Below are 63,619 nucleotides of genomic sequence, written 5' to 3'. Positions count from 1 at the left end.
CACCTACTTCATGCCATATGTATTAGCCACAAGCTTGGCATAAATATCTAGGTCTTAGGATAGGAGAGCTAATAAAAGGTTTAATTGCCACATAGGATAGAGGGTTTTTTTTTTTTTTGGCTTTTACACATAAGAACTACTGAAATTCGGATTATATGTGAGTGATGGTCTACCCTTTTGTCTCATAAATCCAAAAATCTCATTTCTAAAGTTTAACTATGAAATCTTCAAATAAAAGTTTTAAATTTTAATTATACGAATTTCTCTCGTAAACGTAAGAAATATAAATCTTCATCTTGTTTTCTCATGATTTTTGATATTTTCGTGTACGAATTTGATCTAATAATCGATTCATTGATTCATTAATTTATTTGTTAATTTATATAAAATTTAATATTTGATTATGATTGCAATATTTTCTTATTCTTATAATTAACCTGACAGAAAAAATTGTCATGAAGCAACTATCAATCTAATCAATGTAGTATTCATGTTATCATCATTCTTTAACAGATTTAATACTATAAATATCAATTATTTAAACTTTGACTTTAATGGTTGTTATTTCTTTCAGGAAAAACCAAAATACAAAGTATGACCAACCAACTCTCAGATATATCTAAATTAATAAATTATATCAAAAGAAAAATAATATTATCTAAATACCAAAATTTTTTTTGTCAAAAATTATTTATATGTAATATCCATTATTCATGCCGTATTAAAGAAAATTTAAAAATTTTCAATGAAAATTTTCATCGATAAAAATCAAATTATTGTTTTAGTGATTTGCATCACTATCAAATGCCAAGTTGCAATGTTAATCATTTGCTGTCATAACTAAATGCTTTGCAGCTAAATGTCCAACACATATTAGTTTAGATTATAGCATTTTGAATGATGGTAGAAACCTAGCAACCTCTCCATATACCTATTACTATTTGAATATTTGATTCGATAATAAATAATATTATATATTTTTCCTTTATTCAAAAGGTAAGATTTAAATTTTTTTAGAGTTAAGTGATAATTGAGAAAAAAAAAAAAGAAAGATTGTTGATAATGTAGGATATGGTACAAGGTAGAAATTTAATAAAATTTCCAATATGAAAATTTGTAGGTTTTATAATGGAATGATTAACCTTAACATTGCCTACCTGGCTGAACAAATAATGTCTGGGATTTGAGGCCCAAGTAAGTGAATTTAATTAGAGTCTGGACCCTCTAATAAGCCTCAATCTGTCATTTTGCATTTGGATTAATTAATAATTATTGGCCTTGCTTTGGTTTGTCTTTGAATTTTTAGTCCTCTCCCCTTTTTGGGTTCCTTTTTAAGACTTCAGAAACCATAATCTTACGCACATAACTTCAGTTTAATAACCAAAAAATAGAAACTAGCTGGGCCTTTACTATTTGAGAATTGGATATCACATCCTAACTCTTGGTCTTTTCTTTATTCAATTTCAAATTAGAAGGTGTCCCAAGGCCCATTTTGGAACATTATTCAGGGTCTTTTTTTTTGCCTTATTCAATCATTTTTCTTTACCCTTTTATGTTATTTTCATTATAAAATTTCAGAGCTAATAATCTTCATCAACAAAAATAATTTTTTTTTCAATCAAACTAAAATTTTATTAATATCAAAAGCCGATACATGATTACAATCTTCATTCAAAAATCAATTACAAAGATACATATTACTGTTAAAAATACAATTCTTAATTTCACTTCATATTATCGTCATACGTTAACTTTATCAACATCAAATTGAGCAAAAGAGTCCGTAATAGAAACTATACTCATATTCAGTAGGTTGTTTTTAGTCATTTAAATGTGTCCAAACCCAAGCATTGAAAGAAATAGAAAAAATGAAGAAAATTAAACAATAGAATTGTACCATTATTAGAATAAATCCACTTGGGGATTCCAATTTTGGGTAAATGCCGGCTTCTGACTTATCCATTTCTAATTACCATTAAACAAGGAAGGTTTGACAAGCAACCCCAAAAGAAAATATATTTTCCCCATATGATTCTACATCATCACATGCTAACACAAGGACTAGTCTAAGTCTTTTGGTTCCAGCCGTCCCCTTCATGTGCTTCATTTTTGTAACATGTAAGAGTATTGATTTGTCATCCTCATTTAAATAAAAAAATAAAACCCATCTAGAGATCAGAAAGGCTGCCTAGCTGGTTGTTTAAGGAAGTTGAAACCAAACCCATCTGCTAATGATCTAAGCTTAATTTGTGTCTTTGACCAAACTTTCTCTTTTTTAATATAACTCCAACTGTTATCCTCAATATAGTTTACTATTATTGGAATTTTTCTAATACTTAGGAGATATATATTACATACATATTCCGATGCGGCATTGGTTTTCGTCGACTATTTCGATAAAAAATTTAATTTTAATATATTTTATATTTAATTTGAAATTTTTTTAATAATACAGATATTGGATGCTTTTTAATATAAAAAAGTAAGAAAAATCATTAAAAATAAATTCATCACCGTCATTGTTCCTAAATTTAAGGGATTAACAGGCCATTAATCCATTATTATTATCCTCTTTATGTCTTTCACTGTGGGTATTATTGCCTTCACCTTTGCATGTTGATTGTTGTGATACGGAGTCAAAGATCTGAAAAGATGTAAAGAATAATAACAATGTCAAATTTTGTTGCTTGCAGCCTAAATCAAGAAGTTTCTCTTTCTTCGGGTTTGGTCTTTAGACCTGTTTATGTCTGACTTGGAATGACAAAGATGTAAATGATGAGTTGAAGGGAAGCACATGTGGTTGGATCACTTTGGTTTCCTTTCTTCAACAAGCTCAAACAAATAAGATTTATGAAGAAGATTAGTTGATTCTTTGGCTAACTTATATCCCATGGTTATTTCATCATGCTTGTAATGAACTTGTACTACAAATGAAACCCATCAGTTTCAGCATCAGACAATGAATTTTGGGAACGTGATTCCTCAATGGGTAGGTATCCCTCAAAACCCTATTCTGAATTAAAGTAGCTCTTTTGTTTTCCATGTTCAAAGATGACATGATCTCAGTGGTGGCTTTAGTGTCATACCATTGACTTCTCAACCTTTTTAGGGTTTTTTTTAATTATTTTTAATTTTTTTTTGGGGAAGCAATCAATTTTGACAACTAGCAAAAACCCACTAAGTTTATAAGGACCTCAGAAGGCTATTCATTTTTGTCACCTTTGTTACATGCATGACAACCTGTCATCTCTATCTCTCTCTCTCTCTGCTCACCACCCCTTCTTCTTAGCATTAGTTGAGCATTCAAGTTTGCAACCTTTTTCTTTTGCCTCTTTTCCATTCATTCATTCATTCACTCACTCACTTTGTTAGGTCTTGGAGCATTGAAAGAGCCTCTTCGCAGGTTCCATCCACATCCAGTCAGATGCTTGTCTCTTATAATTCAAGAAACCTGCCTAAGCCCTTAACTAACTATCATCCTATATTTTGATTATGACACTTAATCAAGTAATTAGGGTTCAATTAACGGGTGTCTATATATAAACATTGATTAAAAATAATCAAAATATTATTAAAAAATTGTTTTAACTTTTTTTTTTTGTAAATATCACTTTAACTGGTGTCCCTAGACATCTATATACATTTCCTATTAATTAAATACTTAAGTATTTTCTTATTAGCTTGTGACAATATATAACCAATATTGATAGTTGACATTATAGTATTTATTTGGCCTCAAATCAATATATTTAAATTTCGAAGTCATCGAAGTCAAATTTTCAAACCGAAAACTCTCTTAAAATATAAAATATAAAGTAGAGATCGATATTATTATTACAAATGAGACAAGAAAATGATAGGAATAATTTAGAAAAAAAATCCAATTGTACTGTGATTGCCTAATAACCTCTATAATGCAACAGATCACATCAGAAAACAAGCAAGAAATGGGATAGATTGATACAAAAATGATCTTAATTCTCAGTTGGTTTATGTAATTGTTTCCACTTAGAAGGAGGGACCCTTCACAAAGGGAAGAGGGCTCTATCTTTTAGATGCAAAAGTCATATTCCTTCACTACAAGAGAACATGCTCAAGGGACCCAAGACAGTGGATCCTTTTTTAATTTAGCTCCTTTTGAGACCACATTTATGTTTCCAGCTTGTTTCCCATGTAGAAAGAGAAAGAGGGAGAGAGGGGTTTTAATTACAGTAAGTGGGAGAATCATTAAGTAAAGAATCCCCTACGGCTCCTTTTGTGGGGTTTTGGACTCTCTTTTGTAACCCTAAATTTGCCACACTTTCTGGGGCAAGTCAACACAAAAGTATAAAGCAGGCTTTTCCAAGGGAACATCCCCCCTCCTAATTGTGTCCCTAAATCTCTGATTAGGGGCTATGGATTAATTAAAAGTACATCATAACATAAGCTTAACTTGTATTTATAATAACTTAGCAAGTTTATTTCCATTTCTTTTTCTTAAATTGCTTATTTTCAAGACAGCACCCGGGATCGGGAGACAAATCTATTAAAACTCATTATTTTGCATAAAAAAATTATACGTAATATGTATGTATGTAAGTCCGTATGTATTATAAAAATAATTTAATAAGAAATTGGATGGAACAAATTTACCACAGTGAAATGACTGACTCAATGATTGATCAAAAACCCTTTTGATTTTATCTGGTTGCACTAAAGGTCAGCATATCTCTATGGCTAAGCCTGTGAGGTGTCGGTGGGGACTCTCACCACTTGGATTTTTTCAGTGCATGTGACCAGGATTTGACATGGACAAGAGGGCTCTGCAGACTTTTGAATTCACCTTGGATTTTTTTGTATAATTGTTGGCATGTACTAGTATTGTAAAACTGCCTTCATAATACCAAAAATTTCCTTGGCAAAGACCATGGGTATCTCCCAAAAATATTGTTGGCTTTTGGGTCCATCAAAACCCCACTTGATGTCTCTAACCTAGTGCAATTGCATGACCTTTGATTTTGCAATTGTGAGTAATGAGTGAATCCATGGTCCAAATGCCATGAGTGGCCATTATTTGGAAACCACCCATCTCTGTCCTCAATCATGATAGTGACCCTAGCCCTCTTTTTTTGTCCCAATTCAAAGAATAGTAAAATCAAGCTATGAGGGTTGGGTTTTTAATTAATTATATTTCAAGGTAATGCTAACCTAATTCAATCTTAAATCTCTTATTATTTGAATCCCTCAAATATAAATTAAACTAAAGCTATTATTTGATCATATGAAAAGAGATTGACAGAAAACATGACTTGATAGTGAGTCTGACAGAAATCAAATTTTCATTAAATTTAAGAATTTATTTAACTCAAAATAAAAATTTTAAAAATTCATTTAAATATAATAAAATTAAAAAATTAGTAAAATAAATATATATTAATATTTTTTGGGGTTTAAGTCTAAATTAAGAAAACCTGGTAGTTGTAAATTGCTTTAGACTCAAAGTTTCAAGTTATTACTGCTAAAAGGATTAGTACCATAATCAAAATACATGCGCCCAATTTTCCTAATTAATCTGTTCAATTAGGTAGCAGTAGGTTACCCGATATTAAAAATGGCTTTGTCTTAAAAGAAAAGCAGAAACCTAAGTCAAATACATATTGCAACCTTTGTTAACATTTCTTTTTCCTTAACCCAAATAGGATTTTTCTTGAGATTACGTAATTTCATCAAAGATAATCTTATGTGTTTGTGTATATATATATATATATATATTTCATGGTTTATATAATAATATACATAATTTTGAAATATCTAGGATATTTATTAATATAAATAAATGGGAAAGTAATAATGGTGATTGATCCCCAACCTAAAAGCTTTAAAAAAGTTGAAAAATGAGTTTACATGAAGGACAAAAAACAGTGAACAACTTCACTATGCATTCAGCAGTTTTAGTGCATGACATAATGACTTGCCACCTAAAGTTGTGATAAATCATATTCAATTGCCTCTTCAAAATGGGTATGCAAATTAAAGTCTTCTTTTTCCCAAAGGATAGTTGAGCATTTTTTGAGTTTGAGATTTTCAATTATTATGAAATTTAAAGTTAAAATCTAATTTAAAAGTAAAGATTAAAACCTTCTTAATTTAAAATATATTGATATCGAATTTAGGGTTTCATGGACATAGATTTCGAATATATTTTGATCTTTTTTGACATTTTAGAATAATTAATTATAACAAAAACTTCTTAGAAATTATGATCTCACACATAGTAAACATGATGAGGCAATCCCCACCATTGGATCTATCCATCATAATGGGGCCAAGCAAAAATTTATTTCCTGCCTAAGTCAAAAAAGTGCTTCCCCCTCATAGATTGTTGCTGACTGGTAATCTAATTATCCTGAAAGTGACTTCAACATAATCCACAAAGACAAAACCAAAGAATAGATTATTGAAAAGAATTGTTGAATTGATTCAATTAGGAATCAAAAGAAGAACCTTTTGTTTTGGGTAAAACCAAAAGAGAGTAGTCAGTCTCTATATGCTTTGCAGCTACAAGTTTTGGGATTTTCTCCCCTTTTCCCCTCAAAACTTTAGCCAAAACCCAACATTTTTCTCTTTGTCTTAATGTTTAGCCAACCCCCAAGACCCAAGTTGGATGAGCACATCCACCTTCTTTATATTTCCAACAAGTTGCATGTTGTGTGTTAAGAGCAAAAATTATTAGGTAAGACCCTTTGTTTTCATCTACCTTTTACTCTTTATCATTAAAGAAAAAGGACTTGCTTTGGTGACATATTTAAATTATTATTATTTTTTTTAAAAGTTCGTATCAGATCACGATTCTTTTTATTACCATTTTACAATTATTCAATCTAAGTTTTACCTAACCTACAATAAATAGTTAGGATTGCATAATGATTTCGTACTCTCACGATTAATTACACATTAAAACACCTATTTCGATCAAAAAATTTACTTAAAACATGTAATCGGTCAATTAAATTTATTATCATGGAATTATAAGAAAATCCCATAAATTTGAAATCAAAGAGTATTCAATGATTTTAATTGATTTTGAAAGTCAATTTGCAAGCCTTGATTTTTGGGTATCTTGGGGTGCTATTGTACCAACAAAAGAAATCCACTGGACATGGAAGAGAAGTGTTGGATTTGGCTTTCCAGAAGGGAATGAAAATTTGGTCAAAATAATTAATTGAGTAGAGCTTTTAATTGTTGAACATGTGGCTTTGATTTTGACGAATCATCTCTGTTGAAAGTAACCAAAAGACAAAGCAGCATTCACTAGGGTGAGTAAACTGAGAACAGCAATTCCAGGTAATGCTTGGGTTCATAAAATTCAGAAAATGACTGGTAGTTGGAATTTTAGAACCATTTTATATAAATATTTGATTGAATAATAAGTGTATATATATTTTTATTTAAAATATCAAATTTCGTTCGAAACTTTTATTTGTATTCAATAACTAATTCATATATATATGTCATGCAAAATGTAACATTTGCTCTTAATTATCATATTGAATATATTTAATTAAAATTTTTATCTTAAATATTGTGAAAATTAAAGAGAGACGAATGTTTAAGGACGAATTAAATACGGTTTTGGTTTTTATGAAAAATACATATTGCAAAAGAAAAAGACAAAAATATTGCATTAAATGGCTGGCACAAATCAGTGGCAATGATGAAAACAAAGTAAAAGTTAAGGGGCAATTCTCTAAAAGCAGAACTTCAGAAAATGGTTGTAAGGAAAAAAAAAATTCTTAGTAATATTTCTTAATACTTCGCCCCTTAGAATCAGCAGCTCCACATCTAATTTCCAAACGAGATTAAGAAGCCAAAAAAAAGGCTGCTAAATCTCTGACTCAATCTCCACAAAACGAAAGGTCAAAAGCTTCCCTTGCCAACCCTTTCCATTCACTTCTCTCTCTCTCTCTCTCTCTATTAAATCTCACTTGTAATTCACTCCTTCACCTTATTTATTTACTCCTCACAGCCCCAAAGAAATGTTTCCTTCCTTTTCCTTCTTACTACAACAGCAATCCCCATATTTGTTTTCAACCAAAATGCTGCCTTTGCCTAACTTCATCATCTCTGGTTGTTCAACATCCTGAAGAACAAAACCCAAATCTTAAAAACCTGGCTTTTAGTGCAAAGGAGGGACCTTGAAAACTGAAAAGAAAACAAAAACCGATTTTTTTTTTTTGTTATCATGGAAAGTAAATGGAGGAAAGCAAAGTTGGCTCTGGGGTTGAACATGTGTTTGTATGTGCCTCATCAGAAGCTTGATGATTCATCACCACCATCATCATCAACATCATCCATTAAACATTCTCATGATGCTGCTAATGTTCCTTCAAGGTTTTCTTCAGATGCTATTCCTCTGTCATCAGTTTCTCCTTCAGGCAACGAGTGCCGCCCCACAACTCCGACCCCTTCTTCTTCGGGGCTCCGGTTGTCCAAATCCAGCTCAAAATCTTCCAAGGTCTGCATTTTTTTTCCCATTTTGTTACCAAAATCACTTCTTCTTTTTTTTTTTTTACTCGTGAATGGGAATAAAGTTGGGACTTCTTTTTTTTTTTCAGATTTTTGCTTATGTTGCTAATTTTGGTTTTTTTCCCCCTTGCTGGATCTTAGAGGAAATTCTGGTTCTCAGTGATTAGCGTATTTGGTTAATTTTTTTAATTAACTTAATCCAACACTTTATTTTTTATCTTCAGAAATGGTGGGATTTATGTGAAAGGGTAATTTTTTACACTATTTTAATACAAACTACCGCTAGCGTCAGTTGTACCCTGCCTAACTTCTGCTTTTTGAGATAATCTTGATCTTGAATAATGGGATTCAATGTATGAACGAGGAAGGGTTTGTGTGGGGATAAGATTTTGTACGTGTCAGGCACTGTTTAATCTTGTCAGGTTTCAATTTATTTTGTTGGCTGTAGAAATTTGATTTGTTTTACCCTATACATCTACCTTGGTTTCAACTTTCAATGCTACTTATCATGTGGGGTAGGAGGGGTGGTGGGGATGTGTGATAGTGTGCTGATTCTGAAATTTCTGAGGATGGATATTTGTTGTTGTGTTGTTTTCAACTCTCCTATAAGGCCATATGGAGCCAATGTGGGGATAAAGTGGACTAGTCTCTTTAAGGACCATTGTCCTTTGGCTTATTAGAAAAGGAAAACAACACCCTACTGTCCGCTGTACTCTCTCTCTCTCTCTCACTTGATGGAAAAGTGCTTTGTCTGGTCAGCATAGCTGCACTATACCACAGACACATATTTCTAACTCTCTCTCTCTCCTTTTGATGATAATTTTGTAAAAGGCTGTGGACCGTTGGTTGTGAGCATTTGCTGTAGTAAGCTTCAGAGAGAAAAAAGGAGTAATGGGAAATGGAAAATAAAGAAAAAATATAAAATTTTGGGGGCAAACCCCATCATTTCCACTTCTTTTGATGAACTTTGCATTATTTTCTTTTTATTTCTTTTTTGGGTTATTTTGTTGAAAGGTTCATCATTAGTTTGAGAGGGTTTGTTTGATTATTCTTACTTTTTTAAAGGTCACCCCTTTTGTTTTTGTTGAATTCCTTATATGTCCTTTTACAATGCTTTGACTACTTACCATTGACCTCTTATGGTTTGTTAGCTTTAGTTTCCTAGCCATTTCAGTGTAGTTAACCCTGGTCTCAAACCAAGTAGGGCTTTATAATGTAGGTAGGTTGCATTTTGTTTCTTCTTTTCATGCGCCAGTCTCAATAATAGAGCTGTATGGTGACAGAAAGGGTCAGTGATGGGCACTACTACACTTGACCTTTGAAAATTTCACATTTTTCCAGAAACACTAGATATTTTATATAAAGGTAATTGTCAGATGGATGGTTTCGACATAAAGGTAATTGTCAGATGGATGGTTTCGAGTAAGATATGGATTTGGATCACAATGGAGAAATTAAATTTCTGTTAATACTTCAGAAACATATGAATCCGAATCCTTCTTAAAGATATCTGCCAACTTTGATCCTCTTGAATTGGAACTTGCTCCTTTTTTTTTTTTTTGTAAAATTCCATGGCACTTGGGGCGATATGAATTTTGTTAATGAGTGCTTATGAAAAAGTTTTTGTAATTTAATGCGCTGTTTGTACTAGTTCCAGCTTCCTCAAGCTGCTGGAGTTTTGGGATACTGCCGATTGTTTCCTCTAGGATCAGTTTTTGTTTTGGGGAGGGGGAGGTGTTAAAGTAACTCTTACATTTTAGTGTAGTAATTGCTTTAAAGCTTTGCTTTAGCTACGCATATTGTACTTCAGACATGTCAGTATTATTTTCTCACATGCCTGTCCTTCCAAACTGCAGAAAACCTGTGCAATATGCCTGACAGCAATGAAACCGGGTCAAGGCCATGCTATTTTCACGGCAGAATGCTCCCATTCTTTCCACTTCCACTGTATAACTTCTAATGTAAAACATGGAAATCAGATTTGTCCAGTTTGCAGAGCAAAATGGAAGGAGATCCCCTTTCAAAGTCCTGCTTCTGATCTTCCCAATGGAAGGTCTAGGATTAGCCCAGTGGATTGGCCCCGGGATGATGCCTGGTTGACTGTTGTACGACGGCTACCTTCCCCTCGATTAGATTCAACTAGGCAGATTTCTTCACTTTTTCATGCCTCTGAGCCAGGAACCTTTGATGATGATGAAGTCCTAGATCAGCAGGTTGAGACTACTGAAGAAAATGTCTTTGCCAAGGATATTACTAAAATTAATTCTATTGGAGCAATAGAAGTTAAAACATATCCTGAAGTTTCAGCTGTTCCGAGAGCAACCTGTCATAATAATTTTGCTATATTAATCCATCTCAAAGCTCCCCATGCAAGTGGAGGGCAAAATAGCAGAAATCAAACTGTAATTCCCCCAACGAATCAAAATTCTCGTGCCCCAGTTGACCTTGTCACTGTTCTTGATGTTAGTGGCAGCATGGCAGGTACCAAGCTTGCATTGCTAAAACGAGCTATGGGGTTTGTGATACAGCATCTTGGGCCCTCTGACCGGCTTTCTGTTATAGCATTCTCCTCAACAGCCCGTCGCCTCTTTCCTCTTCGCCGGATGACTGAGACTGGACGGCAGGAAGCACTGCAGGCTGTTAACTCTCTTACGTCAAATGGTGGGACAAATATTGCTGAAGGGCTTAGGAAAGGTGCCAAGGTGATTCTAGATCGCAAGTCGAAGAACCCTGTTGGAAGCATCATACTGTTATCCGATGGGCAGGATACTTATACTGTGACAAGTCCTAGTGGAGCCCATTCCAGGGCAGATTACAAATCACTTCTTCCTATCTCAATTCATCGGGATGGTGGGGCAGGTCTCCGTATCCCTGTGCATGCCTTTGGGTTTGGTGCAGATCATGATGCTGCTTCAATGCATTCAATTTCTGAGATATCTGGGGGTACATTTTCTTTCATAGAAGCTGAGGCTGTGATCCAGGATGCATTTGCCCAATGCATTGGAGGGCTTTTAAGTGTGGTAGTGCAGGAGGCATGTGTTAAAGTTGAGTGTTCACACCCAAATTTGCGAATTAATTCAATAAAGGCAGGGAGTTATCGAACCAGCATGACGGCTGATGCAAGAACAGGTTCTATTGATGTAGGAGACTTGTATGCTGAAGAAGAAAGGGATTTTTTGGTGACAGTCAATGTTCCAGTTGATGAATCCAGTGATGAGATGTCATTGCTGAAAGTTAGATGTATTTACAGAGACCCCATTTCAAAAGAAATGGTATCCTTGGAAGAAGCCAATGAAGTAAAGATCCAGAGGGCCACAATAATTGGACAACCAGTAGTGTCAATGGAAGTAGACAGGCAGCGAAATAGGCTCCGTGCTGCGGAGGCTATGGCTGAGGCTAGAGCTGCTGCTGAACATGGTGATCTAACTGGTGCTGTCTCTCTCCTTGAGAGCTGTCGCAGGGCTTTATCAGAAACCATTTGTGCACAGGCTGGTGACAGGTTATGTGTTGCACTATGTGCTGAGCTGAAGGAGATGCAAGAAAGAATGGCAAACCGTCATGTGTATGAGTCATCTGGAAGGGCTTATGTGTTGTCGGGTTTGAGCTCACATTCCTGGCAGAGAGCAACTGCACGAGGTGATTCCACCGACAGTACAAGCCTTGTTCAAGCTTACCAGACCCCTTCCATGACAGACATGGTGACTCGTTCTCAGACCATGTTTTTTGGGAACCCTCCACAACGAAAGCTTCGACAAGCTCAGTCATTTCCAGCACGTCCACAGCCAAGGTAATCAGTGGCGAAATCCTCAAAAAATTCTCCTCACCCTACATTCATTTTCTATATCCACAAACCTTTTGTTTTGTGAAATTTTTGTCTTTCATTTTTGTTGCTTGGGAAAGCGGGGGTAAATTGGCGAAATAGAAATGGGGTTCGGTGTTTTTTACGTGGTGGGTATATTTTCTTGTTCTAATATGTAAATTAATAAAAATTGGAGACAATTGAAATGAACGGTTTGAGTGGAGATAAATGGAGGTGAGAATAGGGAGAATCTGGGAATTAGGTGCTTTACATATTTTGATAATGGAGCATTGTACATAGGCAGCAATGGTTTTTTTTTTCCTCTTTCCTTCAAAAACGGTATAGCCATGTAATTGTGGGATACTTGGGGTGAATTCTTCACTTAAATATATGATATGGTATATCTGCTTTTGATTCTTTTCCACAAGTTTTTCGTCTACTACTCTTGAGAATTTGCTGAGTAGCATGGTAAACAAGAGTAAGCATATGCTTCATTCTTACATGAACTTGGCATTGATGTTGTTCTGTCTGATTCCAAATTCTGGTCCCAACCTTAAAAATCCAGTAAACGACATACTATCAGATTGGGTTTTCCCCATAATCCCTCTGAATGTTTGAATCATAATGGTTGAATGTGTGGGTGTTCCCCATAAATCCTACAAGGTTGTACCATTTTGAGTCTTTTATGACTTCACATCAATGTAGGAGAAGGATCCCACCTTTCTCCCTGATTCTTGGTCACTTTCAGCCTGTATCGGAAATCTTTCTGGTAAGGATGGAAATATCATCAAGATGCATGGTTAGTACTCTCAGGTTGCATGATTTGCACCCAGATTCTTAAAGCCGAACAAATCCATGGTGGACTTTGTTGAGGAAGAAAATATCATCAAATTTACATGATTGGTCTCAAGGAATAAAAAATTCCCCATAAAATATCTTCAAACCAAGAAAAGTGTGACAACGTGTTCTCGTGTTGCTTTTTCCTCCTTTAATTGGAGCTGCCATGGAATACCCCACAAGAGTTAATGATGGCTTCTGTCAAGTGACTTCCTACCATGTTGGCACAGCCAAATTCCAGACTGGTTTAAGAAGAAAATCAGCAATATCCACATGGATAACCAAGATTGCAATAAATTAACAAGAGAATTGATGCCAAGTTGCCCATTGAGATGAGTTTCATCTAGTTTTGAGGTAATTTTACTTTTATTTTAAATTTTCGTAAAAATTGAAGACAGACAAATATTTAGAGATCGAAATAATTGTATTATATATATATATATATATATATATATATATATATATGCATACGTACACTCGTACGAGAAATAAAGAAATATTCATTACAAAATAAGAACATTTGAAAGAAACAAAGCCAATAAAATGGAAGTTTAAACAATTATTTTGGGATGATGTAAGTTGATCACCCACCATATCTAATTCCAATCATGAAAATCATCAACATCATACCCGTTTTGATTAATTGACCAATCTATCACCAGCCCTCTGATCCACAGCCTACGGTCAGGAGTCAATTAGACTGGGAAAAATATAATCACATGGCCCCACCTTTGCATGTGATTACCACGTGAAAAACTATAATATTACTACAAAAAAAGGCGCCACCTCGTGTTCAGTGCAAAGATATTAGCTCCAATTAATTTCACCTTCCATTTGTCTTTACCTACATAAAACACGAAATTCCAACCAAATTAGTTTAATTGAAATCTTAATTAAAAATTACGAATTTATATTTAATTCACCGTCCATATAAATTTTGTAATTATGGACGAATCATACCTATAATCTCATTAATAAATAAATTTATACATCAAGAATTCTCATGTGAGAATCATTAGATATTTATCTTTATATATTTGTAAAATAATATTTTGTGATTAAATAATAATGTATATGTATGTAGACCATTGAAATCATGAATGAAGACTGCGAAAGGAAAAGGAAACAAAGAGTGACATAAAGCAATTGTTTATTCCCAAAGAAGATTGGTTTAGGTGAGCCAAATTTTCGTGATTTGTTCTGACTTCTCTTTTTATATAGCTTTTGCTTCTTTTTAGTAATTCTAATCAATTGGTATTATTAGTTTAATGATGTTTAGATTGCCTATAAATCCAACCACGTGATCAGAATGATTGGCATCCTTTGATCAACGGTCCATATCAACTTAGGCCCCTTCATCCCCCCCAAAATCCGGACAACGACACAAGACAAGAAATGGGACCTCCACGTAGAAACAACCACTTTATATCTGGCTTTGAACAGTCCCCAACGTATGCAGTAGCAGACAGTAGCAGTATATGTCTTTGAAGCTAAGCCATGTTCGTTCTCGTTCTTATCTTTTTTTAACCGTTGCCAAATTGGCAAAAGCTCTGAACTTTGTCTAACTTTATCAATTTTTACAAAGAACCCATTAATCCTGAAGGAAAATGGTTGAGAAGTCATTTTCGTGTTGGCAAATGGGTAGCTTTCAGAGAGGTGGTTGATGGGTTTGTTTTTCTGTTTCTATTCCAGTTTCTGAATGCTTCTGCATATTCAAAACCTTATCAGTCTCTGTCTATTTCTTTTTAAATGTGCTGTTACATGTTTCTTCTTCATTGCAAACTCCTTTTTCTTTTTTCAACTTAATAACTACTGAAATGTGGTTGGTATTCAAGCATTTAAGAGCAATGAATTATCCATTCTTCTGAGCTTCCTCAGGAGGTTATGCTGTCCAGTTTAACACTCAGGTTTGAACTTAAACAATATATCCAGCTTATTTATTCTGTGTTTTTTTTTCTTTCTCTTACGTATGGTGGTATCCTCTCTGTCTAAAAGCAAGTTTACTTCTAACAATGTTGATGAATTAGCATGTTGGTTTCATCTTGGAAGTTCTGGGAACAAGATTCATAATTAGGTTTTGCTAGCTAGGTAGGTGTCCATTCTACACCATTAAATGCAGTTGCAGCTGGAGTTGGGGAGTAAGGCCTCCGGTGCCATTATTTTGAAAACCAATTTGTGCCCTGTAGACCATGTGTATATATTTAATATTTGAAGTAACTATACTCTAATAACTGTTTCAATTTAGCTAGACCTTATATGTTTTTTGCTTTTTGGACACTTATGATTGGAGGCTGTCTCTGGGGACTGTAGACAGATACTAGTAATTAATATTTTGTGAAGTTTGTTATAGAAATTTTGGTATAGAATATTGGCATTGAGTGTGTAACATGGTATTACTTGTTCCTTGCTTGCTTGCTTGACTACCTTGGGAAAGGGTTGAAAGAATTAGAATTGGCAGCCTAAGATGTTTGTTGGCCAACCAGAATTGGGCAATACCTATCATGCTATATTAACTTTCCATTTTTTGATGGTCTGGCCATCTCATCTAGAGTCTGGGCATGAATTTAGAGGCATCCTCAGTTTTGCTTAGTCTGAGATTCCAAATGCTCTATCACACATGATCTTTCAATCTCTGAACCAATCTTGCCATATCCATAGTTGCAGAATCATTTGATTAAATTCTTACCCCTTTTTCTTTGTCACATCAATTTTCAAACTTTGGGTTGTCATTTGTTTTCTGCAGAGTCGAGGCATTTAAGATCAGGGAAATTTGAACAGTTGTGCGTGGCCACTAATGAAGGTTTGTATATGATTTAGAGGTTGTTTCTTTTCAAATTGAATATTATAGTTGTTTTATCCGGTTATTGATTTTATTATTTCATGTTATTATGCTTCTGAGATGTTTCAGGCATATCCATTTTGATCACTTGATATATAGGTAGAACTACATAATCAAAATGAATGAAGCTGGAGTCTAGCATTTGGTTCACCTCAGACTCGAATAACTAGAGCAATTTTTTCCTTTTACCATGGTTTTGTGAATTCAAGATTTCTGGAAAATCTGCCCATGTCTTTGCTGCAAAGCAATTTAGCTTGTTTTAGCTTTTGATATATAGGTAGATAGCTTTTAGCAATTTTGCCCATGTCTTTTGTACCCACCCATCCTCTGTTTTCAATTAGATTGCTTTCACTTCTGTTGTCAATCTTATACTTTGTTGAAGCAGTACAAGGCATTCATTTTGGAATTATAACACAGAGATAACAAGATTTTTTTCCACTTCAGTGCTCAAATTGGAAGAAATGAAGCTCGAGGTGGAAGTTTCTCTTGCTTTTGTCATTAGCTTGATTTGGTTTCAGCATGGTCTTTGCGGTTAGTATGAATATACTTCTCTCTTTAAATCTGGTCTCTTCTTCGTCTTTTCTTTATACATCCCATATTACCATTGGGAATCCTGGGTTCTGTGTGTACATTTGCCTGATATTTCTCTAGCTTAAGGTCTAGCTTTGGCAACCCCAAAAGTTTACTTTCTTCACCTGTCTTTTAAGCTTTCTCAGGCATGAAGACTTGTAAATGCTTCTCATTGTTTGTTTGCTACCTACATAATTGCCACTTATCTCAATTTCCTTGTAATCATTTGATGGCAGATGAACTTTCTAATACATCAGGCGTAAACAACTGGACATGCACATGCTCTTCCTTAAATCAGGGAAACCAGACCTCTGTTCTTAAATCTAACTGTTCAAGATCCTGTGATTGCAGTCCAGGTATGCTGATATTATTGTGGTATGATAATTTTGAATCTTCGAGCTTCTTTTTATATAATTCTGCTGGTGCCAGTGATTGACAGAAGTCGCTCTTACTATTATTTAACTACTATTATCTAGCATTTTTGTGGAACTATCACCAACTTTTTGTATCTAAAACACCAAATTCTGTGACATCATATGTGGCAGTTGAACCAAGTGGAGATAGGTGGACATGTTTATGTGCTACTGATGGATTGCCTAAAGTAGCAGTCAACAATCATGATACTACGTGTTTTACCGCCTGCAACTGCACTGCTGGTACTTTCTTCCAACTCCCAATGTAAATGCATATTTCTGAAGAATTCAATAGCTCAGCTGCCTGTATGCACCATGAACCAGAAGATTGCCTGGTTTGATGGAAGGAGCTTTTAAAACAAATTCTAGATAACCAGTGAACATGAATGTTTCCATTTTCTTTTTTAATTTTATCAAGTAATTAATATATATTTAATCTTTCATCTTTGATACTATGGTTTGTTATTCAAAGTAATTGGCCAGTATTCAGATAAAGATTAGGAGCTTATTCAGTGGCACTTAATTGAATTGACAGGATCTCTTCCTCAGGCACCAGCTTCAAGAAATCACTACTCTAACAGAGTTGTTGTGATTATTCTATTACTCTCTGTCATTCTCACAACACTGGCATTTCTTGCTTCAGTAACATGCTATTTCTGTCGAAAGGACAAGTGCGCGAAGTGCCCTATCCAACCACCAATATTCTCATCAGATAAAGAAACAAGTTGCAATAGTGCTACCAACTTGATAAGTCATAAGACTTCTTTGGTGTCAGAAACTATAGTTAACGTCAGCTTCCCTACTAAACCTGTTGCGGGTATATAAGCTGTAACATGTTATAACTTCCCTTTCTTTGATTTGCTTTTAATTGTAATACAAACTCTTAACCATTTCTTGCCCTGCTAGCTCTCTGGGTTTTTTTATGTTTCTGAACCTTGCATACTGCATTCTTCGTTCTGAACTTGGTTTGGGATATATAAAGCATGACGTCTTCTCTATTTTCAGGATGCTTTCAAAAGGCTTCATTCCTTTGTCGGGGAAAAAAAGGGACTATACTTGGAACAATTTGCCAGTTCGCCTACTCTGAACTGGAAAATGCAACCAATAAGTTCTCCAATTCCAACCTTATAGGACTTGGAGGAAGTAGCTTTGTGTACCGGGGCCAGCTTAAGGATGGAAGAATTGTTGCAGTCAAGCGACTTAAACTTCAAGGAGGCCCTGATGTAGATTCCATCTTTTCAACAGAGGTACAATCTCAACTTGGCTTTTAAACAAGAGATTTTATGTTGTTCTCCAAAACACTATAAGGTATTTTACAGTGTTGTTTTGCTTAGGTCGAGCTGTTGTCAAGGCTACATCACTGTCATGTGGTGCCCTTGCTTGGCTACTGTTCAGAATTCAGCGGGAAACATGCTGAGAGGCTACTGGTATTTGAATACATGCCTAATGGTAATTTGAGGGATTGTTTGGATGGGAATTTGGGGGAGAACATGACCTGGGAAACTCGTGTTGGTATTGCTATTGGTGCTGCAAGGGGCTTGGAATATCTTCATGAAGCGGCTGCTCCTAGAATATTGCATAGAGATGTAAAATCCACAAATATTCTTCTGGACAACAACTGGAGAGCTAAAGTAAGAGTGATTACTATTAGACTTCTATTACAAATATTAAGCTCCAGATGGAAAGAGGAAAAGAACCAAGTATAATGTTTACAAAAATATATTTTAGACAATGTCTTGAGAAAATTAGATGACAAATAAATATATATTGAGTTTGAACTTGAAATGTGATGCTAACATACATTAATTTCGCACACATTTGTGTACATATTGGTTTCTAACATAAATAGTGAACATGTGCAGATAACTGATCTTGGTTTGGCCAAACATGTAAGAGCTGATGGAGTTCCCAGCTGTTCCAGTTCTCCAGCAAGAATGCAAGGCACTTTTGGCTATTTTGCCCCTGAATATGCAATTGTTGGAAAAGCCTCACTTATGTCAGATGTATTCAGTTTCGGCGTAGTTCTTCTGGAACTGATCACTGGTCGGCAACCCATCCAGGAATCAAACAATAAAGAAGAAAGTCTTGTTATATGGGTAAAATAGATATTTTCATGGTAGTTTTTTAAGCAGCTCTCTTCCATTGCCTCTTCTTCTTTTATGCAACGCTAAATTTCTGGATGTTGGTTGTGATGCTTAAACTATTTGTCTGCACTTTGTCCCATTCAGGCTACCCCTCGTTTACAGGATAGTAAGCGAGTGACCTCAGAGTTACCTGACCCACGTTTAAAAGGGAATTTTCCAGAAGAAGAGATGCAGATAATGGCTTACCTAGCAAAGGAGTGCTTGCTGTTAGACCCTGACGCTCGACCAACAATGAGTGAGGTTGTGCAAATCCTCTCAACTATTGCACCAGATAAATCTAAAAGAATGAATATCCCTGTAAATTTTTTCCAGGTAATGCTTTAAACCTGTTCAGAAGTCGATGCTTGTCCATCTTTGCTCTATGATAGTTACATGGTTTATAGTACCATACTCCTAATGGAAACAACTGGCCTCATTAATTAAAATCAAGATGAATACATCTAATAATATGAGGGTTGCCATGTCTTCTAACCTATTAATGAGCCCAATAATCTTGCCTGTTTTCTTGTGCAGATGTCATCAGCCCATAACGTGAAGAATGAAGCTCTTGTAGAGAGACATCAAAGCGTAATTGAGGCTTTATATGATACAGAGGAGCATATGCCAGCTGCGTCTATTAGTTCAGCTGAGAGCTCACCGCCATTAAGTACAGATGGTATTGAAATTATCGGCAAAGAAATAGGTCCCCTTCCTGCTGAGTGTATGGAGAGGCTGATCCTTTTGAGTTCCAATGCTAGGAGTTGGCGTGTCAATGATGATGAAGCAGTAGACTTAACAGAGCCTCGGTTTGAATCATTCCGCATGGCAAATGTTAAGTCCCCCTGAGAAGAACCCATCCAACTGACAGGATTAACACATTTTGCACAAGTTTGCTTTGGTTGGTTTCTGCTGTGTACTCTAAGAAAGGAACATCATATAGGGAGTAGGTTTTTGAGAAAATATCCATTTGATTTTTTGTTTGTTGTGGGGGGTTGTCTTGAAGAATAGGCCACACACAGGTTGTGTTAGTACTAGGTCATAGTTTTTCCTTTATCGCGTTTCATGCATTTGTACAGAAAATTTATACAAAATTAATAAAAAAAATCAAATCAACTGAAGTCTGTAGATGATAGGCAATCTTTTTCAGTATGGATGTAATGGCCATTGCAGGAGAATCAGTTCTACTTTTAAGTAGCCGTCATCAAACATTCAATATCGAATTTTTAACTTGTCTCACACGATCCATTGCACCCAAAAAATCCTTGAACCAAATACAAGTTGACAGAACAATCATGAATGCCATCATGTTTGGGTTCATTTTTCAATTATTTTCTCATCTAGAAGGTCCAGTGCAGCAGCTTTATACAGCAATGCTCTTCCTTGTTAACTGCCTTAGATTTCGGATGTCTGGCAAGTCTCAGAGCAGTTAGAGTAACTTTGTTCATGTGTTAGTTGGGTGTCTCGTTTTTGCAGACTTGGAGTCTCCCTTTGAACGGTAGTTGGTATATGACTTTGAGAAAGGATGGTAGAATTCCATCAACATATATAATAAACTCACCATTTAAGCCTTCTTCCCAAGGTCTTATCACCATTCTCAACATTCCAGGGTCAGCAATGGATCCACCTCCGCCTCCAAGTACACCGCTGCTAGCTTCGGCTCCTCCTCAGGATGGAGGGTTTTGGGAATCTTGGTAAGCTGTTCTCTCCCCAGTACTGCATTTTACTTCTGCAGGAAGAAACAAAACAGCCTTTCTCATTTTCTTGGCTTCCCTATCTGTTTGCAGCTTGTGGTTGCTGTGCTGCTGTGGTGTATTTAGAAGCTGCTGCCCTCCACTCTTCGAGCCCGGGCCTCCTCCTCCCTAGAGCTGCATTGCTTTAAGGAATTGTAGAAGAGTTGATTGATTTTTCCCTTCTGTTTGCCTATTTTTAAGCAAGTTTACATGACTTGGAAGCACCCTTGGTTTCCTTTTGTCTTCTTCTAATTGTGTATTGATCAGGATTGAAACTTATTGGAACTGATTCTTCTTGTTGTCTTTTGTTCTCATTCTCATGTATCTGCTGAGATTACAGTTTGCCAAATCCTGTAAATCAATTCCCACTTTATGTTCATCCATGATATATAAATATTCAAAGGAAATAACCCTTTGACTTGGTTAAAGTATCTCTTCTTATTGGATCTCCTTATCTTAATTGTTCTTGATATATCGATTTGATGGTATCCAAATATTTTTGATTCAATAATTTTTTAGATTTAAATTACGTAATTTTAAAAAAATAAATTAATTTAAACTTTTAAATAAATTTTAATTGATAAGGTAAAAACATAACTTCTATCAAATGAGGTATAAGTGAGGACTCTTAACTTTCACTCTGAGATTAATAGTAGTAATTCTATAATGCATAATCCATTAAAAATCAACCTTTTTCTCTCATTTTCTCCGCAACCAAACACAGGGTAGTGCAAGGGTGATTGCGTCATTAAAGTCGGGTACTCAAATATCACTCCAACGATATCGTTTAGAGGGAGTATTTAATTTTTGCCCTTTCGAAGCGTACCGTCTTGACCTGGCAGCACGAACAATGAAACCTGGACCAACTTGAAAATAGAGCAGAGCTTGTGACTGAAACCAAAACGGAGAAGGAGGAGAAACCAGAAGCAGAAAAAGCATGGACGCAAAACCCGGTTCAGCTCCGACAACGTATTCCCCGTCTCTGACTCAGAAAACCCGACCACCCATTTTCAAAGGCAACGATCTCGATTGGGTTCGACCAGATGGCCGCGGCTTCCATCAGTGCCGACCCGCATGTAAGCTTCTTCTGTTCTTTGTCTTTGTTTAGCTTTTATTTATGGGTGTTCTTTTTCTTCCTTTTTTCCTTTTTGGGTTTAATCTGATCATGGATATAGGTAATTTGGCTTTTGATTTTACTTTTTGATCATGTTTTGCAAGTAAAGCTGAAAACTTTGGCGGTTTATTTAGATGTTGGCAAGCTGTCTCGACTCTTTGATAATCATCCTAGAAAAAAAGTTTCCCTTTTTCTTCTGTGTGTCTCTCTGTATGTTAGTGTGATTCATCACCTGGGGTATGCGTAAGTTTATTTGCTTTTAGTGACATCATTAAAGGCTTGTCTTTGTTCATAATCTCATACTGGATATGGTATAATATGAAACTTTATATTAAATGTCTTTGGTAGATTGGTGCTGTTTGATGTCTTGATGAGTTAAATAAGCCCAATACGTAATTTTGTTTGGTTGTTTTTCATACTTCGTTGGATGTTTGTAAGCATTTCTCTGTTTAAGTTTGTTTCAGCTGCGTGTTCTGTTTGGCCAATAGTCCAGGAGTTTAAGTGGTTTTGCTTCTTCAAGTTTTACTTGTGCCAGTATGCTCTATCTTTGGTTCCCGTGTCTCCTTTCTTATCCTTATTTAAAATTTGAGTGTTCATTCTTATGACAAAAGAGAGTATGAGGTTTCCATTCTTGTTCAGTTGTCATGCCATGGTATAATCAATTCCTGCTTCTACCACAAAGTATCAATTTTCTTATAGTTTTTAGGCTTCTGGAACGTAAGAAAGATGGATTCTTATAGAAAAGTTATGGCTCATTCTCCATATCCTTCTTTGTATTGGTGTTTCTTGGATTCTGATTTGCTGAATTGAAATGAATGCTCAAATGTTGGTGATTTGCAGTTTTCAGGACAGGTGCTGTAAATTCTGCTTCTGGATCTGCTTATGCTGAGTTTGGAAATACCAAGGTCATTGTGTCTGTGTGAGTCATCTGTGTTAAAATTCTCATATTCTTTTTGGTTGGAATTTTACAGCCATATGCTTTCTTTAGAAAAATTTTGTTTCAAATACTGATAGGTTTCTGGTGATTATTCTGCATATTCACATGTCATTGGTCTTTAACAATTTAGATTTGGACCAAGAGAAAGCAAGAAAGCAATGATGTACAGTGATATTGGGCGGTTAAATTGTAATGTCAGCTATACAACTTTTGCCACTCCAGTTCGAGGACAGGTATGTCAGATGATTTGAAGTGTAAATTTTTTGAGGTGCCATTAATTATTTTCCATAACTTATTTGATCTAATCTTTTAATCTCCTTTTTAGTTCTTTTCTCCCATTAAATTGATTCTATTTCTTGGATCTCCTTTTTCTTAGGGATCAGACCACAAAGAGTTTTCCTCAATGCTTCATAAAGCTTTGGAAGGTGCAATAATGTTGGAAACATTCCCCAAGACCACCGTGGATGTTTTTGCATTGGTGTTGGAATCTGGGGGCAGTAAGTGCTTGTATCAATATTTAGTAATTAGGCTTCAGTTGGCTTGTTATTTGTTCTTATACATATTCTTTTTTCAGTGGCTTTTTCTTTTCTGCTGTGATGCTAGGATGTGGCTAGCATTTCATTCTAAACAGATACTGAAATTAGCCTGAATAATTTGCTTATTTTTCGCTTTCCAAACTTGGTTGTAACTGAGGATCCACTACCATGAGAGAAGTAATGTTCAGTTTTTTATGCTATGTGAATTAGTTTATTAATAGATTTTATCCACACTCTGCTGTAAGTTTCTTAATCAAATTTTCCACATTTTCTCACATTTCCTAACCTGTCTATTCTTTTGATCCTTCTTGTACCCTCTCTCGCAATTTGGTTCCCAATTTACTACAATTAGTTATGTTTCAAATCATGGTCATTTTAGTGAATAATTTAGGTGATTGTATAGTGTCAAAAGTTCATTTTTATAATCATGATGAAAATTCTTGTAAGCTATGGATATGTCCTAAACTCTTGTATTGCCATTTGTTGATAAGTTCGTAACATTGGTTGCAGGTGATCTTCCTGTAGTGATATCATGTGCTAGTCTTGCCCTTGCAGATGCAGGGATCATGATGTATGACCTTGTTGCTGCAGTTTCTGTGGTAAGTGTCTTTGCTCATGTTTTGCACTTGAGCATTAGGCATTATGATCTTCATGCACATATAAATTTGAGCAACTCTTTCCTGCTCGTTTGTGCTCATTTTACTTTGCTTCAGTTCACTTTGGCTGCTTTGTTATGCACTTCCCTAGCTATCTGCAGTAGTAATTATTACAACCATGCTATTATTGATGCTGTCCTAGTGCCAGTATATCAGTTATATGTCAACAAATTTGATCTTGTGCTTGATGTAGTAGGTGGTTAAAAATTTTGTAACAAGGAAAGTGGGATTGATGATGAATTGCTACAAATTGGAAAATTAACAGCAGCATCAATATGCAGAAGCTTGTCCTTTGCTGCATGAACTTGATGCCATTCTCCTTACCCATGGTAGAATGGATTTGTCCTTTTTAACCTGGAAGACTGATGTAGACTGCCTTGTGATTTCCACTCTAAAGAGCTCGCTTTTTTCACATATGTTTCTCTATGTTACTTCCTGCGCTGATGCATAAATTTGGTTGCTAGTCCTGTCTAGGGAAAAATCTCGTGATTGATCCTATTCTCGAAGAGGAAAGCTACCAAGATGGAAGCTTAATGCTTACATGTATGCCTTCTCGTTATGAGGTCACTCAATTAATATTTACAGGAGAATGGTCAACCCCAGATATTAATGAGGTATGCCTTTTGATATAATACATATTTCTCCTTTTGGCTTGTACGTTAGCTCCATCAATATTTTGTGGAAAATTTGGGCAACCAATTCTGCAAAGCAAAAATGCTATAGCTGTGGTGCCAACAGCTCTAATATTGCTTCCATATACAGGCAATGCAGCTTTGCCTTGATGCTTGTGGTAAGCTTGGTAAAGTCATGAGGTCATGCTTGAAGGAAGCTACGTCTGCTTCACAAGAGTAAAAAGGGCCTCTTACTTTTTGTTTTTACAACACAAACTCTCTCTCTTTCTCCTTTCAACCTTTTCTTCAGTGTATTATGCAGACTTTCTGAGAATTTTGTAATCGAGTCGAGTTTATTTCCCCACATTTCAAATGTTATTTACATTGATTCCTAGTTCCACTAAAAATCAATCAATATGAGAAGTTTTAAGCAGCAGATTGTCTTTTATTAGATTTGAATCAGAAATTGTAAATGAATTTTGCTGTTGGTTTAGCTTCTATTCTCTCAAGGGAGTTGCTGGCAAACCATCAATCTTTAAGTGGAGTGCAGTAAAGCTGAATAGATTAATTAGCTTATATGTAAAGCTTGATTTCATTATTCAGAAATTAAAATGGTTGCATGTGTGATTCCTTTTGTTTTGTTTGGGCCAAATACAGGCCCTGGCAACTGGTCATATGACAGCAATCGCCAGAATACTGACAGTGAATGGTGTCCCAGCATCTGGTTCTTGAGTTTCTGATCCCAGTTTCAGGCCCAGTAGAACATAGATTGCAGCTGGTTGGGGTGTAAAGAAATTAATAGCCATGTACACATCCTTGAAAGCTTGGATGCATGAAATCACATTCAAATCATATTCCCCATAAAAGATCAAAATTCCCATCGGGTGAGCATTAATTATTTCTAATCGAATAAATTGATCGATATTGATTGAAATTGAATAAATCAGTACGGTTTTGCATTGAATTTGATCAAATCGATATGGTTTATTTGGATTTTTCAACTATTAATCGAATATTCATCCTTAATTACTATATGTATCAAGTTGGGTATGTATAGGGGACATGAAAATCAATAATGAGATGTCTGACAATCAGTTAGCATGTCACCATCCGAACTGTCCATATATTTAACACAAATAAGCAATCCATTTCATGCATGTAGAAAAAGAAAATGTGAGAGCAAACGTGTGAAACTTTCATCAAGTTAATGTCACAACTATCTCAGATGCGTATAGGAAATCATAGCATTGGTATGTCAGATGTAAAGAAGTGTGGGTCATGCATTGATCCATGTATAGCATTTAAAGATCTTTGTGGCTTCCATAATGTGGCCTCTCATGGTTTAAATCACTTGCCACCAGCTTCAAAAGATATAAACGACCATGAATTTAATTTCCAGGAGCAGGGCTCTCCCCTGCTGCTACACCATCATTGAAACATTGAGCTGGCCTCATCCTGCCAGTTAATTATGTCTTCTACAAATTTATATATATACACAATATCACGTCAAGCATTTCAAAAATAAATAAATAAAATGTTTCAATTTCATATCGAACAAGTAAAGAGACTTTGAATAACTTATAACCATATGTGCTGCATACTGTATCAGATTAATCTTTTGAAAAAAGAGTTTGAACTCAATTATTGTGTTCAGTTTTCAGATTCTTGACGCAAAACTTTACCAGTTAAGATAAGTTATACCCTATTGTACCTTTTTTTGTTTTTATATGTGCAGCAGTTTTTATAGTAAGGTTGATAAAAAAAAATCTGATGTTCAGAATTAGGATGCAAGATGTTTAAATGAAATCAAGCTGGTACAGGGGCGAGATCTCTCTTGCCTGTCGGATTAGATCTAATAAAGTAGAATTAATTAGCTTTTCCAAAGTAATCCTCATGATGGTTAAAAAAAGAAGAAAAATAAGATGGTTGGTGAGCTTCAGCTGGCAATGAGAAGAACTGATTGAAATGGCAGGATTTAGTTTTCTAGAGGAACAAAGGCAAGGAAACAACAGTTGTGTTTGAAATTTATGGGAAAATGTCTGCACCGTCACAAACAGGATTAGTGCAGGACAGGAAGATAAGGTCGAGCTGGAGACCAAACCCTTTCCACAACAAAAAACCCTGTTTCGACCTGTGAACTTGGATGGTGACTTGTTCCTTCCTTCAGCTTCATTAAATTCTCAAGATGATGTGGGGTAAAGCTGATCCAAATAAATAATGGATCTGATCGAGAATGAATAAATCATTATTTAAGATGAAAATCAAAGAAAGAAAGAAAAAATATTTTAAACAAGTTAAAAGTTACGTAATTTAAACTTGAAAAATTATTGAATAAATGATATTTGAATTTAAGTTATTACAATATATAATCTCATCCCACATAGTAGTTTGAGTCAATACACTTGAACTTGGGTCGTTATAATTATATGATCAAGTTCATAAAATTTTACTAAAAAAAAACATTATTTTTAAATAGTTTTTGTAAAAACCTTGAAGTAGACCTGTATCATAAACAACATGAATCTTTCATTTTACTTGAAAACTTGGTAGAATTTGAGCACAGAAACATTTTGAAAAGATGGTTTCAATGGATATTTTTCATCACCCAAGATTCTGAACCTTTCTTCGGATTACATCCTGGAAAGAAAAAAAATCTATGAATTTGTAGATGAAAAAAAGAGAAGGAAAATGTAGTCGTTGCTAGTTGGGATTGGGATTCCAGGCCTCAAAATTTTCAAGTCCTTTTGATGGTGACAAGGGAGGGAAGAAAGAAAAGGCTCATGCGCTGAAGTACAAATCTATTACAGTAATGATTGATAAGTTAATTTTCTTTTGGGGGCCATAACCAGAACCCCAGATAGGAAACAAAGGAAACTTGCTGTACTTATATCGTGCTGCCAGTTATAAAAAGGTTAAAAAGTAAACGAGGACCATGTCTGAGCCACACAGAGGGGCAAAAGTCAATCCTGTTAGGCCCATGAAACCCTTTCTTTTTCATCCTTCCCTTCTAAAGATTTCTTCCTACTGATTCTTTGATGTCATTAGCAAGCTTTCAATTCCTTTGACAAAGTTACATGTCCGAAGTGGCATTTCCAGCAATTGTTTTTTGAAAGTGATCGTATTTTTTGAGTTAAAATCGAATAAATTCGACTAAAATGACTTAATTTAATTTAATTTTTTGATTATTTTAAAAATGAATAAGATTGAATCGATTAATTTGATAGATTTTAATTTGATTTTCTTTTCAATTAATCGGATTAACCAATTGAGGATTATAAACATATACGTAATTAAGTATAACTGGCATTTAATTTTTCTAATGTTTTTAATCATGTTTGTTGAAATAGTTTAATATTATTAATTTTACAGTGTTGTATAATTTCTTAACTTTATTTTTATTTATTTTGTAATTATCGTAAAAAATGAAACTAAAAAATCTGGAGTTTATTAAGGTTCATGAATCCAAAAATTTTGACTAATCCGTTCAATACTCTTACGGCTCAATTTCAACCATTAATTAATACATTTCACGTGAGTAACGAGTGTATAGGTTTTTTTAACAATTTTATTGAAATTTAGTTCATAAAAAAATAAAATTATTGTCAGAATTAAAATAAAAAAATTAAAAAAAAAGAAGAAACTTCTATTACCCAAACATGTTGCACGTTGTAAACTTACCGTACATCACTGGGCAGACACGTGTCAAGATTCCATAGGCACGCGTGTCTAACAACGTAGTCAACTCCTCGGATCTTACAAACATAGAAACAAATGACCGTCTCCTTTCTCTATTTCTGTCTCTCTCCTTTTGTTTTAGAGCCCTTTGGACAAACTCATATGGTTCTGTGTCTCTGTCTTTCTCTGCCCATTAATAATTTGCTTATTAAATAAACTATTATGATTTTTTTTTTCCCAAGTTTTTGACAATAAATTTGCAGGTTTTAAATAAGCATAGTAGGAACTCTTCCTGTCACTTTCTCGGGAAATCTTTGGTTTTTAAGTCACTAAACTTGTTAATGTACGAACCCCATTAATTACAGGCGAGCATAACGAGAAGGGTATCTCTTCGTTCTTCTAACCATGGAAAGTGTTGTTTAAACTTTCCATTTCCAGCTTCTTTCCAGTTCATTTCTTAAATGATTTTTATGGGAAATAGGAAAAGGGTTTCTGGGGTTTCTTTTTCATTCCTAGAGATCACCATCAGATCAGTTGGGAACTGAAGTTTTCAGGATATTTTGACATGGTTTGGCCCCTATGATTGTAAGCTCTATATCAGTTTCTCTAGTCTTTGGTGGCAATGCTAGCTATTCCCTGTATGTTGGAATCAGAATATAAGGACCTAAAAAGCCGTGTCTGTTTAGAATCATATTCTCATTTACCTTTGTTTTATTGACTTTATTCTCTTTCCAAGATGCTGAAAACTTCCTTCAAAATATCAATAAATCAAGAAAAGATTAGCCACATGGTTTTGTTTTGTTGACATGGTCAGAGTTTTAATTATCTTCCATATTTCCTCTTAGAATCTTGCTGTCCAAATTTCTGAAATGGTGTGAATACTGAATCCAAGGCTTTCAAGCCATTCTTTTGCGGCTTCTTTTTCTTTTTCTTGCTTAAAAGGAAAGGGTATCAAAATGGTGTGATATGTTTTCTGATGCAACTGATGATACTGATATTGTGGAAGGAAAATTAAAAATTTTTCTTTAGTGGTTTGAAAGGAAGTCTGAAGACTTAAATAAAGAAATTGGTCACATGTTTTGAGCAGCCCTTTTGGCCTAAAAAGGGGGGAATGGTCTTTACAACTGCTTCATGTTCAAGTTGAGTTATCTCTTATGCCATATGGTCACATGATTCCTGGTTCGAGAAGCCATTGAAGGGCCTTTTCTACTCTCGTGGCTTTGAGCTCTTGCGACTTTCCTGGTCAACTTCAGTTGTTTCATGACCAGCTGATATCTATAAACAGTTTGTTCTTCAGCCGGCCTGTGTGTAAACTTCGTTTGCCTTTCCTTCTTGTCCTTCTGCAGATCAAATCCGATAACTGAAAACAACTGCAACAACATTGGAAGAAAACCATGGGGTTTGACAAATCAAGATCTGTAAGGTTTGTATCCATCTTTTTTCTTTAATGTCTCTGTTAAGATTTCTTCCATGATTTCAATTTGATCATTTACACTCCCATTAGCTCTGGTTTTACATAGAGTTCAAACTAGTAAATGAAACAATCATTGATTAGTGGTGGCTTCATTTTACGCTTTCCAGATTTCAAGATGATCTTGAATTAGCAAAGCTCCCAACAATCAATGGAGATGGTATGATAAAGCTGAAATACCATATCAACGGAACGCAAATATCGGAGTCTAGCACCAGGAGGCCTGAGAAGGAGTTGCCTAGTAGTAGGACAGGAAGATCCTTAAAAACCAAAGTACTGTCAAGATTTTTCTCTGAGGACTTCGAGAGAGTGAAGAAGAAGATTTTGGATCCTCGAGGACCTATCATTCGCCGATGGAACAAGATTTTTCTAGTAGCATGCTTAGTTTCTTTGTTTGTGGATCCTCTCTTCTTTTATTTGCCAGTAGTTTCGAAGGCAGTCTGCATAGATATAGGAATACCGCTGGAAGTTATCCTGACCATCGTTAGATCATTGGCTGATGCCTTCTACATAATTCAGATTTTCATTCGTTTTCGGACAGCTTATGTTGCACCTCCTTCTCGTGTATTTGGGAGAGGAGAGCTTGTTATAGACTCCAGAAAGATTGCTTCCAGGTACCTGCAGAAGAGTTTCTGGATAGATTTAATTGCTGCCCTTCCCCTTCCTCAGGTATACATGTCATGATGGAAAACTGGTATTTGGTCTTCTCAGGATGTGTTGAATTATGGGATTAATTTGTTTCATCTTGTTCCAGGTTTTGATTTGGATCGTCATTCCCAATCTTAAGGGTTCAACAACGACAAACACCAAAAACGTGCTTCGGTTCATAATCATTTTTCAGTACCTTCCAAGACTTTTTCTTATATTTCCACTCTCATCACAAATTGTCAACGCCACTGGTGTCGTGACAGAAACAGCATGGGCAGGCGCTGCCTACAACCTGATGCTCTACATGCTGGCAAGCCATGTAAGTTAATTTTGTTAACATTCTTCTGAAAATTCCTGGGATCAACTATGATTAGTTGCACTATATTCTTGCACTGAACTAACCATATCTAAACTAGAAAATGAGGGGAAAAAATGTCAGAACAGCAAGAATTTTGATCCCTGGTATCATTTTCTAATGTTTCTTTCATATTTATTGCTTTCTCCATTACCCCTTGACAAAGTTATTAATATGCCTGAATGGCAATAAAATGCCAATGTGTGGCATGTAGAAATTAGTCTGATAATAACATATTCACCGGTTCACATTTCTCTGTTACCTTGGGCAAAAATATCAGTGTGCTTATTTCTAGTTTTCTTGAAAAGGTTTTAGGAGCTTGCTGGTACCTTCTTTCGATAGAGCGGCAAGAAGCCTGCTGGAGGAGTGCCTGTGATCTTGAGGATTCATCCTGTCAGTATAACTATTTTGATTGCCACAGGGTTAAAGACCCTGGCAGGGATACCTGGTTCAGGTCCAGCAATATTACTTCCCTATGCAGTCCAACATCCTCCTCCTATCAGTTTGGTATATATAGTGATGCATTGACATTGGATGTCACAGCCTCACCATTCTTCAACAAGTACTTTTACTGCCTTTGGTGGGGTTTAAGGAACTTGAGGTAAGTTGTTTCCCCAGAACTTCTCGATGTTCATATTAAATTATCCTTGTTTGTTTTTTAGATGATTTCCATTTTTCTTTTTTTTTGATAAATAAAGAAGAAAATTTCTTTCAGCAGCAACAGCTTGACCTGATCTTATCGATTATTTTTTCTGATGTATCAAATATCAATAATTGCATCAAGATAATAGCTCTCTTCTAAAAGAATTGAAAGTGTATTTCTAGCTGCCGTATGGCTGTGGCATTTTTCGAGCTAACCTTATAGCTGATAAAATATTATAAATTTGCATTTGCAAGATCCAAGTAGCCATAAATTTCTGCAAATAAACAGGATTTTGTTCCTATTGGGAAGACAGATACATTCACTTGCTTAAACTCTAATTCTCTCTCTCTTATGTGCAGTTCTTTGGGACAAAATCTTGACACAAGTACTTATGCTGGAGAAATAATTTTTGCCATCATAATTGCAACTCTTGGGCTGGTTCTCTTCGCACTGCTCATTGGGAATATGCAAGTAAGTCCCCCGACTGATGTCTCTGAAACTATTCTTCCTTCTGCTGTTTTTGAAAATTTAAGCATCTAGCTTGTTTTAGAAAAGATGGAGAGCCCTGGGAAAAGCTTCAAGCCAAACCTCCTGAGGCGAAACCTTTAAGGCTCACATCACAAAGTCCTGAGGGGCAACATCTCAGACTAACCAAAGTGAAGTCTTTGCACATGATCTTGGAGTTCCCCAGGGAATCTGATGTCATGACTTGGCTTCTTAGATTGCTGGTAATTTATAATTCTGATCTAATATTTCTCTGGCAGACATACCTTCAATCCACCACGGTTCGGTTGGAAGAATGGAGAATCAAGAGAACTGATACAGAACAATGGATGCGTCACAGGCAGCTTCCTCCTGAGTTAAGGCAATCTGTAAGAAAATATGATCAGTATAAGTGGCTAGCTACAAGGGGAGTTGACGAAGAAACTCTACTCAAAGGGCTTCCCTTGGACCTCAGGAGAGACATCAAACGCCATCTCTGTCTTGACCTTGTCCGACGAGTAAGTCATCGAACCCCCAACATCTATGATTACAATAAATTGCCACAATAAGCTTGATGTATAACGTTTATTTATTAAACACAACAGGTACCGGTGTTTGACCAAATGGATGAAAGGATGCTTGATGCAATCTGTGAGAGGCTAAAGCCTGCCTTGTGCACCGAAGGCACATTCCTAGTCTGTGAAGGTGATCCTGTCAATGAGATGCTCTTCATAATCCGAGGCCACCTAGATTCTTACACTACCAATGGCGGCCGCACTGGATTCTTCAACTCTTGCAGAATTGGCCCTGGAGACTTCTGCGGCGAGGAACTGCTGACATGGGCCTTGGATCCTCGTCCCAGTGTCATTCTTCCATCTTCAACTCGCACTGTCAAAGCAATATCAGAAGTAGAGGCCTTCGCTCTTAGAGCAGAAGATCTCAAGTTCGTGGCATCACAGTTTAGAAGACTACACAGTAAACAACTTAGACACAAATTCAGGTTCTACTCACACCAGTGGAGAACATGGGCTGCCTGTTTCATACAAGCAGCATGGCGTCGGTTTAAGAAACGAAGAGAAGCAGCTGAACTTAGAGCTAAGGAGAACCTCATGGCTCCTGCTGAACCTGCACCAGCAACGTCCGCACCTGGTTCAGGCTTGGCTATGTATGCAGCCAGGCTAGCAGCAAGCAATAGGAGAGGTGTTAATTTGCATTGTGGATCTGATTCTGGTGTTGTCAGCTCCTTGCGGAAACCAGCAGAGCCAGATTTTTCTGTCGACGAGGAATGAATTGTAACACTCCCCAAATCGGGGGGGGATCTAGTCATGTGTAGGTATCACTGAAGCAAATGCCTGTAAATTTTGTTTGTTTTCTTTTCCTAGTCTGTAAACAGAAAAATGGACATTGAAATTCTTGTTTCAAAATATTTATCTATAGAGAATACAAGGTGGAAATTCTTTACACAAGTTTTGCAAACTTACTCCAATATGATGCAATTTAAGTGATGAACATCCTTCAATGTTAGCATGTTTTCATCTTTCAGCTCACATACCCAGCAACATTCTAAGTAGACAGTGTTTTTTTATCTGGTAGTCAATGATTAATTAGCATTGCCAGGAAAAGCTTTCGTATTAAAACGGTGATAAAAGAACTTCTCTATTGACGTCTCTTTTAAAATTTCAGCATGATATCAAAGTAAAAGTTGCTCTCTCGTCTCTTTTATGTAATCTTTCTGTAATTCATATAATGTGATGAATTCGTTTACAGTGAACAAGAGTGTTTCCATCAATGCATACGGGCTATTCAATCTCGATCGACTTCTAAGACCAAGGAAACAGGCCCAAATTCATTGGGTTCGAAAGTGGTTCATATGCACAGCTGAATGGGATGGGAGCCGGTCTCACTGGATTTGTGGCACCATACTTAGCTCATCCAGCTCTTTGCGTAGCAATGAGCTCATAAATTGATTATAAGTAAGCCCACATGTCGGCTTCATAATATTAATGTCAGAAAGAATTGAAAAGTTCAATATATATATAAAATTCAGATTGATATTTTTATTATATATTCTTTTATTTTTTAACTTTTTTAATAAAAAAATAAATATAAAATTATCATTTTATTTTAAAAGGAAAGCAGTAGATAAAGTTAACAGAAATGTTGGAAATTTGTGTAAAGCTAAACGCAGCCAGCCAAAGAAAATGTAAGGAAAAGGACAGAAAATTCGGACTACTTTTAACCCAAAAAGAAACAAAAAAAAAAAAAAAAGGTTACACTTCTCCCTCCAAGGTTCAACCAAGTTCCCCCAGTACATACATTTCAATTCCTCATTCCACACTTTAGTTGACATATGAATTTGTAAAAGCTGATCCAGTTAATCAAAAGGCAAACCAACAAACAGATGCAGATAAGAAAAGTGTGAGAGCTCAATGATTATGATCAAACTTTAGGTGCCCATATTCTTTGACTAGGGTAAACTTTTCTTACCCTTTGAAAGCAGCAATTTCTTTCCCTAGTAAATGGGATCACCATAACCATTTCTCATTGTTTTATTGGGCCATTCTTTCTCTCTTTAATTTTCCTCTTTTCTTTTTTACATTTTAATTACTAAAGTAAGATGGTTGTTTTTGCATTTCTCGTTTAAGGGTTAATTGCCCGGATAAAAAATTTCATATGAATTCAAAGCATGACATAAGACTAAGAACATGGTTATAATTACTTTTATTTGGTTCTACACATTATCTACTTTTGGGTTTTTGTTCCTCCCTTTCACATGGTGGAAAGCTTTTGGGTTATCATTGCTGCTGGACATTTTTCTTTTTGGGTACACTGGCGGATGAGAGAGGAAGACTGTAAAAAAAGATGTTCAAGTAGGGAATTTTTGCTTTGCATTTTACCTGTTTGAAACATGGAACCAAATTGGGACCCCAAAGGGAGTTGGTCAGAGTCCCATATTCCTCTCTGCCAACACCAACCCAAAGGGAAGAAAACCATGGACCCAAGGGCAATTCCTTTTGGTATGGGCTTAGTCATTAGCCATGGACCCACTTTGACTACTGGCCTTCGGCTTCTTCAGTTTGAAGTGGCAAAAGTAACATGCCAATTGAATGTTTCAAAAGTGATTAGAAACTTAAGCATTCCAATGAAGCAAAAGTTGGACAAAAGAAATAGAAATGATAGTAAAGAAAGTACTTATCTAGGGATTTTACCTTTTGGGTCACTTTGGTGTTCCTTAAATAAGACAACTATGGGTCTATGTGAGTTATTAAAAAGCCAAATTCATTGGAACAAATCTCTCCAGGCACCCTTAATTATGTCCTTGACCATTGACAATCAGCTGCCCGACAAAGAAGGAAGTTCTAAAAAAGATTAAAAAAGAAAAAATGGATTAAAAAGGGAGTTGATGACCTAATCCTCCTCTCATTAAAATTATGCCTATAAACCTCCTTGAATAATCCAAACTCAAAATCGAACCTCTTTTGAATTTATTATCAAGGGTACTCGATTTCAACTTGTTCATTTGTTGATATTAGTGTAGTAATCATTGCATTATTGAGTTAATTAGAAAATTTGGGTTGAACAAAACAAAATTCTTTCTATTCTTTCCCTTGGAAGTGGGAAACTTCTTTTTTTGATTTTTTTTTTCAATTTTTTCACATGGTTAAATGATATTGTTATCATTCAAATTTAAGAGTAATATCTGATATGACCGAATCGGTTTCAAATTCGAATATGCGATATTTGAATTGTATGTTATCGGGTTGAGTATTTGCAGGTACCTGTATAAGATCAACATGTAACCTGTTCCAATCTCTATTCAAATTGCTATTTACTTTCAATTTTCTTATGACAAGTTTGAATTGATTGGGCATGGGAATTTTACCTATTGATTTTTCTCTTTTCTAGAGTGTCAAGAGATATACAAGAAAAGAAGGAATAATTACAAGAGCAACTAAGGAGCTAGCAATCCACCCAACAAAAGGAATGATAGTGTTCGATTTCTTGTTCCAGTGACAGACAAACAAACTCAAGTGGCAATCCCATAAACGTTTTTCCTTTGGCAGCTGAGAAAATAATTTCGGCGTCATGGGATTCTGACTCAACTCGAATGCAGCCATTTCCAACTTTCATCACAGGGTGAAACATGGAATCCACACAAATTGGGTGAATGGTGACCCACAAATGGTTGCAGTTCCCCATAGAACTGCACTTAGATTGGCCAATTCCTCCCCACCATTTTCCCTTTTGCCATACAGCAAATACTGTCAAACACACTCTGAATCTTGTCTAGCTAAGCTAGCTTGTCATGCATTGCCATCAAAACTGCAATAGTTCTTTTGACAGGCTAGAGCTTGATCCGAAGGTTTTCAAAATTTTTGTGGAAAGCCTCACACTCTCATGAAACCATGTGAGGAATTCAACAAAGTCCAAAGCATCGAAATTAATAACACAAAGGGCATGATTACAGAAGGTTTAGCAGTCAAATGGCCTAAGCTTAACAGCAAAAGGTGACAACACAAGGGCATATTTATAAAAGGTATTGGGATCAACTGCCTCGAATTCACAGTTCCAAAGTCTTCTTTTTCATTAACAAGCGAATTCCCTTGATCCCAAAAGAGATTCTGGATTGTATGCTGCGACTTATATGTCTGTGGATTTGAATTTTGAATGACAGGAAAAGCAGTTCATATATAGGTTTTACTTTATAGTTTGTCAAAAGAGCTTAGCCTTTAATTTAATCCACCGAAATTCCAACTCCCAATCCCATCCTGAAACCTTACAAAAGGCGATGGAACAGAAAATATTTCTTTATCAGTTGGAAGTTTTGACCTTCATCATTCTAATTCAAGTATCAAAATCAAGTGAATAAGCCATAAAGGGACTGGTTCAGGTTAGGTTCAATGGTATAACATTCATGAAACTGGCATTGTTTCTTAAACTATGGTATATAGAGTGAATTCCCTGTCATTAGAAGCTACAATTTTTCATGATTGGAAACTAAACCAACCATTCCTAAAAACGGCCTAGCTCCTTTCATTGCTCTAGGATCTTTAACAAATACATATATATATATATATATATATATATATATATATTATGTTAACAGTAACTGTATACTCATGGGATTCACTGCTGCATATCACATTAGGTAAGATATGTTAAGCAGCATGTGAGAGTGAGCAAGCAGCTATAGAGCTCCTTTTGAATTGAGTTTTGTCAAATCTAATCAAGTACATAATGTCAAATAAGATACAAAATTTTAATATCATAATATCATAGTAGATATAATCAAATTAAATTTTATTTTTTTATTTACGGAGAGGTTGTTATAAAATTTTACTGTGTCGTTATAATTAATAAACAATAAATTCTAATCTTGATTGCATGACTCAATTAGTTTTGGGAGGGAGTCATATGAACATGGGGTGATTCTAGAGAATGAAAGGGTTAGTCAGGGCTATGAACAAGGAGGAGACAAAGCTTTCTTTCGAGTTCCAAGGGAGCAAGGAAGGATGATTCTAGAGAATGAAAGGGTTAGTCAGGGCTATGAACAAGGAGGAGACAAAGCTTTCTTTCGAGTTCCAAGGGAGCAAGGAAGGAACAACACATCATCTGATCATGTTCTGATGTCCCTTTTCCCACTCCAAAATGATCGGCTCATTCTCCTCTGATGTTGATTTTCAAAGAGGATAAAATCAAAGGAAAAAGAACATAAAAAAAACAAGTTCCCCATTCATGGACTTTTGAAAATTGGATGCCGAAAGACTACTGGTTTATTCATTCAGCTCCAGTCAACATTTTTTGGCCCACTGGTATTAAAGCGATACGAAAGAATAATAATAAACAAATTTCAACTACTTTCCTGTTTCAATAGTCGGCCACACATTCAGTTGAATTTGCCATAATTTTCTTTCATTAGTTTGATTCTTTGGGTCTAAAAAAAATGTTTGACAAAAAATATATGCCAAAACGCCATTGATGAACCAATCAAAGTCAATTTTCTTTCCTTTCCCTTTTGGGCAGGGAATTTAAGAGGGGCGGTGTTGTGCCTTTTGTGGAGGTCTTTTCCACCAATATACAAGTTGCCAAATATGCTCCCAACAAAACCACGAGCTAAAGTCACATGCAATTGCAATGGCGATAAATAAATCCGAAGAACAATGTATCTTAAACATTTGATTTACTGACAGTGTATCGAACATAAATTTATATACAAATTCCGTATATAAACTTGCATCTCCATTTCCCTGTATTCGATTTTCTTGCATTTTGACCTTTGGTAGTTGAAGAAGCCTTTGTTTTATTTTTTCTTTCTACGATATTGAGATGGGAAGAAAAGGACCTGCAGGCACTAGGGAGGAGAACAACGTGACATTCGTTCTCTCTCATTCGACGAATCAAAAGTCGGTGGGTCGCTTTTGTTTTCCAGATTAAAAGAACTTGTTTGTCAAAAGTTGAAAACCACTAGACCTCTCTCCACCCCCCCCATCTCCCCTCCCTTCTCTGTTGGAATAGGTCCTTTGAGCCAATTGTTGACTCTTCTCTACAAACTATCTACACTCTAATCAACATTTAAACCATGTCTAAATTGCAGCTTAATCCCCATTATTTTATGTACTATTTCTTTATGTTCTTTAATCTTATGACAAACTTTGTTTGCTTTTTCAACTCTCATGCAACCCACAGTGCATCTTTTTTTCTTTTAATTAAATGATTGCTCTAGGATGATGTAATTGATGTTTGTTCATAAATCTCTTTGTAATTAAAATGGTTGATTAATTTGTTTTTAAAGCAAGAAAAGAGTGGTGGAGTCACATCTTTGGCCTTTCAAATGTGGGTTTGCCAATAACTAATCAACCAAAATAATTTCTTGGGCTCTTACTATTAATTCATTGTAATGGAGTGTCTGCTGACTAATCTCCTACATGGCACTCAGAACACTTGGGGAGAGGCTTGACAACCCTTTTTAGCCACTTCCCCATAATTGCTGTGTTAAATTAGATTCATTAATGAAACCATATGTTTAAGCCTGATTAAGAATTGAAAAGTGATTAATGATGAGTTAAATTTATAAACTGCAGTCAATGTTAAAAGGTAAAAAGAATACAATTAAAAGGGTTTTTGACAGTATTATTGAAAAAAATGTAGTTAAATGTTAAATTTGTTACGGTACATGCACGTAATTAAGGACTGAAAAAAAAGATAAATCAAAGATGAATCAATGTTGCATAGAGGGGAGGTAGTGTTGGTGGATGGTAACAAGCAAGAAATCCCATCATTAAGACTTGGGAACATAGAATTAGTATCTATCACACATATGTTGGATTAGTAAGATGTCTAAAGTCAAGAAAGCAACAAGATTCCAATAGTACTTTTGAATGAATGTGTGAGAAAAAAGCAATTGCTTTTGTGAGAAAAAAGGACATTAAAAATTAATATGAAACCTTTGACTAACCACATGATCAATAGATATCAATGAAAGCAAGTGCATGCCATTGCTATCAGTCTGGTACAGGAATATACCCAAAAAATGATCTTAATTTTTTTAAAAAAATATGAAAATAATCATAACCGACGATAAAGAGAATAGAATAATCATTTCCGAAAGAGATTTTTTGAGTATTAATTTTTAATCAGGTCCAAATATGTCAATTTTTAAACCTCACTTTAAGGTTTTTAAAAATTCTTTGTGGGCAAAACATTAATTAAAATTCTCTTTATGGTTAGGTGATCCATCTTCTCCAAGCAAGAGTAGTGGTCTGAAAACAAAATGCTCAGAAATCAGTGGATGTGATGGGTACATGGTGGCATATAGAAAACTTAAACCTTATAATAATATTGTGAAAGAGATGTATGCCTTATCCTAAAAGGTGAAGGCTAACCAATTTGTGTTCCTTGAGGATGATGCAACAAGAAAAAAAAAAAAAAAAGGCAAAGCTTCGTCCATGACCCTACTTGGTTGCTTAATCATCAGAAATTCCCTTACAAGGAGGGAAGAAGCTGGAAAAATTTCAGCTCTTGGGCGGCTTTGGATTGTTCTCATTTGCCTCCAAGACTTGTTGATAGGTAGGTTTTGGATGGTAATCACCAAGAATTCTCATGTTTCTTCCATGCCCTTTGGCAGCCTTCAAAAGTCAAAATCCATTGCAAAATCAACTTCATGATTGATGTATATTTTGGTTTTCTCTAGAAAAATCTCAACTTCATCTTTACTAGGAATTTTTTTTTCTATTTTCATTGGTATAATGTCGTTGAACTTTGATGTGTAGTACAGAATTTAGGTAAATGTTAAGTCAAATGTTTAATCGATGAAATTAACCACAAAACATAATAAAATTTAACTTTGAAAATCGAATTTGTGACTCATAGTTGCAAAGATTAAAAGAAAGAAGCATGCAAAAGAAAAATAAAAACTTGAACATTTAGCTCATTGATTAATGCATGATCTCTTTATTTAAAGGATAGAATTCGAATTTTTCTCTCCAAATCCAAAAAAAAAAAGCATGCAAAAGGTTAATCTTTGGACAGAGAAGTAAGAAGGTAGGAAAAAGGGTAAAAACCCAAAGCAAGAACAAGAGAGAGAGAGAGAGAGAGAGAGAGAGAGGAAGAGGAAGATACTCAAGCATAGGCATGTTCCTAAGAGTAGGGACAAGAAGTGATCTCAAGGGTTAGCATATGTTATGTTAGTGGAAAAGCCGATGGCCATAACCCCAAAGGGACAGTCCCTTCCAAAAGGGCTTTAATTTTATCACAAAACATGAGTCGACTATGGAAAGTGGGAGAGGGGGAAAAAGCAGTGGGATCAGTTATCTCCGACTAGGATTTCCACCCAATTTTTCCAAAGTGGAACTTCAATTATATTATGAGTTTAAATTATTAATTATGACATATGCATTAAGTTTTTTTTTGCCCCATGGGATCTCCAACAAATAGGGGCAAAAGAATAAAGCGAAAGCTACCCTTCCTTCCACTAAGTATATAATTATGAAATTTAAGAAACAACAATGATAGGAGTATTAAGCAAACCATTTTTGACTATTTTTTTCTTTTCTTTTTTTTTCTGTCCCTCTCTAAGGTAGGCTTGACCATTTCTTTCTATTATCCTCGTGCCTCTTATTTATATATTTATATATATGTATATATATATATATATATATATATACCAAAACCTGTAAATTATCTTATAGTTACACATACACGTATATAAAAATTAATTATTATGTAATTTGAAGTGATATAAAATTTACGTATGTATCTTTTAAATGAAAAGTATTTAGGGTAAACGAAAAATTTATATTAAAATATTTAGATAAAAGTATTGATTTTCTTTTCTCGAATGAGATCAAATCAAATGTAACTGTGCATCTAAAAAGAAAAAAAAAAGATGATTGCTGCTTTCCACCTGCCACAATCTAAACCTCAACATCTCATTCATCTAATCAAAATTAGACACCCAATCCTTAATTTTCTGACTATGTACACCATAGTCAGCTCAAACGGCCTAAAATGTTGTTGGGGTTTTTTTTGGGGCAGGCAAAAAAGGGGTCTTTCCTTACACTTAGACAAGGGGAGGGGGCCTTTCAAGCTTTTTGTCACACCATCTCTTCAACTTTGAGCTCAAAAACTTTGCATGTGAGAAGGAGAGGAGGATGTGATACAACAAAAAATTTCTAAATTAGGGAAGATCAAAATTGCCCAAAATTTTGAAGAGGTGTCACATTTGCAGTGGTTAGTTTGACAATAAACATGGCTACCTGTCACAAAACATGTTTTTCTTACAGCATCATTGACATGGAAATGGCACCATCCCGGTGTCCATCCCCCTGGTATTGGAAGGGGTAGGGGCAGGTGCACGTGTCGAGCAAGAGGATGAATGTCTGGGAATCACAAGGTGATGATTTTCTTGGGGGTTTTTCTTTTCCTTTTCACAAAGAAATAATTTCATTTTCTTAGAATATTCTGATCCCATCTTTGGTGCTTTTATCCTTCATTCAGTTGATATGTTCACAGGGAGTGCATGGCACGATCTAGAGCTCTGCTGTTGGGGACAGTCAGAAATTCAATTTACTTAAATAATCATAAAAATAATATATACCTAATGCAACTCGTTAAATAACACATAACAAAAAAAAATATGAATTGCAACATTCTTCAGAAAAATTGTCGCACTCGAAGATAATTTTCGTCATTAAACACAAAAACGTATCCGATCAAAACAATCTTCATTTTTTCATCATTATTACTAGTAGTTCTTTTTATTTATTTCTCTATCATGTTTTTTTTTTTGTATATTTAACCTTGTTGTATTGTTAAATCTTCTTTCCCCACCATGATCAATTATTGGGTTTAACATTCCATATTTAGATAAACCACACCAACTTTGTCAGTCTTTGGGTTTATTCGGACTTTCTTGCTGATAGGTCAAGTCTAAATCGGTCTAAAAAGGATTATTTTTTCGAAAAATGTTACCTCCCCAACATTATTTTGATGTGTGAGTTCACCAAGATCACTATAGCAATGTCCATTGATATCAGCAAAAGTATAAAATAGAGCATCCATGCATGATATATGAATGTATCCCTTGACAAGATGCTTAATGGTTAGCATGAAATCATAATCGTAAGAGTGACGTTAATATAAAGAGCTTCCTAGTCACGTAACGTAAAATTGTGAAATGAATATTAAACAAGAGACATTAAATAAGACAGAAGATTTTTGTCGGGGATGAGAGAGCCTAAGGTGCATTGGAAAGAAGAGGTAATAAAGGAGGGTCGGGTTTTGGTGGAGCTAAACTTCTCTTCCTCTCTTGATCCGTACTTCTCACAGACAGAACTGGAACAACATCCATCCATATCTCCAACACAGAAAAAGTTACCAAGTGATGAGAGATTGAGTTTTTCTATACGTAAATACCCATTTTAGTACTAAAATTTTTACTGCAGAGAATTTGTTAAGTGCCCAATGATTGTTGAGTTGGAAAACAAAGTCTTCAAAGTCAGTGTTAGCTAGCAAAGACATGTGAAAAATGCCATGATCTGCTTCTTTCACAGATTTGGATGGACTGCAAATTCACCCAACTTGTATTGCCGACTGCCTACTGCTATGTTTTGTCACAATTAGAAAGCCAGCAGCGAGGTCTCATGTTACTATCAATATAAACGGCAATGGCAGCCACCGCCACTTTTGCTTTGTGAAAAAATTATTAATCATAGGCCTCTTTACTGATTAAGGTAATGAGATGTTGACAAAACAATAGCTAATCCAACATATAACATGAACTCCCCCTCTTGGTTACAATGATAGCCTCAATAATATCTGAATTCACTTAGTCAAGAATTTGATCAATACCAAGATGAATTGTATGCTATGGGAGTGAATAAACAAATTAGTAAACACCCCCCCGCCCTCTCTTACCCCCATACAAGTTAAATGAAAAGAATAGTAAAAAAATGGGGGGGATGGGCGGAGGGGAAGTTGTTTACGTATGGAGAAGAGGCTCAAGGAATTAAGTAGGGGCAAGCAGTGGGGTTGGGGACAGCATGGTTTGGTCCAGCAGAGACTGAGAGAATGTGAGAAGTGGAGTAGTTTTGTTTGTTTTTGTAATAAAAATATAAATGTTTCCTATGCATACAACATAGATCAAAGGAGGGGGTGGTTGAGGGTACAATTGAGATGGGTCATTTGGGGTCATCTGGCACAAACTTCTCCTTGGTCTGGACTTCTTTGTCTACAGTTTCAGACTATACATTGAATTTTTTGGACAAATATATAATTTAAAATTAATTGACAATAAGTGAAGAGATTTTTAATATACTTATATATCTAGGATATCTTAATTTAGCAAATGCGAAACTTTTATTAAAATTCTAATACTCCACCTCACGTGTAGAAATAATAAACTTATTACGTAATAACTTATCATGAAAGGTACAATAATGTGAAAGAACAACACGTGCTACGATATACATCACTGAAAAAAAGAAGACAAAGGAAAAATAATAATGGTTGTATATATAGTACATTGAATTGTGTACGGAGAGTGGCAAATCACTAGGTAGGTTAACCTTGCAAATTTTTTTTTTGTTGAGATTTTGTTAAAATGAAAGATGGGAAAGAAAGGGAAATGGCAACCGACCAACCATAGAGATCAAGAATATTGAGATCCATGATGTGCCTGAATTTTATTCATAGTTGGATATTGAAAACAAAGAATCTTGGGGAGATGATGGGAAACTGAGATCAAACATGAAGATACATATAAATTTGGAAGAAAAATTATCAGATTATCAACAAGTTGATGCATCCATGATATCATGAAGTGGTAAGCAAATATGTTTTGACTACTGCTGTTGGAGAAAGGGTCATATTAGCAACAAGACCAAAATGTGAAACTCTGTTTCCAACAAATTGCCAAAGCCAAAGATCCTGGATGTGACAAAATGTCAGAACAAGCATCAAAGCATTACGAAAGCATCCTAAAGGGAATGATTTTGTTCATACCTATTAAAATTACACCCCCAAACAAAAAGAACAAAACCCATTCCAACTAGAATAAAGTGGAAAAATGAAGAAAACCCAAGATCAGAAGTTGGAAAAGAAAGCCTCCAACATGTTTTTGAGCAGGTTCTTGGGCTGGTATGTGCAGTAAATCCTTGTTTCCCAAGTTAAAAAGTTAGTTAACAGTTCATGAAAAGGGATATTCAAACTTGAAATGTTCTTATTAATGAGAGAAATTTTAACCTGATAGGGGGAAAGGGATGGAAAAAGAAAGAAAAGGAAAAGAAGAGTAAGTTGATTGGAGGGTGAGTCAGCCGGATAAAACAAAGGGGTAAGCCAATCAACTCTCTTTTGCTCGTAAAGAAGGATTGGACTATTAGAGCATGGATTTTACACATGCTGGTCTACACCTTGTGGCCTCTGCTACCCTTATATATGCACACAAACGCACACCAAACCACTCCCAAATTGTCAAGCTTCTTCGTTCATTTGAAAGCAGAGGATATTTGCTTAGTTTCTTTTCAAAAGAAAATACAAAAAAAAAGAAGAAGAGAAGAAAAGAGTGAGAGATGGAGATGGAGATGGAGATGGATATGGAAATGAAACAATCAAAATTCAAGAGTATTTGTGTGTTTTGTGGGAGTAGTTCCGGAAAGAAGAGCAGTTACAGAGAAGCTACTATTGAGCTTGGCAGGGAATTGGTACATGCCTCTGCCCTCTTTAACTTGTGCTTCTCTCTGTTTCTGCTCTGTTTTTATGTAATTTCTTAAACTCGTTTTTCAGCTTGTTCTGGAAGTGCTTTTTCAGGCCCTTCCCTACCTTGTTCACCCTTTTTACTTCAGTTTCTTCCATATCAAGCAACTCCCTAATCTTTTTTTCCTCTTCTTAATGTTCACTTTCTCTGTTTTGGCTCTGTTCTAATCTGTTTACTTGAATTGTTTCTAAACGTATTTTGCAAGTCTTTTGCTTTTCGACTTTTTTGTAGTTTTTCAACAACTTTGTTTGCAAGTGATTGCCTTCTAGTACGATGTTCAGTTTCCTATTCAGATATTCCCTGGAGACTTTCAACTTCATTTCCAGATTAAACTTTTTGTTCCACTGCTAAACTTCTCTAAGAAAATCGAATGAAGTAACTGTTCATTGAGTTTTAATCAAATTTGTTGTTATTAAGCTTCAGATAAAAAAAAAAAAGGGTTTCAGGAATCAAGTACGGTTTGATTAGCAGTTCCAATAATCACAAAAATTTCTGATTTTTCCATCACCTCTAGCCGGTACATTTTGTACTTTCCTCTGTTCAGAACTCCCCTGTTCTGTCTGCCTCCTACATTACACATACAAGTCCAATCTTTTTTCTTTATACTAAAACGTTTGCATCATTTCAGTGTTGTATTGTATTAACATCTTAAAATTAAAATGTACTTTGATGAATACTTTATGAAGCAGATTTTTTTTTTGTTAGTTCATTCCCAAACATATTAAAAATGATAATTCTTTTTTCCCTTTGCTTCTTCACAAATGAAGGTTTCAAGAAATATTGATCTGGTTTATGGAGGAGGTAGTATTGGATTAATGGGCTTGATTTCTCAAGCTGTTTTTGATGGTGGCCGCCATGTCATTGGGTAGGCAATAATCTTCCCATTTTCTGCTCGACAACAAAACTTTTTCTAGTTCTAACATTGTCTTTGTTTGGTTCCTCATGTTAACTAATTTTGTCATGTTTATTTGTCTACGCAGAGTGATTCCCAAGACACTCATGCCTAGAGAGGTATGTCTTCAAGCTTACATAATGTGTTTTTTTGCATCATAATTACCTTAATTAAAAATAAAACAATGAACTAAAAAGAAAGAGAAAGAGAAAGAAAGAAAGAAAGAACATTATCTGCTTCTTTTTCATATTTTCTTTTTTTTTTGTTTTATTTTAAATAAGGTATTATTTATTTCTTTTTCTTTTTTCTAGTGGTAGCTCCCATGGCATGAATTTCTACCTCACTTTTGTTATCTTTTAAATATGGGATTCACACTTGTCTCTTTTGGGACTCATGCAGGTTCCAGTTTAGACTTTTTGATTGGTCCTAAAATTTTGCTTTCCCCCTCCCTTGTTTTTCACATTGTGGTTTCTTCTTTTTTGCCCAATGAATTCCACCTGAGGGCATATGGGTCTTCACCATTTTTGTGACCACTCCAATGGTTTTTATTTGCCCACCACCAAGATTCTCATTCTTAGTATAATATCAGCTTTTTATGGTGTATGTATTTTCTTCTGATTTCTTCCTGTTTTCGCCCTTTCTTTTTTGTTGGTGTTGAGTGTTGACTTGCCAAGAAAATTCCCAAGTAAATAGTATGGTATTTTTGGACTGAGCCCACCACCTCTGCGGCCCTCATCATTGCTTTTCAGTGAAAAGCTTTCCCCCCTCTTTCTCTCTCTGTTTCCTTCTTTTTCTCTCACTAAATGTTGGTGTTAGTGTTATGTGGGCATTGCTTTGTATTGATTTTGGTGGCGATAACATTTGCAGATAACTGGAGAGACCGTGGGGGAAGTTAAGGCAGTAGCAGACATGCACCAAAGAAAGGCAGAGATGGCTAGACAATCTGATGCCTTCATTGCCTTACCTGGTTGGTATAAGACCCCGAAAGTACTCTTATTGTTTAATATCATACAAGAATTACAATAAATTTCATGTTAAATTCTTAAAAAATATATCCCTCAGTACTTATTTAGCTTCATTGACTGTGTAATTTTGTAACAAAGAAAACCAGTGGTGACATTAAAAACAATCATTATCGGCTCATAAACAACTTTCAAACTTTCTATATATAGAAAGCTATGTTGAAGCGTTTCATGGGACATTGCTCTAGTCTAACTGTTGGCTTCGTGAACATAAATTTCAGAACTGGAACAGTTCCAGAATGAGGGGAAAAACTTGTAGGTTTAGCCTCATAATTTAGCAAACAGTTGTTTTACGTTGACTGTTTTAAGGGGTAGCTGTGGCTATGTATGGCATAGGTATAGAATAGAACAGTGATAGCAACTCTCTTTCCAGCTTGAACTACCAGAGTTTGGACTGTCACCAGATCCAAGAAAAATGCCCATGATTTAGAGAGCTACCCTTCAAGGCCCAATCTCTGACTCCACCATCATCAGCTCCTGACACTGAAAATTAGGCTTCCTGGTGACTGGTGAGAAGAAGAGCCTTGAAACATAATACTTTCTGTGGTGAGAATGCATTATCCATCTGCACACCAGTAGCGCCCAGCCTGTGGTTTCTACCTTGCCAAATTATATAAGTAGGCTTCCGCACCATACCCTTTAAACATTCTTTGTTTGATAGGTTCTGCTGTTGATCAATTTGTCAATGGGGACCCTGAGGCTGGGGGCCTTTTCCTGGACCACATCAGTGGGTAAAAGGGCTCACTTTGTCATTCACCCAAACCTGCAAACGTTTTGGGTCTGAGGTTGCCAAATTTTAACTGGGCTAATTGACCCATAACATAGAGTGTGGGCTGGGCAGGGATCAAATCAATGGGCTCAAGATTGGGCTTTTGCATGATGTGAAAAATAAATTTTTTATTTCATTTTTTTAGGTTTAAAATTAATAAATAATCTATTGGGTTATAAACAAACTTAGAATAATTAACTGATAATTAAATTGAACTAAAAACCAATTGACTCTATTGGGGTTATACTTACAAGTCTATTACTATGAAATAATTTTATAACACAAAAAAACGAATTATTTTACATCGATTATTATCATTTTCGTAAAATTTATTTAAAAAAAGTTCTTGAGTAGTATATTTAATTAAAGGAAATTCTATATGATATTCATGAAGGTGGCTATGGAACTCTTGAAGAACTCCTTGAAGTCATAACCTGGGCCCAACTTGGAATCCATGATAAACCAGTAAGATTCCTTGTCTATTCCCCAATTTCCTAAACAAACAATGAATTGGGATTTTGTTGAAATCTTTATATATTTATTGCAGGTGGGATTGTTGAATGTGGACGGCTACTACAATTCCTTGTTGTCATTCATTGACAAAGCAGTGGAGGAAGGTTTCATTTGTCCCAACGCCCGCCATATCATAGTCTCTGCTCCCACTGCTAAAGAGTTGGTCAAAAAGATGGAGGTATACAAGTTTTTCTCTTCAAATCTTTGAAACCCTCACTTTGTTTTTGGTGCATACTCTGCCATAACCAAACCCTTTACCTGCATGAAGTCTGATATCTGATATCTTTGTATCAGGAGTATGAACCTCAGCATGAAAGAGTCGCTTCAAAGCTAAGTTGGGAGATGGAACAGTTAGGGTACCCTGCAAAATGTGAAATCTCTAGGTGAGAGAGACTGAGACATTGCCAAGGCAACAAAATGCAGATTCCAGGGAACTAATTTTAGGAAATCAAGATGTTCCTGAAATGGGAATTTTTCCTTTTTTTCTCTTTTTTACTCATTTTCTGATGTAAACTACTACCCCCTCCAAAAAACAAAAAAACCCCATTAACTCATCATTTGAAGCTTGACATTTTGTTTCCATTTGAAGTTGAAATTTGATTCAGTAATGCTTCAACTTTGTGGCAAAGTTGCTGATGAAATGAAAAAAGAAAATTTGTTTCCATGGTTGGACTTGTGTTGCTCAATTGCTTGTTATATTTGGTTAAATTTTCCATGGTTCAGGGTTTTCCATTCCATTCTCACTGTTTTCTTTGCACAATCCTCAAGTAAAGATAGCACAAAAGATCTAGACCTATTGATCCTATAACTTCTTAACTATGAAATTATTGATTAAATTAAGCAACAACTGACAAATAATTACCCATGTATGTAGGTTTGAATGCTTCCTTGGAAGCCATGTGCCTCTTCATAACAGCTGTAATACCCCTTGATTTATGAAGATTAGCTGATTAGTATGTGACACAAGATGTCTAGGCACTTAAAATTTCTCTTCCCTAAAATTTGGATTCAACAACGACTCTTTATCTCTCTTGTCGTAAAGTAAACACGTACGTTGAGTATGTTTTAATCAAAACACTTCAATTTTTAAAATGAATATAAACCCCGAACCTTTTATGATAAAAAATGAAGATACGATTTATACAATCAACTTCTAAAAATGAAAGATGAAATTTACAATAACAAAATTAACTTGTGAAATTATATTAAATTTTCTTCTAAAAATAAAATAAATGAAAATCACTTGAAAGTCTCAAATCTTCTTCTTGATCATTACGCATTAAAATCATTTTAGGTCATATGCTTTTCCTTGAGCAATTTCACATGCATTATGGTCAATTTTTTTACCAATAATTTAATTGCAATTAGGCACTAAACTAGAATAAATAAAGAAGAAGAAAGTTTCACTCTTTCAGTCAGATTCCATGCTGAAATAAGAAGTAAATAAACAACAGTAACAATGATGAGGGGTGACTGAACTTTATCTATCAAGAATTTAATTATAAGCAATAAAGAACACTAAAAAAATTTTACATATAACAGTAAACTCCTTAACCAATGGATTATTTTATTTATAATATTCCAGGTGGTTTCTTGCTCTTAGAACTTATTTATTTATGATGATATATATATATATCTCTTAGATGTCCACAATTACTAATTACAAATGGTCTTCTAATAGTAAATCAATGCCATTTTTTAATTTTTTTTACAAGGTTACTTAAAATTTATAATTACAATTCAATAATTATATAAAAATATAAATAACATATTATATTTATAAAAAAATCAAATAAAGGAATCAATTAACCACACAAATCAATATAAAATTAAACTAATTAAACCCATATGCGATGAGATTTGACTTGTCAGTGAAAATGTGTTCTTCCAATCCTTATTCTTGTTATAGAGGGTTAAATTGATATTGAATTTTCTCCTTAAATGGTTTGAATTAAACACATAATACCCGAAAACTCACATTAAAGCCGAATTCGTACCAAAATCAAAATCAAAATCAAATCACCATTCATTTCTTTTATAATTTTTTCCTAATTTGAAGATCATCATATAAATCTCATTAATTTCCTAGGATGACTCACATGAAACCCATAACTCTACATGAATCAAAACAAACAAAGAAAACCCAAAGTCAATATTAAAAAAAAGAAAAACTTTGAAATTTTCTCCCTATAAGGAGGCTAGAAACCATGTGAGCTGTCTCGAAGCAATATATTTAGGCACCATCCCACTTATAAATGTTCTAATTAAGACCAAGAATCTTCAAACCTTGTAATAGAATAATGGAAGAGGAGCTGCACATGGAGACTAAAGAAGAGTGAATTTTTTTATATATTTTCCTATTTTTGTTAGGTAATATAAAACAATTTAGCACCCAAAAATTTTGCTTAGATCTTTGCTTATGTGGCTTTCCACTTAGATATGTGTAAATGCAAATTTTTTCTGCCTGTCAAAGTTGGCCATCTGGTGCTTGATCAGTCAAAATTTGTCTTAGTGCAATTGATCTTGCAAAAAGGGGTTGCTCAAGGTTGACTTTACTTGTGGGGCTTTGTAGGGTTTTGACCATGGGAGAGGGAGAAAAATTTGCTCAATCAATGGTTTAATGATTTTTCTCGACAAATTATGATCCATGTTCTTTGCCATTTCCACGTGTGTGAGATCTAAGCTTTTGCATGTGTGCGTTTGTTGCATGGATTAAGAAGGTAATTACCCTAATCATGGCTTGGGAGATAGAAGAAGAGGTGAGTTGACATTCATTCAACGTATGACGAAAATTCAATGATTAGGTAATTAAGACTTTTCGAAAGTAAAATTTAATAGTGATTAGCGTCATGGTTAAAAAAAAATTGAATTTCAAATTATCAAAATTTACTCGAAATTTAAAAGAAAATTCTCTTCTAATACCTAAACAATTATGTGATTATCAAAGGAGCTATGGAAGGCTGCATTGCCAAACTTGAAATTGACATAAAGCTTTAAAAATACATATCCCGAATGATCATGCAATATGTAGGTTGAAAGGGTTCATGTCATCATCATGTGACTATAATTGCAACATGAGACTTTGAGCACATTGATAAAGATTTTTATCATGAAATTAGTACTTAAAGTATAATCCTCATAGAGCTCTTGAGATTTCCATTGTATAGATTCAATGTGTTAAAGAAGGAAAAAGTACCCTTAGCAAGTACATTTCATATCTCGAAATTCGTACATTGAAAGCAGGGAATCAAAACATGAATTCTTCGAACGAAATATTTATTAATAAAAAGATTTCATAATTACACGAGTAGAATATGTTATGTTCAAAGAAAAAACAGTATAAAAGAAGTGAAATCAGCAGAACTAATTTGTCGTTAATTGGAAGCTCTTCAATGGATGCATGGCGGTTAAGATTCTTTGTCGTATATCTAACATAAATAAACTCTTGAAATCCCTGTTGATGTTCTTAATCAGCACACAGACAAACCCTGATTGAATCAAAAGGCAGTTTCTCCTTCAGATTATAATGGCATCTCACCTGATAAAATTAAGAGAAGAAAAGAAGCGTTGAGATGTCTTAGGTTGAATGTTTCTCCCTTGTGGAAGCAAGTCCAGTGATGGGTTTTCTTGCATTAACTCAACTTGCACAAAGTTAGGCAAAAAGCCATTAACAGAGAGAGAGAGAGAGAGAGAGCTTGCTGCAATGTTCATTTACGTATCTACATGCAAAGTCAAACCCTGCCAATGCTATATATGTATATTCAAGTCATTTTCGTTTTTCCTCGTTGTTAATTTCTCTTATATACTCGATCTTTCCTCCTTTTGCCTAATATACCTCCCTTGTCGACAGCTCTACTCGACGCGGCGTCGTTCTAGCCATTGACAACATTTGTTTCGTTTGAATCAAAGGTTTCTTTTCTTTGCTTCATTTGCTGAACAAGAGAAAGGCGGGCTCTTCCTTGTAGTTAATCTCGCTCTGGGTTCGTTTCCTTTATGACCAAGGTACTGTCATGACTTCTGTGTTTTGTCTTGTTTATTCATATATATTTTGGCTTTTAATAAATTTACTTGTATTAAACTTCATTGGACAGGTAATCCTGATCTAGGGAACTGAGTTTGACAAATAAAACTCTTAAATATATTCCTTTTTTGTACTTTTATTCAATCCCTAGGGGGGTGGGAATTGTTCTGGAAGATCTAAATTTCAGTGTTAAAAGCTTTGAGGGAGAGAGAGAAAAGAAAATAAAGCATATGGGATTATGTGGGCAGTGCCAAAAACGCAGGGATAGCCCTTTTCTACGCCATGAAAACCGGCTTTTTCTAGGTGAGTGTCTTGAGGGTGGTACAAGGCAGTTCAATGGAAATGTATGAGGGAAGAGAAGTGGTGAACGTAACGCGTATATACAACAAAATATAATTTGTTAATTTAGCTTTATTAATGTAAACGTTTAGCCCATGTGACCCCTTTGCTGCATTTCTCATGGGGTGCTTCACCTTCACTTTTCAGTACCTTTCCATTTATATATATATACAATGGCACAGGATCCATTGGCCGTCGTCACCAGCTTCTTCTACACCCCCCCACTTTTGTCTCTTCCATTGCTCACTTCAAACTTGGATTCTTTCAAAGCATTTTGGGTTGAATATATTTTCCTTCTGTGATTGTTTTTGTAGGGATAAACTGAAATCCATGAAATGGGATTTGTCCGGGGTTCAAATGTGAGAAGTGGGGATTACTTGGAAGGAATGCTCAGTGATTATGTTGGAGGAAAGGCTAAGGTCAAGGTTCCTAAGAATGCCTCTACTCGGCTTGTGACAGCTCTCACCTGCCTGCAATTTGCGTTTGCAGTGTATGCAACATTCCTTTTGTATTACATGAGTCCAGCAGTGGATTTAAGAACAAAACCAGACTTTACTTGGGCTACAAGGATTGCGAGGAACATGAAACAGTTCATCATCCCACCGCATGTTCTTGGTCGCTACCAAGAAGCTGCTTCTCTCATCAGAGCTGAAGTCCCTCCGATTACCCCATCTGAAGTTTGTGAGCATGAGAAGATTGATTTCATGCAGAAGAAGTCCAATGATGTTCAGATGATCAAGTTGAAGAGAGAGTTGTATGATAAGGTACTGGATTTTCAAAGCAAGACCATTGGTACAGAAACTCTGGCTGAGCTAATGGCAATGAAATCCAAGTGGGATATGCGTGGTCCAAATAGACCAAAAGTGACAGTGCTCTTGAACCATTTCAAGAGAAAAACACTTTGTGCCCAGCTTGATTCATTGCTCCAACAGACGCTCCCAGTCCATCATGTTTGGGTGCTTTCATTTGGGAGTCCAAACGAGCTCTCTCTGAAGAGAATTGTTGAGAGCTACAATGATTCAAGGATCAGCTTCATTAGTTCAAGCTATGATTTCAAGTACTATGGCAGGTTCCAAATGGCTTTACAAACAGAAGCTGATCTGGTTTATATCCTTGATGATGACATGATTCCTGGGAAGAAAATGCTACAGATTTTATCTCATGCAGCAGGAACTGAAAAGTACAAAAACTCTGTTTTGGGCAGCATAGGAAGGATCTTGCCTTTCAGACAGAAGGACTTCACATTCCCAAGCTATAGGAAATTTCGATCCAAGGAGGCAGGGCTTTACTTGCCTGACCCTGCCTATGATATTACAGTTGACAAAATTGTGCAGGTGGATTTTCTTTCCAGCTCATGGTTCTTATCTGCAGAGCTTGTCAAGGCACTTTTCATTGAGAGACCTTTCACATTCATGACTGGTGAAGATCTGCACCTTAGGTACGTTTACAGTGACTGAAACCCTGCCAGATTCTCATTGTTTTCTGCACATTATCATCTTGTTTATGTGCATATAGACATCGGTCCTACTCATTTTCGTGCTTCCACCTGTCTCACCATGGTAAAGCATCTTTTCTTGGTTTGGTCACCTGTTTAATATTATGCAAACAAGCTATTCATTATTCTAAATCAGTTGTGATGAAGACCAATAGGTATCATTGCTAAGTATATTGATTTAATTATCTTGAGGAAAATGATTGCAGCAGAGAGATCTTCACATATTTGATAAATTATGTTCAGAGTATAGGTTCAACGCAACAGGAAGTTGACCATGCAACTAACCTGATCTAAATATTGATGGTATTGAAAGTTGACTCAGAAAGAATTTGAAGTACTAATTCTCTACTTAATTCTGTTTTTCTATGAAAAAATCTTCTTAACTCTTGCTACAATTTATTAGTACTAATTTTGTCAGCTTTTCTGAATATTGTAATCCCTAAGAGGGAAATGATGGATTTTTTTATATACTAGTTCCACTTAAGGATGGATACTCTGTATCCTGTTTCCACTACTAATAGTTCTGCATCACTGGTTTTGTCTGTTCTAAATTATTTACTTCACATTATACATGTTGAATTTGCTGGAGGAAGTGAAACTTGGTAGGAAATGGCACTCACTTCTAAGATTCTGTGCAGCACTATCTCAACATTATTGAGTGTTAAGTTGGTCCCTAGGTAGCCCTTTTCAGAATTAATATGTGATCTTAGAATTCCAAAATTACAATCCTTTGGCACTTCTAAGTTGATAAAGAATAATAGTAACAGCAGTAGAAGAACTAGAATGGCGGTCGTGATGATAAGAATAATGAAAATCATATTTTAAATCAGAGCTAATTATAGTTGCTAAGTGCTACTGCTGATTTGATCAAGGTGTAGCTCAAGTTTCTTATGGCATTCCAAAGACTGTTATACAGATTGGATAATCTTTCCTGTTCTAAACTTCTAGTAGTTTTCAGGGTTCTGATGGTTATAATTTTTTTTGCGAACTTGTGCAGCTATCAGCTTCAGAAGTATAGAAATGCTGGCTCATTTGTTCTTCCAGTTGACCCAACTGACAAAGAAACTTGGGGAGACAGTGAACATAGGCTTGCTTATGTGTCCGAAACCACTGTAATCTTCAAGGACATAGTTCAAGTCAGAGATGATCAGTGGTGGAGGGCACTGACTACTGGTTATATAACTCAGTGGGCTGCAATGTATCCTCAAAAGATTGATGCTCTCTTTTATGCTCACTCTGTTGATGAGGTCAAGGCACTTGCACCACTGCTTGAAAAGTTCAGGTCTACTGTTGGCAAGAAGGCTTATATTGTAGTCTCTGGAGGTGGTTTCTGCCCATGTGAAGATGCTGCAGCAGCTTTGAACTGGCCAAAGTTGGTTTGTAAAGAGCGAAGATTTAAGATTTTCGATTTGCAAATTGGGGCAATTTCGGGAGCATCAAAGTCTGAGGTCCCAGTTCTGCAAGCGGTGTACTCTAGCATGAAAGGGTTGATCAAAATTCACAACCCCAGTGTAGTGATCACCGTGACAGACATTGACCCCAATGTGAAGAAAGCTTTGAAGTTGGCATCCGAGACGAATGCAAATGGTACTGCACTGGTACTTCTACCAAGGTCATCTGTCTCAAAGGTTCTATGGATGGCTGATCTAAGGTCAACAGCATTGCCAAGTAAGACTGCTAACCTTTTCTCCTTCAGAGCCATATCCATATATAATAACTGAATACCTAGAAACGAACAATCGACATTATTAAAAAGAAGCCGTGATCTTGCTTGGTTCTGATAAATTTCGATGGTTCGAGCCTTTAAGGCTGTCAAGTATGTTTAGTGAGTCAAGAAGTGCATACCCTTCCACAAAAGGATTCCTAATACCTCAAACAATAAACTATACTTGTACAGAAAATTTACCTAATAGGCATAGGCTTTGACTGGAGTTGTTAGGATTCAGCAGATCCCAAAAAGTAGGTGGCAAGGAGAACATGGTATCTTTGCAAATGGTCTTTAAAGATTTTTGATGAACAAATTGGTGCATTTAGCTAAAAATCTAGTTCACTGATCTCTGCTTCATTCATATTTTTCCACCTTCCCACCCCTCATTTATCTGATGAGCAATCATCTAAGTGGTCAATTGTCAATTGCAGATTGGAACCGGATGAGGATCTCTGTCAACATAATCACCCAAAACCGTGCTCCATCCTTAACAAGGCTGCTTAAATCTCTCAGTGACGCATACTATGTTGGAGATGAGATTCCTATAAGCTTCAATATGGACAGTAAAGTGGATGAGGCAACCATCAAACTCGTAGATTCATTTGAGTGGCCTCATGGTCCTAAAACACTCAGAAGGAGAATCATTCAAGGGGGGCTGATTCGAGCAGTAAGTGAGAGTTGGTACCCAACATCAGATGACGACTATGGCCTACTCCTCGAGGATGATATCGAAGTCTCTCCTTACTACTATCTATGGATTAAATATGCTCTCTTAGCCTACCATTATGACCCTCAGATCTCCCTTCCTGAGCTCTCATCGATCTCTCTTTACACTCCACGACTGGTTGAAGTTGTGAAGGAAAGGCCAAAATGGAACCCAACTGAGTTCTTCAAGCGCATTCACCCCAACACACCTTACCTTCACCAGCTACCTTGCAGTTGGGGTTCAGTGTTCTTCCCCAAGCATTGGAGAGAGTTCTACGTGTACATGAATATGAGGTTCACTGAAGATGCCAAAGCAAACCCAGTTCAAATCCCAAAGTCTAGAACAAATGGTTGGCAAGCTTCATGGAAGAAGTTTCTCATCGACATGATGTACCTCAGAGGCTATGTTAGCCTCTATCCCAACTTCCCAAACCAAGCTAGCTTCTCAACTAACCATATGGAACCAGGAGCTCACATCAGTGCCAAGGACAACGTCGTTAGGCATGACAAGGCAGACTTTGAAGTCCCATTGCTTAAGGAAGATTTTAGACCCCTGTTGCCTAAAGGGAAGATGCCTCCAGCCTCAAAGCTGCCATCACTCAACCTGTTCAACCAACCTGTTTCACTCAAGGGGCTCAAGGCAGCAGGAGCCAAGCTGGGTCAAGACGTACTACGATGCGATAATGCCACAGAGATCGTGACGGTTAATCGCGTGACAGGCCTGCCGCAGCAATGCTCAAAATTCCTTTGATTGAATCCCTTTTGCTATTGGTTATTCTTTATTTCTTTCATAATTCACCAATGTAATATTTTTGTTTCCTTTTTTTTACTTATACCTGAATCAATGGAACCATAAAAAAAAGAGGGAGGGGAAGAAACAGTGGGAAACAAAGGTTTAACATTGTTTCTTCCTTGATTGATATTCCAATTATTGGAATTGGGAAGCAGGATTAATGGGGAAAAGAATTGATGTTACTCAATGAAAGCCAAGAGTGGCTCTGCTGTAAACTGTAATTGTCTCCACAAACAGAAACATGAAATTAATCCAGCATTACTCTCTCTCTCCTCTTTATCTTTGTTCAATACTGCTCGTAAAATTTAAAGTTGTTTACTTATTTTTATACGTAAAAATTAAAATAATAATAAAAAAATTCTTTTTTTCTAAAATTAAAAATATATTTAAATTGAATACGCGTCTTAAAATTTAAAAACTACATATATATTTATTTGTTTATTTGAATCTCTTAATGACATTTGATTGATCACCTAAAAATCCCCAAGAAGTGCAACTTTCCTGATATGGCCAGTGGCACGTAAACATATTAAAGTGGTTGGTGGTGAGCTATTGCATAGAGTTCAAGCAAACATCGCATTGGATGGACACCAAAGTTCCCATATAGAATATGGAATTTTCATCTTTCATTGTAAATGTAAACAGTGTAAAATTCTATTAAGATAATATCGTCAAAATTGACGTGGTCGGAAAATCGAAAATGTTAGGTAATGGTTTCAAAGTATGTGTCTATGTCACTTTTTTTATAGTTTTATTCGTCTTCGTTTATATTTTATGTCACAATCATAATTATTCTAAAAAAATTTCTTTTTATTCTATTATTATCGTTGAAAATATCTAGTAAATTCTTCTTTTGCCATCAAAATTTCTTAAAAGGATAAGTTTATATTTGGTTAATACTGTACTACTTGAAGATTTTTGCTCAGCAAAATCTATTTTTTCTGAATTGGATTACTAATTTGTTATGATTTTAGATAGTGTAATTTAGATTTAATTTATTTCCAAAATTGAAACTTTTTTCCAAATAAATATTAGCAATAAAAGATAAAAGATAAAATGTTCTCATATTGACAAGCCAACTACTACTTTTGATAATTCATTTATAAAATTTATTGGATTACAAAAATATGTTTGACCAATCATGATGTTTTAAATAATCTGAAATTTTTAATTCGAGACACATTTATTCGTAATTTTAAAACTGATACTTGATAAATTAAGATGATCGTTGTAAAAATATTTAAATTAAATGAGGTAGTATAATCGATTTATATGTATGCATATATGTGTGTATATATAATCTTTGATCTCTTTTAAACTTTCTCAAATATTTAATTATTAAAAAAGTGATTGTTTTTATTTATAAGTATTTGTTAATTCTTCTTAAAGTACAAACTCTAATTATATATACATGGTATTTATAATAATGATAATTTTAATTTTAATTAAATAATTAGTAATTTAAAATTTTTTAATTTTAGTCCCCTGAAAGCCCAAACACAATATAAACCAGATGTGACTTTCTGCTCTCATTGTCTCTCTCTCTCTCTCTGTATCCCCCTTTAAAATTTAGAAAAGGCTCTCCTTTTTTCTCTCTGTTTCTCTCTCTCTCTGTGACACAAGATCAACTAATCAACCACGTAAGTTTCTCCAACCCTAGCATTTCCTTGTTGAAATATGTATATTTTTTGTTGTTGGGTTTTAGTTATTTTTCTATAAAAATGATTTCTTGATGGCCAATTTTTATGAAGTAAGTCTTTTTTTTTTCTTGGGTTTTCTTTCTTCTTCTTCTTGGCTATGATCTTGGAATGTAAAGTTTTCGTTCTTTAGAAAATGAAGTATTTTGGTCCTTAAAGTTGAAACTTTTGTATTTGTTTAAACAATCTGGGTTTTTGCTAAATGTGATGAGGAAGATTTCTTGTTTAGTATTCAGATCAAGAATTTGAATGGAGTGGCTTAACTGTTTCTTTTAACAGAGAGTAAAGATGTTATCTTTGTAGATGCAAATTGATTAATTGGATATTTCTGTTCACTGCATAATTTGGCGGTTTTTTATTATTTTGAAGTGATTTGCATTTTGGGTTTTGGAAAAACATGTGGTGGATCAAGGATGGTAAAATGGGAATGAACCGAAAAGTGGGAAAGCATAAAGGAGTGGTTCTGCAGAGAGAAAACAGTATGAATAGCATAATTTATGACAGTTTTTTATTTATAAGAGTGTTAATAGTTTTGACATACATCTGTAGTTGAATTTTTACAGTGTATTGCTTTCTAAAATTAAAGGATGGTCAAAACATGCTTGAACTATGTCAGTGGTTTTAAAGTTTGAAATTTTTAATCATTGGCTGAGTTGAAGTAATAATTAATATGGTGGCTTGCTTGTATCGTGTGTTAACTTTTTGTATTTGATTTCAATTGCATTATCTTAAGAAACAAATGAGACTTGTCATTTCTGTTCTAGCTTTCGTTTCTTGCCACCTTAAATGTTGTGAATTTATTATATTCCTCTAATCCGAAGCACTCTTTTGAAATATATAGCATTGGAGATATTTTGTTGGTATTTTGATTCTTTTTGTAATATATTGAAGATTAGAGTTGCATTGCTTTGGTGAACTTGAAGAATGCCCCATTTGCTCCTGAAGGTGCTTATGGGAGATAACTGTTCTTGTGGTCACCTAACCTTTTAACTCAAGTGCAAAGAGAGTATACTGAGATGGGCACTGTGCACCGCAGGTTAGGATTTGTTGTTCACTTATTAATTATTATATGTCACTTTTAGAAAGTAATGGTGTAAATAACGGTTTTTAACCTTATAGCTCTCTTATGCATCTTGAATTCCCAAACTTTCTTGGGATGATAACAAATTTTCAGGGTCCCATTTACTGAACTATTTCAATGCTTTGCAGTGGAGTTTTTAAGAAAACAAATGATAGTGCAAGGATCATTATCATAACAATTCTTGGAGTCGTTTTTGGATTTTTTATTGGTGTATCATTTCCATATGCTTCCCTTAATAAGGTACGTTGGCCTTCATTAATATCTAGCTATGCTGCAATAGATCTATTATCCTTCATTAATATCTAGCTATGCTGCAATAGATCTATTATCCATATTTTGGCCAAAAAGAGAAGGATATATCATTCAAATGATTTGTTTTCAAACCCTGCAGATTCACTTACCTTCAAGCTTGATATCATCTCTTGATGTAGCCCTTCCTGATGACAATGATTTTCCCAGAGACAGATCTCCTGAAACAACCGGGGGCAATGTTCCTAAGGTGCCTGTGGTGTTTACACTCCATCTCTTTGCCTTGTAATCTTTTGTTATTTGTAAGGGGGAAGACATATAATTGGCATTTTTTAGATTATTTATTTTCAAATTCTCAGGGCAACAGTAAAGAGTTTTGTTTGCTGCTTTCTTTTTGAGCCATTTTACTTTGTCTTAGTCAGCTTAACTCTGATATATATGTGGAGTCATGCTCTTTGTTCACAATTACAGGGTGCTGCTTGTTTTTTATCCAGTTTGTTAATTGTTCTCTGCTCGTGTGTTTTACCCAGATATATGTTCCAACAAATCCTCGTGGTGCAGAATTATTACCTCCAGGAATTGTTGTTGCAGAATCTGACCTTTACCTGCGCAGATTATGGGGTGAACCTGGTGAGGTATGATAGACGAAGTACCATTAATGTAGAAACATCATAATGTTGGCGCTTTAACTATACCAACTTAGCAAATGGTCATATGCTGGAAGTTTCTTTATTATTCAACACCTTTGCTGACTAGAACGTTGCAAGCAGCTTATAATGTTGTTTCCCCTAAAAAAGTTCTGGCGCGTGAGGGCCATTTTGACACTACATCACTATCATTGTCAGCTTTGATACATACGCCTGGCACATGTTAAATGTACCTTCATGTGTCTTGATATCTTGGTTATTATGATTTTCCTCAAATCTGCAGGATCTGAAGAAGAAACCAAAGTATTTAGTAACATTTACAGTTGGTATTGCACAGAGGAATAATATTGATGCATGTGTTAAAAAGGTTAGAGAATGGGATCATTCCATCGTTGCTTTTCAGTTTTTTTCCAATTTTGATTTCCAGGGTTTCTGACACTTCTGTATTCTTACATGTTGAGGTAGTTTTCTGAGGATTTCCAAATTTTGCTTTTTCATTATGATGGCCATACAACAGAATGGGACCAATTTGAGTGGTCAAAGAATGCAATCCATGTTAGTGTGAGGAAGCAAACAAAATGGTAAGTTTAATAGTGTTCTGAATGGTTTAAAATTTCTATCTTTTCTGATCCTTTTAGTATTAGGGAGTTTTTAAAGATAGAATAAGCCTTTGCATATTTCTTGTATCTATGAGTTTCACTCGTTGCCTTGTTAGATTAGCTTAGACTTGTTGTTATTCAAATGGATGATAATTTTGCTGCCAGTTCTTACATTCCTGCTTGTATATATATTTCAGGTGGTATGCAAAAAGGTTTTTGCATCCAGACATCGTTGCTTCTTATGAATATATTTTCATCTGGGACGAAGATCTGGGAGTGGAACATTTCAACGGGGAGAGGTTTGTCTATTCAACCAGTTATATTTTCACTTAATTTCAACATGTATATGTTTCTTTCTAATTTTCTCCTTTCAAGTTACCAGATACATAGAATTGGTCAAGAAACATGGTTTGGAGATCTCACAACCAGGTTTGGAGCCCAATAATGGACTGACATGGCAGATGACAAAGAGGAGAGGTGACCGAGAAGTTCACAAGTAGGCTCTCTCTCTCTCTCTCTCTCTCTCTCGTGGCATATGAAGGGACAATTATTGTACTACTAAAAAAAAATCATGTGTTTTTTCTCTGAAATTCTGCATTTCCACTTGGTTCACAGAATTACTGAAGAGAAACCGGGCTGGTGTAGTGATTCACATTTGCCTCCATGTGCTGCGTATGCTCTCTCTCTCTCTCTCTCTCTCTCGCTAATTTTTAGCAAAGTGGTTATACTTGTAAATTATAATATTTACAAGTTACATAATATGATACTGAGCGTACTTGAAAGGCCCAGACATCACTATTTTGGACTGACTTGCAAATTCTGAAAAAGGGGAATCATGTCTGTTGGGAGAATCATAATTGGCCTCTCATTTGCATGTTTGTAATGTACTTCACTGTTAACGTTCCTTCAACTGGATGTCCTCTTTTTCTCTCAGTGCATTTAAAATTGCTTGCTTTCTTTCAGTTTTGTGGAAATTATGGCACCAGTGTTTTCTCGGGAAGCTTGGCGTTGTGTATGGTATATGATTCAGGTAAATTATGATTAAGGATTTTGTGGACTATGGCCACATTATTTAGAATATTTACGTGCTCCCAGATTAACTGACTAGATAGGTTGAACATGCTATTTGCTTCCTTGCTTTACAAAACAAATGCAATTTAATATTTCTGCAAAATTTGATGGGTATCCTAATTGTCAAGAACAAGCCCTTGATTGTAAGATGCACATCGGAGGTTCACTTCTCCCAACCTAAAAATAGATAAATAAAGAAATAAACTAAATAGAAAGAGAACTGTTAGATGAGTTCCCTCCATTCTCAACTTCTGTGATGATGAGAGGGGAATGGAGACAGAGATTAGGAGCACACAACATTTTTTGCTAGAAATGTACTTAATAACTTAATTTTCTCTATCTCCTTCCTTTTTTTGATACTACCAAAATGCTTAACAAATCATGTTCTTGTAGAACGATTTGGTGCATGGATGGGGATTGGATTTTGCTCTCAGAAGATGTGTTGAGGTTAGTGGTTTTTGTCTCGTTTTGCCATTTCCTTTTCCTCATTGACTGCTCTCCAGTGAAAACAATAAGACACTGCAAGTCTTTGCTAGATGGAAAATCAGACATTGATAAAATACTTTAGAATTACCAACTCTTCGTTGGAAAATTCAGAAAAATTTGAATTTATGAAAGCATTCTTATGACAATGACATGTAGAACGAATCAAAGGGACTGGTTTGTACAAATTGTTAATTTTTTAGTAAGATCAATATTGTTTTCAACTATCTAATAACATGCCAAGCTGGCTTCTATTAGCCCACCCTTGTGCAAACTGAGAGCTTCATGTTTATAATATCAGCCTGTACCTTTTATTTAATGTTGTCCTGAATCCTATT

The 63,619-nt window shown here is 35.3% G+C and overlaps 7 protein-coding genes across 13 annotated transcripts in view; all 7 read left to right on the top strand.

Moving 5' to 3' along the window:
• LOC18590900 lies at positions 7,838–12,731 on the top strand. Of its 2 annotated transcripts, none has more exons than XM_018127764.1 (2): positions 7,838–8,494; positions 10,362–12,731. In XM_018127764.1, the coding sequence occupies exons 1-2, from the start codon at positions 8,222–8,224 to the stop codon at positions 12,294–12,296; spliced, it is 2,208 nt and encodes a 735-aa protein (XP_017983253.1). In that variant the 5' UTR covers positions 7,838–8,221; the 3' UTR covers positions 12,297–12,731. The 2 variants fall into 2 exon arrangements, with proteins under 2 accessions (XP_017983253.1, XP_017983255.1); XM_018127766.1 differs by lacking the exon at positions 7,838–8,494 and adding an exon at positions 9,023–9,902.
• Positions 14,642–20,204, top strand: LOC18590899 (receptor-like serine/threonine-protein kinase NCRK). Of its 3 annotated transcripts, none has more exons than XM_007016722.2 (11): positions 14,642–15,048; positions 15,885–15,941; positions 16,425–16,511; positions 16,787–16,906; positions 17,096–17,206; positions 17,499–17,780; positions 17,969–18,210; positions 18,298–18,594; positions 18,826–19,059; positions 19,192–19,419; positions 19,621–20,204. In XM_007016722.2, exons 3-11 carry the CDS (start codon positions 16,442–16,444, stop codon positions 19,930–19,932), a joined length of 1,896 nt encoding a protein of 631 aa, XP_007016784.2. In that variant the 5' UTR covers positions 14,642–15,048; positions 15,885–15,941; positions 16,425–16,441; the 3' UTR covers positions 19,933–20,204. The 3 variants fall into 3 exon arrangements, with proteins under 3 accessions (XP_007016784.2, XP_017983159.1, XP_017983160.1); XM_018127670.1 differs by lacking the exon at positions 14,642–15,048 and adding an exon at positions 15,382–15,461; XM_018127671.1 differs by lacking the exons at positions 14,642–15,048; positions 17,499–17,780 and having other exon boundaries at positions 15,538–15,941.
• On the top strand, positions 21,578–25,163 carry LOC18590897 (exosome complex component RRP41-like). Its single transcript, XM_007016719.2, has 7 exons — positions 21,578–21,892; positions 22,771–22,849; positions 22,998–23,100; positions 23,244–23,364; positions 23,914–24,002; positions 24,524–24,673; positions 24,822–25,163. Exons 1-7 carry the CDS (start codon positions 21,754–21,756, stop codon positions 24,909–24,911), a joined length of 771 nt encoding a protein of 256 aa, XP_007016781.2. The 5' UTR covers positions 21,578–21,753; the 3' UTR covers positions 24,912–25,163.
• Positions 28,608–33,411, top strand: LOC18590896 (putative cyclic nucleotide-gated ion channel 15). The gene is made up of 7 exons (XM_018128517.1): positions 28,608–29,768; positions 29,927–30,485; positions 30,571–30,783; positions 31,128–31,420; positions 31,822–31,933; positions 32,227–32,463; positions 32,551–33,411. Exons 1-7 carry the CDS (start codon positions 29,740–29,742, stop codon positions 33,232–33,234), a joined length of 2,127 nt encoding a protein of 708 aa, XP_017984006.1. The 5' UTR covers positions 28,608–29,739; the 3' UTR covers positions 33,235–33,411.
• Positions 44,896–49,055, top strand: LOC18590895 (cytokinin riboside 5'-monophosphate phosphoribohydrolase LOG1). 2 transcript variants are annotated; one of them, XM_007016717.2, is made up of 7 exons: positions 44,896–45,144; positions 45,965–46,062; positions 46,178–46,208; positions 46,957–47,056; positions 48,275–48,345; positions 48,428–48,571; positions 48,688–49,055. In XM_007016717.2, the coding sequence occupies exons 1-7, from the start codon at positions 45,013–45,015 to the stop codon at positions 48,778–48,780; spliced, it is 669 nt and encodes a 222-aa protein (XP_007016779.2). In that variant the 5' UTR covers positions 44,896–45,012; the 3' UTR covers positions 48,781–49,055. The 2 variants fall into 2 exon arrangements, with proteins under 2 accessions (XP_007016779.2, XP_017983976.1); XM_018128487.1 differs by lacking the exons at positions 44,896–45,144; positions 45,965–46,062; positions 46,178–46,208 and adding an exon at positions 46,479–46,689.
• On the top strand, positions 52,205–57,706 carry LOC18590893. Its single transcript, XM_018126726.1, has 4 exons — positions 52,205–52,395; positions 53,068–54,191; positions 55,246–55,916; positions 56,388–57,706. Exons 2-4 carry the CDS (start codon positions 53,089–53,091, stop codon positions 57,410–57,412), a joined length of 2,799 nt encoding a protein of 932 aa, XP_017982215.1. The 5' UTR covers positions 52,205–52,395; positions 53,068–53,088; the 3' UTR covers positions 57,413–57,706.
• Positions 58,997–63,619, top strand: part of LOC18590892 — a 5,580-nt gene continuing 957 nt past the window's right edge. Inside the window, exons 1-12 of one of the 3 annotated variants that reach the window (XM_007016711.2) lie at positions 58,997–59,094; positions 60,048–60,187; positions 60,361–60,472; positions 60,624–60,731; positions 61,012–61,116; positions 61,412–61,495; positions 61,594–61,709; positions 61,925–62,026; positions 62,110–62,223; positions 62,343–62,399; positions 62,691–62,757; positions 63,192–63,245. In XM_007016711.2, coding sequence (XP_007016773.1) covers positions 60,168–60,187; positions 60,361–60,472; positions 60,624–60,731; positions 61,012–61,116; positions 61,412–61,495; positions 61,594–61,709; positions 61,925–62,026; positions 62,110–62,223; positions 62,343–62,399; positions 62,691–62,757; positions 63,192–63,245 — 939 coding nt within the window. In that variant the 5' untranslated portion in view covers positions 58,997–59,094; positions 60,048–60,167. Of the gene's footprint in view, positions 59,095–59,537; positions 59,631–60,042; positions 60,188–60,360; positions 60,473–60,623; positions 60,732–61,011; positions 61,117–61,411; positions 61,496–61,593; positions 61,710–61,924; positions 62,027–62,109; positions 62,224–62,342; positions 62,400–62,690; positions 62,758–63,191; positions 63,246–63,619 lie in introns of those variants that run through there. The other 2 variants (XM_007016710.2, XM_018128536.1) reach the window with 2 other exon arrangements.

This window comes from Theobroma cacao, chromosome 9 (assembly GCF_000208745.1).
Source record: "Theobroma cacao cultivar B97-61/B2 chromosome 9, Criollo_cocoa_genome_V2, whole genome shotgun sequence".
Lineage (NCBI taxonomy): Eukaryota > Viridiplantae > Streptophyta > Magnoliopsida > Malvales > Malvaceae > Theobroma > Theobroma cacao.
This window is presented reverse-complemented; position numbering and strand designations above follow the sequence as displayed.

Excerpts from the sequence above, each read along its gene's own strand:
- LOC18590900 (XM_018127764.1), top strand. The coding sequence starts at position 8,222 with ATGGAAAGTAAATGGAGGAAAGCAAAGTTGGCTCTGGGGTTGAACATG. Across the intron at positions 8,495-10,361 it reads CCAGCTCAAAATCTTCCAAG|AAAACCTGTGCAATATGCCT; the intron begins GTCTGCATTTTT and ends TCCAAACTGCAG.
- LOC18590899 (XM_007016722.2), top strand. The coding sequence starts at position 16,442 with ATGAAGCTCGAGGTGGAAGTTTCTCTTGCTTTTGTCATTAGCTTGATT. Across the intron at positions 19,060-19,191 it reads AAGAAAGTCTTGTTATATGG|GCTACCCCTCGTTTACAGGA; the intron begins GTAAAATAGATA and ends TGTCCCATTCAG. Across the intron at positions 19,420-19,620 it reads TCCCTGTAAATTTTTTCCAG|ATGTCATCAGCCCATAACGT; the intron begins GTAATGCTTTAA and ends TTTCTTGTGCAG.
- LOC18590897 (XM_007016719.2), top strand. The coding sequence starts at position 21,754 with ATGGACGCAAAACCCGGTTCAGCTCCGACAACGTATTCCCCGTCTCTG. Across the intron at positions 22,850-22,997 it reads ACCAAGGTCATTGTGTCTGT|ATTTGGACCAAGAGAAAGCA; the intron begins GTGAGTCATCTG and ends TTAACAATTTAG. Across the intron at positions 24,674-24,821 it reads CAACCCCAGATATTAATGAG|GCAATGCAGCTTTGCCTTGA; the intron begins GTATGCCTTTTG and ends TTCCATATACAG.
- LOC18590896 (XM_018128517.1), top strand. The coding sequence starts at position 29,740 with ATGGGGTTTGACAAATCAAGATCTGTAAG. Across the intron at positions 30,486-30,570 it reads CTGCCCTTCCCCTTCCTCAG|GTTTTGATTTGGATCGTCAT; the intron begins GTATACATGTCA and ends ATCTTGTTCCAG. Across the intron at positions 31,421-31,821 it reads TGGGGTTTAAGGAACTTGAG|TTCTTTGGGACAAAATCTTG; the intron begins GTAAGTTGTTTC and ends TCTTATGTGCAG.
- LOC18590895 (XM_007016717.2), top strand. The coding sequence starts at position 45,013 with ATGGAGATGGAGATGGAGATGGATATGGAAATGAAACAATCAAAATTC. Across the intron at positions 46,063-46,177 it reads GGTGGCCGCCATGTCATTGG|AGTGATTCCCAAGACACTCA; the intron begins GTAGGCAATAAT and ends TTGTCTACGCAG. Across the intron at positions 48,572-48,687 it reads AGTTGGTCAAAAAGATGGAG|GAGTATGAACCTCAGCATGA; the intron begins GTATACAAGTTT and ends TCTTTGTATCAG.
- LOC18590893 (XM_018126726.1), top strand. The coding sequence starts at position 53,089 with ATGGGATTTGTCCGGGGTTCAAATGTGAGAAGTGGGGATTACTTGGAA. Across the intron at positions 54,192-55,245 it reads GGTGAAGATCTGCACCTTAG|CTATCAGCTTCAGAAGTATA; the intron begins GTACGTTTACAG and ends GAACTTGTGCAG. Across the intron at positions 55,917-56,387 it reads AAGGTCAACAGCATTGCCAA|ATTGGAACCGGATGAGGATC; the intron begins GTAAGACTGCTA and ends TGTCAATTGCAG.